This window comes from Cupressus sempervirens, chromosome 7, assembly GCF_028749045.1.
Source record: "Cupressus sempervirens isolate cs-2001-9-10 chromosome 7, ASM2874904v1, whole genome shotgun sequence".
NCBI lineage: Eukaryota > Viridiplantae > Streptophyta > Pinopsida > Cupressales > Cupressaceae > Cupressus > Cupressus sempervirens.
The window spans coordinates 13,743,239-13,794,627 of record NC_143124.1 but is presented as its reverse complement, the minus strand read 5'-3'; the positions used below and the strand labels follow the sequence as shown (position 1 = coordinate 13,794,627).

The 51,389-nt window shown below is 33.8% G+C and overlaps 1 protein-coding gene and 1 long non-coding RNA gene across 3 annotated transcripts; both read right to left on the bottom strand.

Annotated features, from left to right (window-relative positions):
* Window positions 1-24,070: 24,070 nt before the first annotated feature.
* Window positions 24,071-24,539, bottom strand: LOC149545168 (uncharacterized). Its single transcript, XR_016353537.1, has 2 exons — window positions 24,418-24,539; window positions 24,071-24,269 (listed from the first exon to the last, which is right to left on the bottom strand). It is a non-coding gene; the product is annotated as an uncharacterized LOC149545168 (long non-coding RNA).
* A 586-nt stretch (window positions 24,540-25,125) lies between these two features.
* On the bottom strand, window positions 25,126-29,646 carry LOC149545167 (uncharacterized). Of its 2 annotated transcripts, XM_089790549.1 has the most exons (13): window positions 29,506-29,597; window positions 29,194-29,358; window positions 27,693-27,806; window positions 27,430-27,540; window positions 27,290-27,352; window positions 26,969-27,082; window positions 26,694-26,843; window positions 26,529-26,606; window positions 26,125-26,346; window positions 25,908-25,994; window positions 25,695-25,814; window positions 25,513-25,605; window positions 25,126-25,422 (listed from the first exon to the last, which is right to left on the bottom strand). In XM_089790549.1, exons 2-13 carry the CDS (start codon window positions 29,341-29,343, stop codon window positions 25,363-25,365), a joined length of 1,362 nt encoding a protein of 453 aa, XP_089646675.1. In that variant the 5' UTR covers window positions 29,344-29,358; window positions 29,506-29,597; the 3' UTR covers window positions 25,126-25,362. The 2 variants fall into 2 exon arrangements, with proteins under 2 accessions (XP_089646675.1, XP_089646674.1); XM_089790548.1 differs by having other exon boundaries at window positions 29,194-29,646.
* Window positions 29,647-51,389: the final 21,743 nt, after the last annotated feature.

Below are 51,389 nucleotides of genomic sequence, written 5' to 3'. Positions count from 1 at the left end.
ATGGTTTGGTGAAAGAACATTGAAATAACAAGTGTTCTATAGTCTTGGATTCTGCCTTGCATAGTGGATATCTCGAGGGTCCCTCAAAACCTATTTTAGTAAACCTATCGGCCATACAGATTCTCTTTTATATTGCCACCCAAAGAAATATACTCGCCTTGGGGATGCACGCTTTATCCCAACATAGGTTAAGAGGAATGTCTATTCTATCCCATAACTAATTATTAATTCATATCCCCTTTTGACAATATATTTTCCAATTTTTGAGGCTCCTTAAACTAACCTATCCTTCCTATCTTTGTGGTTTGCTTGCCTTCGATTGAGGAATTGTTTAAATACTCTTTTTTCTTGATAAGCTAGTTTTATATCTTTTATTTCTTTCTATTTCCAAATTTCTATCTGTTTCTCATAAGACTTTTGTATATAATTGCTAACATATTTGCCCCAAGTATTAGTTAGTGTGTTCTTAATGTTTATGGGAAGGTTGTAGTTCTCTGGGGGGATTTTTGCCCATTTGCTTGCGTGCTTTTGATACATTCTCCAAACAAGCCTGGCTCCTACAGCTTCATTTTGCTAGCTGGGGTTTTTGATTTCTTTTTGTCATTTGTTCTATTCTAGAAAAAATTCTTTAGTTTGCTATCTAGTTTCTTTTTGGCTTATTTGGGAAGTAGGAGGCAAGACACTTGACAAGTAATGATAGCAGATAGAATTGATTTAATTTTAATTGTGTGTCTAACTTTTGTTAGCCATTTACCTTTCTAGTTATATTTATTTTTGTCTATCTTTTCAATTATAGGGTTTCAGGGTTTGGTATCTTTCATGTTTTTATCCAACTGTATTCCTAAGTATTTGCATGGGAAAATTCCTTAAAAAAAATTAAAAAAATCCCATTAGGTCACAAATCCTTATTTCCATGTTTGGTTTTGTGTTTAGAAAGAAAATTTTAGATTTTTTCTGCATTTACCATTTGTCTTGAAGCTTCTGCCATGGAGCTTTCTCTTGGGAGGATAGTGTCATCAAGAAACTACTGTGATATGATAAAAGATATTTCTTTAATCTATATAAGTAGAAAAACAATAAAATAGAAGATACTTCAGTGAAGGCCGTGACCAACAAGTATTAACGTGGACTTTACTTTCCTTTCAATGAAGTTCTTGTTGTAAAACTAGGGTGTAGATTTCTTATTGATCCTACTCAATGGCCAACAAGTGTTAACGGCGACTTTGCTTTAGATGAAGCTCTTCTTGTAAATGTAGCCTCTAGACTTCCTATTGATCGTACTCTAATTCTACTCAACATTGTCTGTTACTCTTTCTCTATTCTTTGGCAGTGTGGGCCAAAGAAAATATATATTTCAATCATTTTTAAGACATTTTTGTTTTATTGAAACATGAAATAGATAGAATATAAGAAATAGTGTTTAAATATTAATGATGATTTTACTTCTCTTTAGATGAAGCTCTTGTAAATTTGGCCTCTAGACTTCCTATTGATCCCACTCCAATTGTACCCAACATTGTCTATTACTCTTTTCTCTATTTGTGGTAGTGTGGGCCAAAGATAATATATATTTTCAATCATTTTGAAGACATTTTTGTTTTATTGAAACATGAAATAGATAGATATAAGAAATAGTGTTTAAAATATTTAATAATGTAAACAAATAATATGTATTTTAGAATATTATCAAAATTAATGATGGAAAAATAAAACATTAATAGAAGATACTTATATAATATATTATAGACAAAATATAATAAAATTATAGAGGTAGAAATAAAATTAAATAGTAGATACTTCAAGGAGGATAATTAACAGTGTTAACTACTACCATTGGGATGAAGTTCTTGTTGTCAATGTGGATGATGATCTTGATCTAGCCTCTAGAGTTCATATTGATCCTTCTCCTCCAATTGTTATTGGTGAGGCCCCCTCTGGCTGTGTGGACCCAACACTGCGTATTACTCTTTCTCTACTTCAATCTTTGGTTGACAATGTACATTTTTTCAATGCTCTACCTCAACGTTGATGATCTATAATAGAGTTTTATGGCTTGATCTCCTTTGAGTTGGAGATTTTAGTGATAGTATCTTCTGGACAATTGTTTTCCAATATTAGAAAAATCATTCTTTTGACTTTCATTGTCCTCCTTGCATCATGGGAGAGCTATCTACCCAATCTTGAGGTGGAGTACTATTTTTTTTTGCTAGGGTACTATAGCTAGAATATTTTCTTAGTCTGCTATTTATCTCTTGATGCTGAGGAAAGGCAAACTCCAACTTATGTTTGAAGCTTTTAATAATTTATGTTCAAACGTTCTTAGGACACAATGTATATAATTTATAGTTACTATGGTAATTAGTTGTATATAATTTTTTTTAGTTTTCTCTTTCATAGATCTGATAGGAAAAGTAATTGTAAACAATTAAATTTTGGTTTTTGTTTTCAAACCCTATCTCGATCTTTGTTTACTAAAAATCCAATTTCCAAATAATAGTTTTCAATCTGATTTCTCTAACAAACGTTTCAATAACGAAGAATAATACAAACGCTCAAAGAGTGTAAAAATTTCCGTCACTCGAAACCCTTTATGAAATGAGCACTGATTTCCTAATAAAGGATTTTCTCCTCTTAGGGTTTTCAGTTTTATGAACATGCAAGTCTTTCTTTTTATAAATTTAATAAATTTAATTCTTTGTGCATATTGTTCGCATTTTAATTATAATAAAGTTTATTTAAATTATTCTCACTTGCATTTATTATATAATAAGACACAATTAGAAAGAATATTTATTAATTTAACTAATAATAATATTTCGAGTTCATTTTAAAAATGAAACTTCTAAATTAATCATTATTAAATTAAATAAATATAATTACACCAAAATTAGATTTTTAATTAAATCTTTAAATTTATTTCCTCTATGGGGTCAACCGTGCAATGTGACGGTTATGTCACAAGCCTTAGTTGATTGAGGTCTTGCATACGAAACTACTTGCTTGTTGTTTCAAAATGTTTGTGTCACATGAGTGTTGGGTTGCTTGCCATGCGCATTTCATGAGGTGACCAATGTTTGGATTGATAGTTGTTCCCGACTTCTGTTACTAGGTTGTTTTGCCGTTCATGCTGCATCTTCGATCCTTCTATGTTCCCCACACATTCATGCCTTGCTGAGGTGGAGTAATGTTTTCGTTTGTTTTGGGAGATATAAGGTGGTGGTAGTTAATTACCTTGGAGGGATAAGGAGATGCTATGTATAGAAGGGTTGGAGGGATAAGGAGGAAGGAGCTATGGAGTGATAAGGGGTCATTGATTGACTTCAGGAAGTTTCTTCCTTGTGTGGTATATATAATGTAATGAGACGTTAATGTCTTCCAATTAGCTGATTTCAATTCGAGGATGCGGTCCCCCAAAAATTGTGATCCCAACGGTTCAAAGCTCCAGAAAAAAGTGATGTTACTGATAAAAAAATTATTTCCTCTATTTAATTAATTTCTCAATTAATTAAATATAATTAAAAATATAATTTTTCTTTATAATTTCTTGCTAAAATTAAATCATTTCATAATATTTTTATTTGATTTAATTATAACTGAAAATCACAACAGACCCACAAACTAAATAAGAAAACCCATCTAAAAGACAATACAAAATCAAACTCAGGGTCAAAATCTCAAATTCATGTCACTTGACGAATTCAGAAAGGTACCTAACTCAGATACTTGTCTTATATTCTATGACAACTAGCTCACAGTTAGGATTTGGTCTCGAGAACTATCTCCCCTCTTTACCATTGAGATATTGTGATAGGGCACACTTATCCTAGCAATTCAGGGAAGTCGATGCCCAGTACTTATCTGCATATAGTTAAACATGTACATATGCATCTATATCTAAACTAAACAAGCAATGGTAAGGAGTGGTACATTGTGTAGATCCTGGCTAGTAGGTGACTATGACTCCCTCCCTCAACTACATTAGAAATGTCAAACATAAGTAAAACATACATATACACCATACATATGCAAGTATGGGGTAAGTAACCATACAAATCACATAAATCATCCATCTAACTATCATTATGAAACAACCAAAATCACTATATGAACATACAAAACATCATCATTGAAAGAATAACCATGAACACATGAAATAATCGAGTATCAAGTAGCTCATCAAATATATAATCTTAGTATGAAACAACATCAATGAAATCAAGTAACCAAGTACCACTAAATCATAACACAACCATTAAAGTTGGCCTAATTTTTTTTGACAATATAACATGAAATTTGAACTAGGGGTAGGCACTACATCCACCCCTAGACTTAGGCTTACTCCTGGAAGCCTACAATAAAGATAAAGCTCGAGCGCTCAATGTGTGGGTCCCATTGGACCCTTTCCCCCTATTGGGGATAAGACTCTATTACAAACATCCTTTGAGATCTACCCATATCTCCAACCGTGGGTTTTGCCACTGTAGGTCTCTAATTCGAGAACTGTGGTTTTAGTTGGGGACAATGAGACGACTTATGCCCGTGTTGTCTGCATGCAAAACATTCTCCAACAAAAATCCCTGCACTCTAGTTGCGCTAGACTGTTGAAAGCTACCCCCAATAGCAAAATAATCAGTACTCTATGCTGGCTGGTTGTACTGATTGTGCCTATAGCGCTGAGAGTAATGAGAATCCCTAGAGTGTGAACCATCACCACCATTCCATGTACGATAAGATCCTCCCTGCTGCTGATTGCCTTCGGAAGAAGGATGCTTCCTATTATTGCACGTTCCTTGGTTTTGTGTGCCCTTGGACCCAAGTGGTGCATGTTCATTAGCAGGTGCACTCACAAAACCACCATGTCCTAAAATAACATTATGCTCTACTAAAATTGCCTGATGAACTGCATCCTTAAGGGTCTTAGGATGGAATACCTTTACACCTCCAATGAAATAGTTATTCAGACCTCAAATGAAGTGTTGTACCATCAGTAGTGAACTATCCCTAATTCTTGCATATGGCATGAGATCATAGAACTTTCACTCGTACTCCACTACGGTCATGGTATACTACCTCAGATTATGAATCTCATCTGCCCTCTATTGGAGCCACTATTCTAGTAAGAAACAATCACAGAATTTTTCAAGAAATAACTCCTAGGTAACTGTATTCATGTCCACACCTAGCTTCTTTTCCTCAATATTCCACCATGTGGCCGCAAAGATTTCCAAATGTGTGATGGCGTATCTTGCTTTGACATTAGAGTCAAAGCCTTGCATCACGAAACATCTATCCAAGGCAATCAACCACTGCTCTGCATTGTAACCAATACCTTGCCCGGTGAAGAGTTTGATCTTGGCTTGCTGTAGGTCTCTCATCTGCACGACCTTGATCCCCTTGAGGACTCCTGGATCTCCACCTCTCCTTGCTTCCAATATGATGTGATTCCTCTTGATGAACACCCTTTGGAGGAGGTAGGCGCTCTAGAATATTCCTCATCATTTGCCTCATATTAGCCTCGTCTGAGTTAACATGCTCTCATCCATGGTTCTCCTCCCTATTCTCTTCCTAAACATGACTCTCTCTATGAATTAGAGGAGGGCTATGATGTCCACCTCTCCCACAACCTCTACCTCAACTTGCACTATGACCCATAACAACAGATCTAGTCTCAGACACCATCCTCCTAAATGCAAGCAAAAACAACAAAAATACCCACAAAGTCAACAAAGACATACTACCTTAAAGCACAATCATAAGAAAACATGTTTGAAATCCAACTCGAGCATTATTCTAGTTTTCATTTCTCTATGTTTAAGTATTTGAGTCTAAAGCTCAAGGTGTTCAAGTTGTGATAGATAAATATAGTTGCTTAAGTTTTGTTTAAGTTAACTAGTTGTCATCTAGTGGCATTCCAATATACCTAAAGCTCCCAATGTAGGAACCTAGCTCTGATACCAGATGTAACGCCTAGCTAGGGAACCCCTTTAATGAAATGTTACCACTTATTAATACAACTTACAATGGGTTACCTAGGTAGCCTCTTTAGGGCTCCGACCTCCATTGCAAGCCACTTCCCAACATACTTAAAGATAACCTACCCTAACCTTATAATACAAAATCTTATAAAGTCACAATGACCACATCAATCCTATACAAGCAACTGGAAATCACAATAAATATTGATCAATACCTTAAATGTTACATAAATCACGATGTTACATACAACCTCATAAAACAATACTTCCCAAGCCTTTGGTAAACATACCTAACAGGTCAAAGCACTAGGTTTACCCCAAACCCAAGCATGAAACATAACATCTCATCAAATATTTAAAACAAGCGTAGTTAATCATTCCTGTTTTCTATCACAAATTCTCTAAAGTGTTCAATTTGAGACAAGGTTTCTAGTTTTCACTTTCAAATCAAACTGGGTGAAAAGGTTTTCCAGGTTGGATCGATCTAAATAAAAGCTCCGTGTTTAAATCTTAATCTTTTATGTTTGCCAAATAAGTATATGATTAAATTCGACAAAAGATAATCTAATTGTAAAAATTCTTACATTTAACTTCACTAAAATAACCCATTTGCTAATATTTCAAAAGATCTAATTTTTAATACCTACTAATATTTACCTTAATACATAATAAATTTCATTATTAAAAAAGTATTAAAACAAAAATTAATACTATTAAACCATAATAGAGTCTCATTAAATTCCTCTTAAATAATTTTAAAATTCAATTTAAAAAAATAAAATTATAATATAATAAAATAAAATTAGGAAATTAAATTTATTAAATAATATAAATATTTATTAATACTTATTAATAGAATATAATAATTAATTTTAAACTAATTAAAAATTATATTAAAAAAAACAAAAAAAACATTGTTTTAAGCTTGATGGGCTGCACTGCTAAGAAGTTCTCTTGGCTACTAAAGCAACATGAGCTACTCCTAGTAGCACTCACAACTGGTACAACAACGTGAACTATTGCTTGGCAACACTCACATCTACTATCTGCAACATGAGTCATGTTGCCTGTAGAGAGTGACAGAAAGGGGGCGGGGGGGGGGGGGGGGGGGGTGGGGGGCGGTGTGTTTAGTTTTCTCGTTCATAAATCTAATAGGAAAAGTAATTGCAAACAATTAAATTTGTTCAATTAAATTTTGGTTTTCATTTTCAAACCCTATCTTGATCTTTGTTTTCTAAAAATCAAATTTCCAAATAAGAGTTTCCAAAAAGATTTCTCTGACATACATTTCAATAATGAGAATAATAATGATTTCCAAACAAGGGTTTCAATTCAAATATGATTTTTGAAACAAGATCCATAAACAAACATGAAGAAGACAGAGGTAATTAGAAGGGATTTACTGTGAAAATCTCAATAGAATCCCTACCTTGATCTGATGCTAAACCTGACAAACACTCGAAGAACGCAAATTTTTTTGTCTTCTGAAACCCTTTCCGAAATTCGCTCCTCCAAACCTATGTGTGGAGAAATGAGCTCTAATTTCCTAATAAAGGATTTTCTCTTCTTAGGGTTTTCAATTTTATGAACATGCAAAAGCCTTACTTTTTATTATTTTAATTAATATATTTCTTTGTGCATAGATTTTACGTTTTAATTATATTAAAGTTTATTTAAATTATTCTCACTTGCATTTATTAAATAGTAAGATGTAATTAGAAAGTATATTTATTAATTTAAATAAATATAATTACACCAAATTTCAACTTTCAATTAAATATTTAAATTTATTTCCTCTATTAAATATAATTCAATTTTGATTTTTCTTTAATTTTTTTTCGTTAAATTAAATCATTTAATAATATCTTCATTTGATTTAATTATAACTAAAAATCACAACAGACCCACAAATTAAATAGGAAAACCCATCTAAAAGACAAAGTACAAAATCAAACTCAAAGGGTTAAAATCTTGAATTCATGTCACTTGACGAATTCATAAGGGTACATAACTCATATTTGTCCTACATTCTAGGACAATTGGCTCAAGGTTAGGATTTGGACTCGAGAACTATCTCCCCTCTTTAGCATTGAGATATTGCGATAGGGCACGCTCATCCTGGCAATTCAGAGAAGTCAATGCTCGCTAGCTGTAATCTGCATAAAAGTCGAACATGTATATATGCATATATATATCTAAACTAAATAGGCAATGGAGGGGAGTGGTACATTGTGTAGATCTCGACTAGTAGGTGACTACAACTCCCTCCCTTAACCACATTAGAAATGTCAAACATAAGTGAAACACACATATACACCATACACATGCAAGAGCTAAGTAATCATAAAAACCACATATACATCATCTAGCTAACTATCATCATGAAACAACTGAAATCATGGTATGAACATACAAAACATCATTATCGAAAGAATAACTATGAACACATGAAATAACTGAGTATCAAGTAGCTCATCAAATATATAACCTAAGTATGAAATAATATCAATCAAATCAGGTAACCAAGTACCACTAAATCATAACACAACCATAAAAGCTGGCCCAAAAGAATTCAACAATATAACATGAAATGTAAACTAGGGGTAGGCACTACAAAAAGTTTGGTCCATTTCTTGTTCCAAAGTGTCATCAATAGTTTTTTGTGGCCTTGAATTGGTGGAGAATGTTGGCCTCTACCAACAATGTGGCCATGTTAGTAGCTGCGCAAGTCCCTGACCTTCCTTTCCCTTCCTTGCCAGATCTACATTGTTGGGTTACAAAGTTTTGGAATATGATGATATTGAGCTTTATCCCTCTGTGCAAAGGATTTTTATATTACTTCTTTCTATTCTTTTTGAAGACTGAGATTCAATCTTGAACAAGTTAAGGGTTTCGGGTGAATCACTCCTTTTTATCCAAATCCTAAACATTCTCATTCAATCCTCTCATTGAACCACTCAATGTGCGTTCAGCGTGGGTCCACCTTCCTGATCTCCCACTTCATTTCTAGGATATTTCTTACTTTGAGATTGTTGGGAACTCCATTAGTCGGTTCTTTAAGGTAGATGAAGCTACCACGACTCTAAGCCATTCTACTTTCATTTGTATTTGGTTGATTTGGATGTGTCCCAATTGCTTTCTGGGGACATTATGCTTATGGTTGGGGATAGCCATGGACTCGAGCACTAGATTATGAGGGCCTTTTCGTCCGCTGTCGACACCGCTTCTTTCCTGGTCACCTGGCTTTTGACTGAGCTCTTCTATGCCCCAAATGTGTTGCTTCATGGTGGAAATGTAACGTAGAACCCAAAAGAAATAAACCTAAAATGTTACAAAGTTTACAGAACTATTTTTTGAAAAGTTTAAACAACATCAAAGTAACAATAATGTGGAAGCAATATATACATACACATCAAGAACACATAATCAATTACAAATACAGTTTCAATTCCTCAAGGGTTCCTTCACGTTGAGTCACATTTAAGAAAGTTTTATTAATGAGTTTAAGTCTCAATTACAATGTCCATAATCATAAAATAAATAAACAAATACATAGTCATATAAGCAAGTGGATAAGTACAACTAATAATATGAAAGCATATATTCTGAATAACATCCACTGCACATGTCACATGATATGTGAAAATAGATACAAGCACATCAATATACAATATAGTATCCTAAAGGATCTCAAAACACATGATACATAGATACATCAAATGAATAGAAGTCTTCAAGATAAGAGGAAGAATGATAATGTTACCATTGTATCAAGGAGCATCCAACGCCTATCAATCTGAGGGGGACCTAAATGGTAAGAATACACTACCTTCCGACCACGTGGTTACCTAATCAAGCTCCCACTCCCACTATGTAGGAGAGATAATATACAATCCACACATAGATAATCAAATCATAAAATAATCCTAAGCAAGGAATCCTAACAGCCAAAACTACCTCAAGGGTAACACAAACTACTCAGGAAGAAGAGATAATCAAAATTGAAAAGACTCTCATTCCAATACTAACATCTCATACCAAGTCAACATACAAATACCAAGACAAAAAATATACAACCACCTCAAAATCAATGTCAAGTGTTACAAGCACGATGACTAACAAATAACAACTTTCATCAATAAAAGTAAACTACCAATCATTAACTCCAACAATAAAAACACCACTAATGAATAACTAATCATTCGTTAATAAAAGTCAATCGTCAACAATAAATGACATCCAATCAATGAGTAACAACTCACAATAAATACACCATCAAAAATAATATCTAACAAGTTCACCATTAGAGGCAAATATAAGAAAACCATGAAGGAGACTCAAGCTACATAATATGGAGTGTCATCACATGAGCCAACTCTAAGGTTACCCTGGCAGTCTCCCAGGACCCTAGCCCCCTAGTGACTCTGTGCAGAACTAGAATACCCTCTTGTGATGACGAGGAAACTAGTCATACCTCTCAAGGTATCATCTTCATCTCATCCTTAGTCTATAAAAGCACTCAAGGCATGAACAAGGACAAATCTCTAACTTATCTTTTTAATGTATCTCAAGGAAAAGGGCTAGGCAAGATATTTTAATTACTACTTGTTACACAAGTTACAATAAGTTACCCTGGTAGCCACTTTGGGCCCCAACCCCCATTGCAAGTCACTCCCATAGAGATGCATCTAGACTACCTTCCCAAAAATCACAAACCATAATAGTGTCCCATACCACAAGAGTAATATTGATCGAATTTAGTCCCTTAACAGGCAACCCAAAAAAAAATGGTTCTCAAAACTTATGTTCTCATAAATGGTCAATAGCATAAAGCTCATAAAACATATATCTCGATTAAAATCAAAAAATTCATCATGACATCCAATCAAATAATCATAAAAGAAATCTAAAAAATGCCTCTAGTGCACATCCTAACTTGGCCAACTAAACAACCCACAAATAAAAAATTATCAAGAAAATAAACATCACAAGACTATAAATGAAATATATAAAACACATAGTTTTCAGCCACATGATTTAATTCCACCAATTTCTCTTCTTTAGTTTGGATCATAAGGATGTGTTTAGAAATAAAGTAAGAATATACATGTTAATATAAATTGTTATGCTGATATACTTATTTAAAATAATAAGTATTTAAATATCCAATCTTTTTGTGCATATAAAATATAATGCAATATTATCATGTTATTAATTTAAATAATCTTAAATCATAAATGATTCAATTAATAACATAAATGTATATTATTAGATTACATACTAATATCAATTTCATTTTTAAAATATTAATTTGACTTCTATTTAAGTCCACTATTAATATTTACTTTTCCTTTAATTCATAATGCAACTAGAGATAAAATTATAAATTTAATTTAATTATTTATAATTTCTCTCATAAAGTCAAATAGTTATTTACTATATGATTACAAAGTGAACTCTACCACAACTTCTCTTAAAATATAATAAAATTCTAAATATTTATTTATTAACCTCTCCCTCTTGCATTAATAAATATAAAATCATTAATATGCAACTAAAAATTTAACTAGATTTGAATAATTACTAATACTAACATTCACTTTATAACTAAATGGATAATATTTATTTAATTTTAGAAATTAATAAATTATTATTATTTTTAAATAAATGAATTTGAAAATTAAATTATATTTTTATAAAATTAAAATAAACATGCAATATTTTCGCATGTCTTTGATCTCTCAAATCATGCAAAGATATTATACTTAGTTTTCTATTTTTAGCATATTTGTTTTCACATGCATGTAACCTTACTATAATTAGCTTTCTATTTTTAGCATATTTATTTTCACATGCATGTAACCAAATTATACTTAGTTTTCTATTTTTAACTTATTTGTTTTCCCATGTATGTGACCATACTATACTTAGTTTCTATTTTTAGCATATTTATTTTCACATGCATGCATAAGTTCAGTTACAACATTCTTTCCTCTCAATTAATCTTTTGCTTTCTAAATAAATATTGTAATTAAATTATTTTAGATGTAAGTAGAATATTCATCTATATTTAGGAAATTCATGATAATCACACAGTTCGAATGACAATTTTAAAGTTGAAATCTTAACTGATCAATTTATTATTTTCTTCTAAATTTTCATAATCAAATATTCCCTATATTATCTAAATGGGTTTTAAAGGAATACAGTCATAATAATTTTCTACAGTTTTTCTATACTTTTCTTTAGTCAAGTTTTCTCGATTAATAAGTTTTCATTTTTCAAAATCTACAACATAATTATTTATTCAACAATTAATATAGTAAATTAATAAGCAATATGCAAATGCCCAGGAAGACGCGAAGTAGACAGATATTTCAATAAAATTTTATAATGGATTTTCAAACCCTACCTCAAAACCCAGCTAAAGTCTGAGACATTTTGTGAATGCATGCAAATCCAAACCCTCTGAAACTTTCAACAATTCTTTTGATCTAATTCTGAATTTTGCCCCCCAAAACTTGTCTAATTGCAAAATGAGCTCTAGATCTCTGATAAAATGTTCTCCCCTAAATTGGGGCTCTGATTGTGCAATCACGAGAGGAAATTCACTGATCAATTACTATTTATTACTTTATTACCTTTTACCTTTCCATGCACAACTCTTTTAGATATTTAATTACTACATATCTTAATTTAAATAATTAGCTCACTTTAATTAATTTTTGAAGCATTTTTAATAATATATTTATTAATTTAATTAATAACATTATTTAGAGTTTATTATTAAAATAAAATTCTTAAATAATTATCATTAAATAAAATAAATATAATTATGCCACAATTAGAACTATAACTTTATCTTTAAATTTCATTCTTTTATATTTTATTTTTCTCCAATATATTAATTAGTGCAAACACTAATTAAAGCATAATTTATTATTTAAATTGATCATAATAATCAAAACTCATTGTTTAAATGCAACTCTAATTTAATTATTATTGATACTCACTTCGGCCGTGTTTGCAACAAGAATGCCTTTGGCCGCATCCTTGCTCGCATTAGGGCTTGCATTTGCTTTGCCCTCGCGAATGACTGCTCTAGGGTTTGCGTCTGTCTCTTCCAAGGGCGTGGTTGTGGATGGGTCTGCCTTGGCATCGTTTTCTCTAGACTCCTTCATGTGTGGCGCTGCCCTAGTTGGGACTCCGTCCTCTCTCGCTTGTGCTTGCTATGGCGCTAGTTTTGACTGCCACTCTCCAGTTGTTCCTGTTGGGTGTACCATGTCCTACGCAAATGTTGCCACTTGTGAGGCCGACCTTGGGGGTCTGAATGTGCATTCGGGGATCTAGGATGCTATGCCAGTGGTTGTTAGCAACCCGATTATGATTGATTTAGAACTTGATATTGTAGATGAGATCTCTGATTAGTTAGATGATTTCTCCTCTACCGTCGCTATCTTTTGCTTTAAGGGTTTCTAGCCCACTCTTTCGGACCTACACACTTGGATTGGCCGTGTTTAGGAGCCCCTCATTTTGGTAACAACCCAAATATACCTTGTGGCAAGGGGTTTTTCCATTGTGAAGTTTGATACTATTGATGATAGAAATGCCATCCTGCGTCGTGGTTTCTCTTGGGGGGAAAAGTTTCCCTTGATGGCTAAACCTTGGTTTAAGGATTTTGACCTATTGATGGAATCCTTTAATAAGATCCCACTGTGGGTCAGGTTTTTGAATCTCCCTTTTCACCTCTAGTTGGATTCAGCCCTGGAGGTGGTGGGGGATGCCCTAGGGGACTTCTTGCTAGTTGATACCACTTCTTCCAATGTGTTTCAGACGATGTATGCTTGTATCTTGGTTGAGATCAACATCTCCAAGGGACTCACTGAAAAGATTAAGTTGGACTCTCTGCTTGGTTCTTGGATCCAACTTCTTGATTATGAGGGTATCCCCTTCTATTGCAAGCAATGCCACATGACCAGCCACCTTGTTGCTTGATGTTCCTCTGAAAAATTTAGACTGAAGAAGTCTCCTTGTTGGTGGAAGGGGGTTTTGGATTTGCACTAAACAATTTAGAAATCCCCCTTTGCAGGGGATGGTGACTCTTCTCAAGAGACTTTGGTGGCTGGCTCGATTGCTCTCTCGGATGGCATAACTGCTGCCCCTACATTGGTGACTACCCCTGTTCACCCCCTATCAGATTCTGTTGCCGCCCCTCCAAGGGCTCCATCTCTAGATGTTGCTGCCCTGTCTAAGGATGTTGTTGTCCTTGTTTCAGCCGTGGTCCGTTCCTTGGCTATGGGGGTTGGTTGTGGTGATGCTGACTTTGTGTGGTAGAAGGCTGTTGGTTTGGTGGAGGATGAATGGACCACAATAAAAGGTAAAAAGATCAATCCCTCCACTGCTTTTGATATGGCATTACAATCTCATAAAACAAGACCGAAAGGGAAAGCTTGAGTCCTTGTTGTGGCTGTTCTATTTTTGATTCTCCTGGCTCTTTTGGCCTGTTTGTTCTTTGTAGTCTATCATGGTAAGGGGCTTACTATCTATTCCTCTTTTTTACCATAGGGTTTCAGGTGCCCGTTGTAAACCTATTTTTGTGGATGTTGAGTACTATTCTATTTGCGATGCCACCCTGGTCACATGTTCTTGGTTGTTGACCCGTTTCACCTTTGGGTTGTTGTGTTTGGTTTGGGCTTCACTGAATTTTTTTTGATATGTAAAGGGTTTCAAGAACCTTTCAAAGCCTATTTCCTTAATCAAACACTCTAAATTAATTATTATTAAATAAATAATTATAATATTATTAAATTTTTAATATTTTAATTCTCGTTTTGTCCAACTTCTTAAATTAAACTTTTAAACTAAAGTACATATTCAATTAATTTATAACTAATTAAATATCATCATATTCTAATTTCTCTTTAACCAATTTTTTAAATTAAGACTTTTAAATTAAAGCGCATATTTAATTAGTTAAATATTTTCATGCTTTAATACTTTCTTTTTAATCAAATAATATTTAATTATATGATCAACCCAAATATTATAATTAAATCATTTACCAAAAAAATCACATAGCGAAATCTACATAAAAGCAAAATTACCAAAATAGACCAAATCTCAAAATCAAACAACACAGACAAAGATAAACCCACAGTTTTAAAAAGGGTGGAAAGTCAGTTATGAGTCCTCCTTGCAAGACAAGTATTTAGGCTATGGCTGGGATTGGACTTGAACATTATCTCCCCATTCTTACCATTGAGTTATTGTGATAGGGCACACTCATCCTAGCAATTCAGGGAAGTCGATGCCCGGTACCTACATTCTACATAAACGATGAGCATGTACATGTATGTGAATATATCTGAACTAAACAAGTAATGACAGGGAGTGGTACATCGTGTAGATCTCGACTAGCAGGTGACTACAACTCCCTCCCTTAACCACATCAAACATGAAAACATAAAGATAAAACAGACACACCACATCCACATGCAAGTATGGGGTAAGTACCATAATAATTATAATTCAAACATCAAATGCTCAGATAAAATAATGCATCGTTACAAATATCAAATAATCATCATTAAAGCATCATCTGATATTGTTATGAAAAAAATCACATTTATTAACTACAAATCATTAAACCATCATTAATGCATTAGTAACCATAATCATTAAACAACACATGAAATATAGTCAACTAAGTACTCATCGTTGATATATCTCTAGTCCAAGTTATGAAATAATATCCTTGAAACTAACACATCTATGAAATAGGCATAAAAGGGTTTGGTAAATATAATGGAAAAGCAAACTATATGTGGGCACTACAGGAAAGTTGCTAGTAATGAGCATGTAACTATCTATGCTACTGACTCCCTCTCCAAGGACTTGTAAGTTGTTGACAAAGAAGATTCTCCTGCAAAAAAATTGGATGGTGCTATGTTGTTGATTGGGGCCAAGCTTCTATTATTGTTCCAAGTATTATTCCTACTGCATCCCTTTCTCAAGCCCCTAGTGTTACTCATGCTTTGCCCCTAGGCTGGAAGGGCACTTCTATTCCCTCTTCCTCTGTTGGTGTGCTACAACATGGTTCTATTGACAATTCTCAACTTCTACAACAATCTGGCCATAGTGTTGACAATTGCCCAAGTGAAAAGTCTTTTTCATTGGGGAGCCTAAAGATAGTATTGCTTGGACAATCGTCCTAAGACAGGAAAAACTCACCCTCCTTTTGTGGTGTAAGTTTGTCCCTCCTAGTCGAGCAAAGCTATTGTGCTCTAATTTGATTGTTAAGCTTTGTATTTCTTGTTAACATCTGTTCTACTAAAAAAGTGTTGTTAATTACATGCTAAAGATGATGGATGGGGTGAAAGCAATAAATAAATTGCTGGATCAAATGGAGAAGGGAAAATATGGGAATTAGAACCTAGATTAGCAAACAAAAATGTGATTTGCACTACATGAGTGTTCCAAAATAAGCTAAATGGAGATTGAGAAGTCACAAGGAATAAGGAAAGACTGGTATGTAAAGGTTATACACGAGTTGGATATATAAAATTTTAGGAGACGTTTTCTTTTGAGCTTAGGATGGGAGAAATGAGGTTCTTTCTAGCATTTTCTTGCATATAAGAACATCAAGGTATATTAGATGGATGCCAAGTTTGCATTTTTGAACAAAGAACTACAAGAAGAGGTCTCCATTAAGAAAATAGATGGCTTTTTCTAGATATGGTTTGCAAAGTCTAGAAGGCATTATGGACTCAGACAAGCTCCTAGAGCTTTATATGCAAGGCAAGTATTTGTTGCATTATGGACCAATTTATGGACTAGTAGTTGTATATGTTAAGGAAATCATATTTGGTGGAAATGATTATGTTTTAAGAAATTAGCCGAGGAAATGTAGAATAAATTTAAGATGCCGAGAAATGGTGTGTTATCTTTCTTTCGGGATCTTCAATTTACTCAAGTGAAAGATGATGCTTTAATTTATTAGACTAAGTACATCAAGAAAATGTTAAAAAAAGTTTGGTATGGAGAGTTGTAAACCAATTGGAACCCCTATGACTAGTAGTTGTCTTTTAAGAAATGATGACGAATCTGTAGAAGTTGATTAGAAGCTCTGCACATCTATAACATGATGATATTTGTATTTGACTAATTCAATATTGGATATTATACATGAATTTTTTTTTCTTGCAGGATATCAAATTAATTCTAAAAAAACTTGTGAGAAGGTAGTGAAGTGGATATTTAGATATTTAAAAGGAACTCCAATTTTTAGATTGTAGTGTAAAAGAGATAATGTCTTCTCTTTGAAACCTTATACAAATGCTAATCGGGTCAAATATGGTAACAATGAAAGGCGTACAAGTGCTGGTACATTTTCTCTTGAGAGAGATTGGTCTCTTGGATGAGCAAGAAATACGATTCAACACCTACCTCGTGACATGACATAATACATTGTAGTAGCAGATTGTTGCACTCATATGATGTGGATGAAGTGTGCTCTTAGAGATATCAAGCTGGTATATGGTGAGACAATTCTAATTACATCTAAAAATGCAGGTACTACTAATATTTCAAATAATTCAGTGATGCATTTAAGGACTATCTTTCTACCTAGTATCACTTCTTAAGAGATCAAGTTGCAAAGAAGGAAGTCAGATTGGAGAACGTGCCCATAAAAGATAAGATCACATAGATTATCACTAAGCGGCAAAAAATGATGCTTTTGAGTATCTCCAACTAATGTGAGGGGTTATTGTCCCTCCTTCAAATTAAATGCATAAGTGTGGTGCATTTTTTCTAGGAGATATTTACTGTCCATCTTTTCTATCCTAGATTGTACCTCTGCATGCAAGCCTATGTGGTTTCCGAGGTGCAGGAAAAGTGTTGATAAGATGTTTCTAACAAAGGAGCGTTGGAGTTATCAAAGATGTACTTGGAAGGGGGCAAGCTATTTGAAGAAACAATTAGAGGTATTTTTGTGTTGTACCCTTGTGCTTGATGTGAAAGGGGAGAGAGATACAATACATAAGAAGAAATATAAAGATAATGTAGAGAGTCCACAAGTATTTCAATAAATGACAGACAAATATTGTTGGGAAAGAGATTAATTATACTCGTCGTTAATGTTGTCATCAATTAAAAAAAGAGAGATTGTTAGCTATATATGTTTTGTATTATCATTGATGTTGCACGATGTGTGGAAGTTGATAATAGTCTAGAAATGAAGGTTAATATGCAAATGTATGGTGGTAATATTAAGTTTGTATGTCAAGTTTCTAGAAGGTGATAGTATGGAACGATAGATTATTCAAGGAAAGAGTATTTGAAGTCTGTATGGAAGAATGCTTTGCATTCCTTGGCATAAGAAGTTGAAAACTTGTATTTTTTAGTCATAATGTGTATGGTTCGTGAATGTTGTACTGTCATGTTTTCAAGTTCTCAATAGTTCATAGGTTGAAGTTGTAATTTTTTTTTTCTCATAGTGATGTTGATTGTTAAGATTGGTCAAAGACTTGTTCAGAGAATTCTCCACATTCATATTTTTGGTTGAGCTACTTGGTGAGCATGTTTAGAAGTTTGTGCATGTTCTAGTAAATAATTCATGTGTTGGTATGCTTTGCGAGTGGAGATATGTGTTTTCGTTGTTTGACATCGTTGTCTATATTTGTTTCTAGTTGAAGCAATGGTTTATCTTAATCAAAATATGATCTCCTAGTTCGAATATGCATTAGAGGTTGTTATCGATTCTACCATGTTGCATTTAGATCCAAATTTAGTTATGTGTGTTGAAGAATGTTTTTCGGCCGATTGAACATGTTTAAATGTTTCACTACACATTATGTTTGATGTTGTTAGCGTTATGTGTGCCCTCATTTAAATCAACTGTGGGAGGTGTTATGATGTATTCGGGTCCACTTTATCTCTTGGGTGGACCATATTGAGCTTAATTATTTATGGCAACCAACTTTATGTAAATATTGTTTACCTTTACCATAGCCAACCTAATTGAACTTTTTGCTAATGAATTATATATATATATATATATATATATATATATATATATATATATATATAGGTGTGGAGATGTTTATGGATTAAGTGTGGATTGATTGCGAAATAGAGTAGATGCACATGTATCAATTATGGACATCATTTGTTGTAGTGAATGTTTGACATGATCAGGAGATCCTACATTATTTCAAATTATCGAATCTATTTGATTGCTAGAAGACAATGAGTTGCTTTTGTAGCTTGTACAATCTTGTATGTTCCTTAAGATTGTGAATATTGATCTTGTAAGTCTCTTGTATCTTACCCTACAGTTGCAAGCCTTACCCTCCAAGTCCAAACCAAGAGTAGTGAGCTTCCTTGGCCCTTGGCCTAAAATAATGTATTTAAGTATTTCATATAGTATGTGTGATTTTCACCATAGCTTTCTACATAAAATTTGAAGTTCGTGTATATGTGTTCGTTGCATTACGTTTCATTGATGATTGGTTGGATAAACATAATTAATAAGTGTTTATGGAAACAAAAGTTCAAGGTTTAGGATTGATTTACTAGTCCCTTCCTCTTTATTGTGGTGTGTTGAATAGGCACAACAAAGTCTATCTTGCAAATGTATTGAATAAGATTTTGATAGCTTAACTAAGTTCATTTAGTATTATTCATCTTTATTTTATTATTATTAAAAAATCTATCTAAAGAAATGCCGATAGATATCCAATATAAAATGATTACAAATTAATTTGCTACATCTAAAAATAGTTATATTTTTGTGTATATTCATTTATTTATTTTGCACTTATTTAAGTTTTTTCAAAAAATAATTCTAAATTATTATTATTATTTATATATCCAAAGTTTATAATTTTAGCAAATATTTTTTGTAATTTTCAATAAATTATTTTAAAAAATGTACTTTCCTATAATAAATATTATGATTTTGACATGTGAATGGTTGTCAAATTTAACCAAAAAAGATGAATGTTAACACTAACACACTCACACCATCCCGTTCCACCCTTTCTGCCAATGTAGAATGACTATCGACATTAATTAACCAAATCACATCAAACTTTCATTATATTGGGGAATGCATTACATCACAAGTTGAATTTGAATGATGACTACTTTATTAACTCATTTGATTTGTTTTTGAAATTATAATCAATTGATTGAAGGGCTACTTGACAACTTAATATTGAAATGAATTTTTTTTTGTTCGTTAATTTTTATTATAATAATATAAAAAAATTCATCAACTTGTGGGGGTGGGAGGGGGGGGGACGGGGTGAAAAAATATAATTAAATCCAAATTTATATAATTGATCCCTGAAAATTAGAACAATGATGCACAACAATACAAAACCATACACCTTAAAATAATAATTTTGTTGATTAGGGAAATCCTTGCTCAAAGAGAATACCCTATTAAGGATAACACCCACAAGCCAATGTACTAATATATAAGTTCTTTGGGAGAGGATGCGCCTCTATTAGGAGTCAAATACAAATCTCTATTAGGAGACTTTCAACCCTTGTTAGAAGGTTCTAACCATGTTAAAGGTCAATGAGAACAAGTAGACCCACTGTCCAAATGCTTTGACAAAAGTGAAAGATAGATCTTTCGGGATAACATATTCAATAAACATGAATTGACTGACCTACAATCTACTTGCCAAAATAGTTCTTTTAAAGACCACCAATGTCGAAACAATTTCTCTGCTCAGTTATGGTAATCAATCATCAAGGCTTGCATCATTCCATTCATATCATCAAGTTTGTACTACCCCAACAAGAAAAATGACTTTCCTTTATACCCTTTGCAAATAATTAATTAGGTCGGCCTATACAACTTTCCCAATATACAATTAATTACATAGGACCATGCTAAGGAACACACCTTCATAAGCATCGATACAAAAATTACATGAGGTGTTCCACATGATGCAATAAGAATGTAATATTTGCCAATGATATTTCACATGCTACAACAACCTTGTCGACTACCAGTAAAATGCATCACACATTACACCAACAACCTTCCCAGAGTAAGCCAAGTGATTCACAAATCCAATCATATGCTCACAAACAAGTCTTCTACCATCTTCCACGCTCATCAATAAGATATAGCAAAAGAGCTGTAACTAACTCTGTCACATTTTCTTTCACACTTGTCGGCTACCAGTCTTCACAAAACAAACTCTAACTCAACTAGAATATCACATGAAGTACACAAATGTAAGCTCGCATGCCTGAATCTGTCAACGTCATTGTCCACAGAGAACTAACAAGTGGCTTGCGATATACAAAATCTAAGTTTAGAATGAACCAAAGAATATGGGTTGACATCAATGACAAAACCTGTCATCAATACGCCATCTCTACAACACTCCAAATTACCGACAATATCCTCTATTCCTAACATTTACATCATAAGTTCTTTCAAAATATTTATAACTTATTAAAGCTTGATATGATACTGAGACTAATTGTAGACAAATTCAAAATAATTTTAAATGAAATCTTGTGAGTCAATAACTTAAGGCCCTACTCTTTTTTAAAAAGCTAATTATTTAGTAGAAGCTAATTATTAACTACCAACGTAGGATATACTTATAAATATTAGCAAGGTCATATTTGCAAGATTACTTTTCATTCGTGGGTTCTCACCAACCTCTACTATGATTTGAAATGCCTTTTAATTGTTTTTCCTTTTTGATGTTTCTATTTCTATTAAGATGTATAATTAAAATATACTATTCAAAAAAAAGTTGGGAGATATGAAATTACTTGAGTGTCAAATGAGTCAACCCTAAAAACCATTAACAACATAAAAACATAGGTTGAGCCTAAAAACAAAATTTGCATTACACAATTTAATTAGTACCAGCTGAGGAATGAGGATCAAGGTCATCCCGTTTACCCCATACATAAGAGAGCTCTAGATTAAGGGTTGAAAAGGACCATCTTCAACTTTCTCTCTTTTTTGCTTCTTTCCTTGTTAGAGAAATTAGTAGAGCCAACCACAAGAACCACTTGGAAGAAGTGTCCCAACCAAAATCATCACCAACATTCGACCAACCAAAGCCACCAAGAGCAGTAGGAGCAACACTATTAGTTGACCAAGTCGAGGTTGATCAAACACGGGGTGGAGAAGATCAATAGTGCCATCAAAATTCTCTTGCCTTATTGGATGGACGACTAACAAGCGGCCTAGGATCTCGACATCAAAGTGTGACAAGCAAAGGATTTGCGACCAAAACAATGTCCATAGGGAAAAGATCTAACATTGGAAGCAAAAATATCTGATGCAACTCTGACAACCATACATGGGGCATCACCCCAATGTTGAAGTGGCTCTTACAAGTGAGCCACTTCAAAGGCCCTTTTATTAGCTTGCACCTAAATTTGCAAAATACCATTATTACATATGCATGGTTTAGCATACATTGAAACATTTATATCAAGATAGTTGCAAATAAATAAAACATTTCTAATCTTCCAAAGAGTGAAGAGTATTTCCCTCATGAAAGCATGCCATATTTCAAAACAATTGAAGGGAAGTCTAAGAGAATCTCCTAGCAAAATTGTACACCAGAAGGTTATAGGCCTAAACAACCAAGAAAAAATCATGAATCCAAATCCAATATTATTGGGCTCTTCTACACCACCAAAAGATGTAAATGATAGTCTTAGAGTCCCCACAAAAGGGCACCCGAGATCTTGCACACTCAAATGTCAAAGCTTAGAACCCAAGGGCAAGCCTTACTAAAGAATACTCTAGGCAAAGAGGGCTACTTTGGGGTCCACAACATCATACAGGATTATAAGGAACAATGTTGCAACACTTTCTGGGAAGATTGCAAATGCCATTGTTGGTTTAGGGTGAAGACCATAAGATAAGATAAGATAATTTTATTAATGTCCAACAAAAGATCACGTGGGTCTATGGGACTGGAAACTTACACCAAGAAGAAAGCAGAGAAATAGAGCACCAATCGATGTCCAAAAAAGAACAAGTACAACAAAAGAAGAAGAAAGCAAGAGACATCATGGAAAAGAATAGGTATCTATCCTCACAAGGAAAAAGTCCAACAATGATTGATCTGTGCGGCTACCAAAGGCCCTGTGATGAAGTTGAGTGTTATGAGAGAAGTGTTGTTGGTGACGAGATCCCTTGCGGAGTCTCACAGATCTAGAATGGCCCGTGTTAGGGAAACTGTACAGTCGCTTCACCCCTCGAGCTAGAGCTAAGGGCGAGAAGGTGGTCATAATAAGCTATGCTTGGGTCTAACCCCTGGGAAATGATAGCGGCTAAACCATTTAGGCTTGTAATTGCAAAATGAACCATACAACAACCACCGCCAATTTCCACCATGGCTTGACAGAATGCATGCCAATCATGTGTAGCATACTTAGAGGTAGTACGAAGACCATGAGGTCAAAAGTCTATCAATCTAGGCAAGAAAGACAAAAATGAGCCTATAAACCTTCCCACGAACAAATATTCATAGTAGCACGAGAGAAAAATCTCTCAAAATGCAAATGTCACATTTATGAAAACATAGAGCATGAGTCCCAAAAAATTCGGCTAAAAGAAGTCCCTTTGAGCAAAGCATGGAACATTCTTTTGATTTGAATTATTTTTTGAGTTCCTAGAATGCTAATCATTTGTTTGGTTTTTTACTTCTTAATGGTTGCTAAGCCTATTTTCTCAAGTTTACTTATCTTTCAATTTTTTAATTTAAGTAGGGGTTTGAAAGTGACCTAGAATCCTTTTGCATAAGAAATATAGAACAATAAGTATTATTAGACAGCATAAGAATAACCCAAAAAAACAACAGGCACAACCAATAGGAACTACAACAAGAAACCACTCACTGCAAGAGAAACACAAACAAAATTATGCAGGTTTAAAGAAGCGGCTCAAACACTTCTAGTTGATTGTAATGCCAAGGTCCACCCCCACCTCTTCTTGAGAAAAGGTGAACTGAAAAAGGCAACAATACAAATTGGCATACGAATCCCTCACATCTTTTTTTCTCCCTGATATCCCGGCTTCATTGATCCAAATCTCTGAAATCTTTTTTGTATCAATCTTTTTTGCATTTTTGCAGTTTCAGGAGGAAAGTAAGAATCTAAAGAAAACTTCCCTCTTCTATCCACAATCTAATCAATCTCTCTTGGAGGACATCATAGATTGTTCCTCCTTCCTCCAAAAAAATCTAGGTATTCCTTTTGGTCTTGCAAGCAATATGCATATGGCCCACTTGACTACAATAATGACACACAACCATTTAACTTCCAAATTCAAATAGAGCCCATTCAGGCCCAGGAACCAGCCCCCCCAACTAAGAATCCTTAAATAATCCTCAATATCAGCAAAAGGAAGGAGCAAACAAGGATCCATCACTGCAGTTACCTTAGTTTGTCCTCTCAGCTTCAAAACACAGGTGACCCATCTTCTGGGAGTGTCAATATGAGGTGAATGCTTGGGTTGGCTAATCCATTTTCTGTTGAAAGAGGCATCTTGTTCTTCTATTGCAGCTGTGAGATCTTAACTGCACGTTCGGTCAATGAATACATTTTCTGTTGAAGTAGAATCAGACCTTTTACATATTGCAATCAAACTGCTTGCAACTTATTTGGAAGCTCGCTGGCTGAAAAAGGTATACCACCTATATTTTTGAAAATTTTAAGTGCAAACAAAAAAAGAAATACCAACTAAATGATTTAAAATCTATTCACATCGAGCATCCATTTAAATTCATTGTTGTTTGTCGAACTAAGTATATTTCTTCCTACCATAAATCAAAATTTTTATGCTGTATTTTCCCAACAGCCGATTACCGAACATTTTTCTGTGTGTAAATATACACAGACACCTTGAATGATCTATACCCTCAAAAGTTGAAAGTATTTCTGAAAGGAAGGTTAATTCAACGTTTTTTAAGGCACAAGCTTAATATGATCTTTATTTCCTGTAGTACTACGTGATCTATTCATTCAAATAAATAAATCCCCAATATAGTCAAGAGATATATAATTTTTTTACTGTGCAGACCTGTGATATTGGATGCCATTTTGACACTTCAGATTGCCTTAAGTTTGATCTGCACATGAAAGAATGTTTGATAATTACAAACATAATTAAGATAAAATTGCTTCTCACAATCAAGAATGTTCACATCCTTTGTGAAGTTGTAGATAATAAAACCAATGAATCAATGTAATTCTCTAAAATCGCATTTGTGACAGTTCACATCATCAAAATTGGTTCCAAACACGTCAAAGTATGTCTTGACCGTTTGATACATTTTTTCTCTTTGCAAATTAATGGAATTAGGCATCTTGCATATCCATATGTTCAGATTGATTTCAAAACCTCCTCCATAGCCAATGCCCATTGAGTCCAGTGTGTACAACCCTGTAATATCAAAGAAACATAACAACTATCAGAATACGTAACACTGTTAATTGCATGGCATGGGCTGGAGCTGGAAGCAATGACACGAACCTGGCAAAAGACTGAAAATGGATCTCTCAATGGCCCATCACATGACATCTCACTTGTGCTTCCATCTATGAATGTGCCATCTGCAAAGACAACCTGAGCATACAAACAAGGGCATAGTACTCAGAAAGGCATCTCATAAATAAATCACATTTCGAAGATAATTTTAATGTAAACGAATGTACCTCAGATGCATATCCAGGTGTTGAACCAGCTACAGGTTTGATATACGATCCAACAGGGCAACATCTTTGGACAGCCTCACAAAATGCCAAGAGGCGTTCCCGGTTTCCCAATTGGACTGCCTGATTCATGCACCGAGATTGAGATAGATAACATAAGGCTTTGTTGTCGATCTCTTCAGTCCTACACACAAAATATTGGATCCAGTGTAGTACCTGTATGATATCGTGACGAGGCATTCGAGGAAGAGGCTGCACTTTATAACCTTCTCGTGCCATAACATCAGCAACAATAAGACTTCCCTAATGGCACAGTAAAGAGATTAATTGCTTGCGCCTATCTAAATATATTCCCTAGTCATTAATGGGATAAAATTGAACTGGAAGAGTTTTTAATAGTCATCAAGTTCAGATGCTATTTGGTATGATTTACCTTAATTGACTCCCCAACCATTTGAGGGGATAGAAATAAACCCTGGAAGAGCAAGCGCATAATGCCTCCTGAAGTTGCCCCTGAGTGTATACCTATGCCTGGAGCTGAAAGACGAGCTGCTGCTCTTTTGACCCATTTATCTTTTCCAGCTACATAGCCTCCACAAGGTGCTATGGTACCTCCAGGATTCTTAATCAGGCTTCCTGCAATGATATCTGCACCCTGCCACAGAACACATCAACTTGTTTGTACAGCTATCTATCTCTTTATAAACAAACCCAATCAACACAGAAAAAACATCTACCACATGCAATTCCTAGTAAACTGTATCACAACTTAGCAACATTTTCATGATTCTATAGAGTAGCATCATAAATATGGCAGCAAATACATATATTACCCACCACAGCAGTTGGTTCCATGCTCTCAACAAATTCGCCATAGCAGTTGTCCACAAAGACCACACATTCCGGATTTTGGTTCTGATTAAAATGTCTTAATTAAATTACTATAATAGTAAGAGACTTTATTTGATAAATACTCAGGCAAACCATTTCTTGAAGACAAACCTTTATACATTTTATTACTTTCCTGATATCAGATATACTTAAGCTACGTCGCCATGCATATCCACAGGAACGCTGTATCAAAGCACATTTTGTTTGTGGCTTCACTGCAGTTGCAAGTGCATCCCAATCCACACCACCATCTCCTGCAAGCTGAAATATAGTAGATTCTTGGCTTACGGATGACAAAAAGTCAAAATTGCACAAAAAATTGAAACAAATTGAAAACTTCCATCTTGTTCACAGGCAACCATAATAAATGCAGAGAATATAATTACTGGCAATTCCCTATAGGAAACTTCAAATTCCTTTAGAGATCCTTGACCAGGAATGTTCCGAATTCCAATGACTTCTTCCAGTGTGTCATAAGGAGCACCTGCCACAGCTAAAAGCTGAAAATCAAGTTAAAAAAAACGCAATAGTTCAAGTATTAAATGTTTAACAAGCACAGATAGAAGCAGATAATGTTCAGGTCTCAGGTAAGTCTTATTAATCAAATTTAAGTTTAAGAACATATCTTTAATCTGTGACTAAAGGTTTTTAACATTTTGAGCAATGAGTAAGAAACAGGCCTTATCAAGGTGGTATCTAGAACTTACTTCATCCCCTGGTCTTAGGATGGCATAGAGTGCACAAGCTATGGCATGAGTACCGGAGAAGAACTACAAGATACAAATTCCAAAATCATTCTGATGTTATTATATTAACGGTTCCACCAAATATTACATTTTGTCCATACCTGTGTACGAACCATTGCAGATTCTGCATTCACAATCTCAGCAAAAGCACTGTCAAGTGCTTCACGACCACCTCCCTCATTGTGGCCATAGCCAGTAGAACCCCCAAAGTGCTGCCAAAAAGATAAATGAACAACAAAATGAATTTTCTTCAAATTATCAAACTATGCTCTTATCCAGAAGACAACTCTCTTTGACATTTAAAGCAAACAAAATAGGAACCATAAGATGAAGCCTAAGTCAAAGAAGCAAGAACAATACTTACATGAGTTCCAACTCGGGCATTTCTGTACGCTTTCAATACCCGGCTTGTATTAAATGCTACCAAGTTATCTACTTCTTGAAATAGTGGATAAAGTGCCTCCACGGCTTCTTTAACCTGTATCAAGCAAACAAATATTAAAAATTAAAATACATCAAAACCCGAACTCATTAACTTAACTAATATGAAACTTTGTTGCTCCTATGTATATAACTCTTTCTTCTTCGGTTAAATTTATCATTACTCAATTTGTTCATTTATACATCAATACAGAAGGTGCTAGCACTATGCAAGATCCTGGCAGTGATTCTGGGGGATAGGTAAATAAGGGCATGTTCTTGCAATAGTAGGCATTCTTCTACTTACATAGATAGATTGAATGTAGATAAATAGCTTTCGGGCTAGTGGGACTTCAGGCTCAACGGCTTCTTTCAGTCTTCAGATAGACAAAATTTGAAATGCTAGGGCTTGGGGCTCAAATGCTACTTTGCAACTATTCTAACGCCCTATTTCAAAGCTCAATTTTGTTGGATCTCCCAACTAGGACTACACACCAGCGACTGAGGAGCTGGGAATCTGCAGAAAGAAATTCCGCAAACCAATGATCCCAATAGTTTCACTTCTGTGTATCGGGAAACAGGGCTCACTCTATTCCATTGGCCTTCAAATCAAGTAGTAATGCTTTCTTGAATCAGCCACATGCAAAGATTGTGAGGGCGGGGAGTGGGACACTTTATTGAAGTTTGGACCAAAGTTGATGTCAGAAAAATGCCCCACCTTAATACTAGGCAATAGCCTGACAAAAATCATTCACTCTATGGTCTTCTGGAGGCGAATTTTCGCTGACCTATTTCATTCCTTGCAGCAAGCCTACGCCATATACCCACTTACCGGAAAATTGGATTTTGCTTAGGATTGCAGAAGCTGACAGCATCCATTTGGGTATCTAAAAGAACTCACATTCACACTATTTGAATTTGTGTACCACATTTATCACTTACAGCAGTTGGTCCACTTCTCACTTAGAAGACGAGTTGGAATAATTGCTATTTAAAATTTAGGTCACAATTTTACAAGTTGAGAACGCCTATGGTTCAGATGACTACTGAAGGAAACCCCGGTTTCATTAAATGGGAGGGAACTTCAACTCTAAACTAAAAACTGTTTCTGAGGGTATATTCAGAAAAATCCAAGAGAGAAGAGCTAAGCTACGTCGCACTAACGCCCACGAAACAGTATAAATATGGAATTCATTTAACTTACAGTTGTTTTCTAGCAACGCTATTACAAACCATTAAACTAATCTCCACATGTGGAATTTTATATAATTCCCTAATAACTTCTCCCAAACAAAAGAGTAGTGCAGAAGTGACTAATATAGTAATATTCTGTATTGCAGTTGTGCGGAAGTGATTAATACAATGGACTCTAAATAACCTAATGATATTCAATGTTTTTTAATAAAGAGACTGGAAGTGACGAGTAAGATTAAAAGCATATATACCTGAGGGCAAAAGGAGTAACCAATCGAAGTACTCTGAAAACTGCAGCTAACCCTAATCTTCTTTTCGGATATGCTTACTGTAGATATCGGTAAAAGAAAAGAAGCAGGTCTCCATGACAGAAAACTATCGTTTGCCATCACCATTGCCATAATGCATAATCAATCCTACCCTCCAATGATTTTTTATTAGAATCTTGTAAGTTAAGATTTCAAATTAATAATCAACTAAGGGTTTCCTCGATCAATGCAGCAAATTTTCCAAAATATTTCTTCTGCTTCTAATCCATGGCTGAAGAGGTTCTGGGATATTACCTCTTCGGGCTAAGCAAAATCTTTTACAGCATAAAAGGTCCCCACTCGCCACATAAAATTAGAGAGCCTTTATTGAAACTTGACAGACCTTTATTAGTTCTTACCGATTATTAGTGCGAGTTAAAGTGTTCTTTTGGGGACAATTTTATTTGTTATAAAACTAGCTTATATATACTTTTATATACAGAAAATGTCGAGAGTCATTCTTCTCGGCACCTATTTTAATTCAAATCGTAAGGGTTTCTTTGTGTTCGATACGATTTGAATTAAAATAGGTGCCTCAAGAAAGATGACTCTTGATATATATATTAAGGTTATGGTTAGAATTAGAGATAGAGTTAGGATTAGGGTCACGATTATGATTAGAATTAGAATTTATATATAAAAGTATTTTTCTATATTTATTAATTCAATATATATATATATATAAAATTAAAATTAGTATTTTTCTAATTTTCTATTGATAAAGTTAGTATCGATTTATTTGTTTATTTTTATGGTTAGGGTTAGGATTAGGGTTAGAGTTATAGTTGCGGTTAGGGTCAATATTAAGGTTATGGTTAGAATTAGAGATAGAGTTAGGATTAGGGTCACGATTATGATTAGAATTAGAATTTATATATAAAAGTATTTTTCTATATTTATTAATTCAAAAAAAAAAAATATATATATATATATATATATATATATATATATATATATATATATATATATATATATATATATATATATATATATATATAAGTTAGTATCGATTTATTTGTTTATTTTGTGGTTAGGGTTAGGACTAGGGTTAGAGTAAGAGTTAGGGTTAGGGGTAGGGTTAGGATTAGGGTTAGAGTAGAGTTGGAGTTAGCGTCAATGTTAGGGTTAGGGTTAGAATTAGAGATAGAGTTAGGATTAGGGTCAGGATTATGATTAGAGTTAGAGTTAAAGTTAGGGTTAGATTTGGGGTTAGGGTTAGGGTTAGAATTAGGGTTAGGGTTATTAATAGGGTTAGAGTTGGAGTTAGAGTTTGAGCTAGAGTTAGAATTAGTGCTATAGTTAGGGTTAAAATTTGGATTAGGGTTAGAGTTAGAATTAGAGTTAGGGTCAGAGTTAGAATTAGAATAGAGGCATTATTCTCATTATACAATTGTTTAGATAAAGTAAAATGACAAAATTATATCTCATAGTACAATTATATAGATAAAATAAAATGATAATTATATCTCATAATACAATTATTTAGATAAAGTAAAATGACAAAATTGGTAGATCTGAATTCACTACGTGGAGAACATTTCTCCATAACGATGTAAGTAAATGACATATTCTTCAGAGATATAATTTCTATTGTGACCTTCATTTGTTAATTTATCATTGTATACTTCTTTCATCATGGATGGAAATGTGTCTACTTTTGCAGATGCATTACAAGCAAATCTCGCAATATCTTCCATCTCAATTATGTCAACTTCTTGTACATCATCAATTGCTAGAGCTGCATTCTCAAGAGCTATGAGCATAGTTATACAGGACTCTTTAATTATCCGCTTGCAGCTATCAAATTTTGTCTTAAAAAAATGGTTCGAGCCTATGGAAGCTGTTGGACTCATGTTAATGATCCTTGACTCTGTATTAGAAGGTGCCATTGCTGAAAGAAAATATGATATATATTTAAAATTAGAATCATGTGAATGATACTTAATTTGAGGGATATAAATTTGAAATCAAAATGTTTTGCATAACATAATAAGTTAAGTAACATTATGAAGTGTAGAGTATATCAATGTAAAAACCATATTGCATTGAAAAATGCAATGAAATTTAGTGTATGGAAACATGACATTATTTTGACCATTCATGTACATTAAAGAATAAGAAAACATAATTTTGTAGCATCTACTACCAATATATTGTTTCAAAGTAATAAAGCACAAATTTGACACAAAAAAGAAGAACAATTAATTATGAATTATTACATCTTTGTTGTTCAAGGCCTCTCAATCTCATTTCTTCTGCCTTTCTAATTGAAAGTTGTTTCCCACTTTTCATTTTTTCATAGCGTTCATATGTAAATGGTGGCATTATTCTCAATCCTTCAATAGAATTTACACGAGAAATAGCCACAAATGTTAATCTAGTTCTTTCCTTTGGACCTATATCAATTATTGCTTTTTGAAGAGTTAGTCCCTGTGATTTGTGAATTGTCAATGCCCATGCCAATCTTAATGGTAGTTGGAAGGTACTTCCCCTCTGTAATGGAGCTATAGGAACTACTTTTGGATGGTGGTCATCAAATGGTATTCCAGAATAATTATCAAATTTGACAGTGACATAGGTTGGTGGTTTAGGAGGACTAGTTCCTAGTCTATACACAATATTCTGAATATATCCTAAAGCTCCATTGACAAGGCTAGTTTCTATCCAAAGATTTGTAGTCAACATTACCTTGTAATATTTACTGATTAATAACTCTAGATCAAGTTCATCAGTTGAACCATCTTGAACTATGTTACCGTTCTGTGTCTTAATTGCAAGACTACGTGCAACATGATACCCCAAAGAGTGCAAAATTCTCCTATTATGATTGTGGACATTATCATTGGTTGAGAACAAATGTATTTCTTTGTTAAAGTCATCATTCATTGGAGCATCAAGCCATACATGGATCCTCATCATAAGAAGATTCCAATCATCTATATTAGGATTGGCATCTCTCAAATTTGTTAGGAGCTCACGAAATCTTTTTTGATCTTTGTCCTAACCATCTTGCCTAAATATTTTATCTAATGTAACTATTGTTTTAAATTTTTTCCACAATAATTTAGCTCTCCTTTGGCCAGCATATGCTGGTTTATCACTGACTGGTGGTAATTGACCAAGATCACCAACCAAAATAATAGATAGACATGAAAGAAAGAAAATAAAGGTTGAAAAAAGTATTAGGAATACTACATATGGGTTGTAATATGTATAAATATTAGTTCACAACAATACACTTAACCACAAAAAAAGCTTTACCTGCATAACTTCTGTTAGCATTTTCTAGGAATGCTTGTCTGAGACGGGAATCTATATTTTCCAACAAGTTTTGACCAATGAAACTCATTTCATCAATCAAAATATATCTAATGTGAGCCATTTCTTCTTGAAAACTTGTAAGTCATGTCCCCTCCAATTGAGTAAAATCTTTTATTGGTATTCATAGTTTTGAATGAATTGTTGAAGCTCCTATATTGAAAACTACTACTCTAGTCGGTGCAAGTAATAGAGGAGGAGAAGGATTTGACATTGTAGCCATACAAAGAGATTGATCGATGGCACCAATTAGATAATATTTTCTCGTTCCTGCAGTTCCTTGAATTATCATACATAAAGGGTTCCCCACTTGATTGCTATGGTAATGTGTCATAATAATGTCAATGGCCTTTTGTTGCTTTCCACTAAGAGTTGAAAAGTTGATGCATTGTAGAATGTCATCATACATGAGACATTCATGCTTCTTCATTTCATCAATGAAGTTGATAGCTGCAACAGTATTGTCTTCACATTGATATCCAATAGTCCAGTTTGTATCCCTACCACTATCTCTTCTTCCCAACATGTCTATTTTAGAAACTTGCATATGTTGACCACAATGCAATCTGGATATGATTTCCCATTCATGCTCTATAGTATTCTCTTGAGCACATACAATATCTTCTATATTTGAGTTGCTTGCAACTTCATCATTTTTTGTTGGTGAATTGCTCATCGAACATGCCAAGGAGTATAATGGAGTGACTCCTAATTGGCCACTATAGTAGCATCACTATCACCAATGTCCCTTTCAATGTCATGAAAAGGTTTTTAGAGAAACAATTCAGATGAACAAAATTCAACCCATTTGTTGGAGTCCCGTGGAGGAACCGATATAAACCTTGGGAAAAATCTAACTATAGCTGCTATTTCTCTTGGCCCCCATTTGTTACCTCCTCTTTTTTTAGGATTGTAAATCCAAGATCTTGCTATATCAATTAATGTTATACCTTCCATACAAAGGGGTCTTGATTGATAACCTTGTATAAAAGATATTGTATGATCTTCCTCATTATTCTCTATATTAATTGTTACAAGCTTGAAAACTTCATGTGAAAGATTTAGATTAACAAACGTTCTACTACACTCCACCAATGGAAGCTCTAACAACATATGACATGTTTCTTGAGCTCCAATGTCTCTTTTTTATAACTGTTTCTATGAGAAGCTTTATGTATGCCCTTGTTGCAAGATCATCGATATTTTCCAAGTTCGATAAATGCATCAACTTCTGATGATATGTTTTAGAACTTCTTTAAGTTTTTGAAGCATACTTTGCAATATAATTAATAACTACATGTCTAGAAAGTACGGGTTGCCAATCAACATTAGCTCTACAGAGCTGTAAGATGTGTCGATTATGTGTGTTAACTCTATCATCATTTCTTGCTGGCTCAAATTTTTTTCATCAGTTTCTGCATCCTCATATAATCTAGACCCACCCAAATTGACTGGCCAAGGAGCATTATACCTAGGAGGGATAAAATTATAAGTTTGTAATGATGCACATAAATAGTTTATGTATTATATGAACATAAAACTTTAAATTCACACAACAATTACCTACAAACCATTCTTCCCCTCTTTTTACATAAGCATGCACCCTCCTTGCAGATAGTGTGTCTTTCAACACAGTTCAATATCTCTTCATAGTCTTGATCAATATCCATCTGTACTTGTTGTGCAATATTTTTGAGACATGGATGTTGACCAAAATGTTGAAAAGCCTAAAAATAGTTGTAGACATTATAGTTAGTTATTAATGAAATTTGTGCTTAAATAAAGTTTTAAGAATCATAAAATAGTGAGATATGGGATCATATAATTCAAAACATACCTATATATTTCTTTGGTGCACATCATGTCTAGGATTCCATGCATGAATAATAGAATGAAAATATCTTTCAACACTTTTCCTCTATTCTTCATTTTCCCAATCAATAGTGTCCATGTTTGGTGCTCCTTCCAACCATAAGAATCCATGCATCCTTCCAACCATAGGAATCCATGCACATGAGGTGAACCTCGGTGTTGCCACTCATATCTACACCAAAATTATTTGACTTTCATACCCTTTTGAAGTATTTCTTTTCTAAAAATTATATGTCTAAGATGCATGTAATGTGCAACAATGTGAGGATAGTCAATAATATTTTGTCTTCTCCATTTTTGAGCCTCTTGTGGATCATTTGGCAATGTCTCAGGCATTAATGCCCATAAATCAGGCCACTGCATGTGTGCTACACTTAATGTGAATTTTTTTTGTTGGAGTTCCTACTTGGTCAAGCAAGTCTATCAACTCACCTTTGCATTTAGCCCAATACGACCTTGTGCCTCGTAGACTTGTTCCAAACCTCATCAATCTATCAGCCAAATTACTACATGGCATACTTTCCATATGTTCACATAACTCATTGATTCTAATTGGAAAATCTTGTAAATTCCTTTTTACAAATACGCTTGATGAACTTTGCGCATGATATCGCATTATCATGTTTGTCATAAAATACCTGAACCTTGGATGTTTACCAAAATGATGATCCCTATACCAAATCAAATGCTTAGCAAATTCATGAAGATAAACTCACTTCATTCTTGGTTCTAACCAGTCACATCTTCCATCAGGAAACAATGTTGGAAAAGCCATATCCAACAATCCCATTTTAACATATTCATTGATAGAAGATGCACCTATAGCTGGCCATTCAATTAATTGAGATGAAATTGAATCAAGATTGTTCACCCATGCCTGAATTAATTCCATTTCCCTTTGAGCATTGGGTGGTCGAGAGGTCATAGATGTAGTATGCTCAAGTATATTAACTTCATTGGCCTCCATGGGTGGACCAACAAAAACTACCTCATTTGCATCAGAATCAAACTCAATCTACATTGTCTTCAACCTATTAAAAATATTATCATTAGATTTTTCGGTTAGCTCATTGAGAGCACCTTCATCGATTGTAACATCTGCATAAAAGGGATCATTTTCTACTTTGTACCTTAATGCTCTATACACACACTCCTTATTTACAGTAAAGTTATATAATAGGTGCCACATTGATCTCATCTATGGACAATAATTATGGGTAACTTGTCAATTGAATGTGGCAAAACATTGGATACTTCTTCTACATGTTGGGGAAAACATATAGTGTGTCCCTTGTACTTGTATTGATCACCAGTTGCATGTGTAACTTGAAGTATATGACTAACACGTGCAATCAACATCTCTTCAACTTGGATCAAATTTGCAAGCACTTGTGGCTGAGACCCATGATCCATATGGTTTAGAGAAGAAAATCTATGGATACCTGTCTCTTTTCAACACCAATTACATATAGGACCTTTAGAAGTATAATTAACTTTCATAAAAATATATGATTCTTGACAAATATGACACATATTTGGAGTCTTCAAACTATCTATTTGATGCCTAAACTACATCTGAAATCTTCTAAATTCAGTATCAAGAAGACCATTTGGGTTTGTAACATTTTTCATATTTCCTTCAACACCATCATTCATTCTCAAAAAAATTTCATGCTGTGAAGTTGCAAAAACTCATTGTTCTGAGTTACAATTTTCATGTTCAACGTCTAACTAAATATTTCCATTACATTGTTGGTTGTACCTTTCAATTCCTTGGGCATCATTTACATGATGTGTTGGAAATATAGATGAAGTAACTGAGAGGGGAGGGGTGAATCAGTTACCACAAAAACAATTCCTAAAATCCCTTAGATGTCTATAATGCTTAATTACTGCTGATACTTGGTAAATAGTGCAGGAATACAGTAACTCGATAGGTTAAATAGTTATTAATCATCTAGCATTCATAGTAGTTAATATGCATGCAAAGGTTAAATAAATGAACACAAGAGACACTGAATTTAATGTGGAAACTTAATATGGGAAAAACCACCAAGTAACTAGTCACCAATTTTCACTCTTCTGAAGTGAGCCCTGTTAGTAGCCAACCCTGTTAAAGGTTACAATACACATTGTTAGGTGTGACCTTGTTAGAGGATTTAATCACCCTGTTAGGAGTGGCCTGGTTAGAGGTCTTAAGAAAAATTCAATTGAACAGTCACCTTGTTAGAGGGTTTACAAAATGTTTGTTAAATCAACTCTGTAAAGAGATTCTGGATTCACTGTTACAATGATTAGAAAGCAACAATGAAGTGACCTGAATGATATGCAACTTATCTTTTGCTGATTACAGATATCTGTTCTGCTTTACTGGATCCTTACTGGTTGAATACAACTTTTCAACTCCTCCAGGATATTCAATCCTTCATCAAAATTCGCTCAATATTTTCTTATTCCATCTTCATTCATATATCACCACATACTTCAATTCACAACTTGAACATCTATATATATACCTTTCAGATTATCAAGTCGGCTCAAATATAAGTTACAACAACTGAAAAAATCATTACATCAGTCAGCTACACTCATTGCACGAAACAATTGAACTTAATATCAAAACAATAAAATTCTTCATTGGCCGACCCAGCTCGGTAACCACTGCTCATAATGGTTTTCTAGTGTTAACCAAGTGAAGCTTGGTAAACATTGCAAACCTTACAAAAAATCCTTTGGAGACCGAGTGAACTTGGTTAACACTGACCTTCCTTTGCTGACCTTGTGAGCTCGGTAAAAACTAACTTTCTGCCACATTATCTTTGATGACCGAGTGAGCTCGGTAGACATTGAATTTTCTTCGTTAACCTTGGGAGCTCGGTTAACACTAACTTTCTACTACAAAATCCTTTGATGCTCGAGTTAGCTCGGTAAGAACTGACTTTTCTTCGTTAACCTTGGGAGCTCGGTTAACACTAACTTTCTGCTACAAAATCCTTTGATGCCTAAGTGAGCTCGGTAAGAACTGACTTTTCTTCGTTAACCTTGGGAGCTCGGTTAACACTAACTTTCTATTACAAAATCTTTTGATGCCCGAGTGAGCTTGGTAAGAACTAACTTTACTGTGTAATGTTCAGAACGTTCGATAGACACTGTAAATTGCTTTGCTGATCATCTGAGCTCGGTAGACTTTGTTTGATGACTGATATGACATTTGTGTAACATCAAAGACAATACACAATTAACAATTGTATCCAACAATCTCCCTCTTTGACATTGATGGAAACACAACATGTCATAGCAGAATGAAATTTGAAAACAAGTCTAACAAGTCTTTTTCTGTCAGAACAACTTTCTCTATTAGATAGCAAACTCTCCCTCTTTCAGTAATCTCCCTCTGTGAAGGAATTACATAACAAAGTTCTTCCTCTCAAACAAATTTCAGAAATATATGACAGTAAAACTCTCCCTTTTTGACAACACATGCCAAAGACAACACAACTCAAATGAATTTTAATGTACCTTTAGTACTGATTCATATGCAATATTTCCTGATTATGCTACATCAACTGATAGATCTTCAACTTGGTATGCGTTGATGCATCACTAAAACTTAATTTTAGTGAACTTCAGATAGGGGAGTGACCGCTAACTTACCTCTTAGATACAAGAATGCATCCTTAGGTAATGGTTTTGTGAATATGTCAGCAATTTGTTCCTTTGTATGGACATATTCCAATCTGATTTCCTTATCTTGCACCAATTCTCTGACAAAATGATATTTTATTGCAATGTGCTTGGTTTTAGAATGCATCACTGGATTCTTAGATATGTTGATTGCACTTGTATTATTACAGAACATAACAACTGGTTCTTTGATTTCTACCTTCATGCCTTCCAACAACTGTTTAAACCAAATAATATTAGAATAGTTTACTGCTACAACAACATACTCTGCCTCTGTTGTAGATTGGGATGTACAATTCTACTTTTTGCTTGTCCAAGAAACCAACCTCTTTCCAAGAAAGAATGCTCCTCCACTTGTACTTTTTTTGTCATCAAGGTTTCCTGCCCAATTAGCATCAGTAAACACTTTCAAATCTAGATTACCTCCAAATTTGTACCATAAACCATAATCTTCAGTTCCTTTCAAATATCTCATTATTCTTTTGATTGCCATCATGTGATTTTCTCTTGGTTTTGCTGAAAATCTTGCTACAATACCAACTGCATGTGCAATATCTGGCCTAGTATGAACTACATACTGCAACTTTCCAATCATAGATCTATACAATGTTTGATCTACTTCTTTTGATTCATCTTCCTTGGTAAGTTTTAATCCAGTACAAATAGGAGTCCCAACTGGTTTACAATCTTCCATACCAAACTTTTTCAATATCTCCTTGATGTATTTTGATTGAGTGATGTAGATACCATTTTTATTCTGCTGAATTTGAAGACCAACAAAGAATTGGATCTCTCCAAACATAGACATTTCAAATTCCTTGTTCATTTGCTCTGAAAATTCTTTGCAAAGATCATCATTCCCTGTGAAAACAGTATCATCTACAAATATTTTTGCCAAGACAATTTTATTATCTGGTCCTTCCTTTATATACAAACTACTGTTATCATTAGTTCTTTGAAAACCAATCTAAATAAGATAGTTATGCAATCTTTCATACCATGCTCTAGGGGCTTGTTTCTGTAGACACCTAAAAATCCTTTAGAAAATAAAGTATTTTTTATTTTCTGAAAAAGTTCTGATGACATCATCATTTATTAATTAATTAATTTATTTTTATGCCATTAAATCCCTTTATCTTAATTAAAAATATTTAATTAAGAAATCCCTCCCAAAAATGTTTAAATCTTATTTAAACATTATTTCCTTATTTATTAATTATTTAATTAATAAATTGACCAAAAATCCTAAAATAAATAAAAAATTTATTTTTTGCCCAAAAGTTGGCCAATTTCCTTAAGACCAATAACCTCTTCCAAAATCTTCTAATCCTTCTTTAATTTCGATTAAAGGCTAATCTCATCATTTCCTACCCCTAATCCCAACTCAAAATATTTAATCAAGATTAAATATTAATCCTCATGTTTATTAAAAATATTTTAATAAATATCTCCTCAACCCAAACCCTTGAAATAAATAAAACTTTATTTATTTCATAAAATCGTATCTTAGGAAGTTCTAGACTCTTCTAGAAAGTCTTTATCCTCATCCAAAGTCTAGACTCTTCTAGAAGATGTCTTTAAACCTAATCCTAATCCCTTCCTAACCTTGTCACATTCCCTAAACATGGGTTAAAACTTACTAACCCAAGCCAAAGTTAACAAATATCTCCTCCTTCACCCACCCTCATTAATTGCAATCCACTTGCCATCCATTTGCCTAGTCCTAAGCCATCTCTAACCCTTCCTCTAATCATTTTTACAACCCTAAGCAAGCTTAAAACCTCCCTAAACCCTCAAATTCAAATTTCATGGTATCTCTCACAAATATCTTCAACCACAAAACTTTATAAAGCCCACAAAGTCATAAATGTTCTTACAAAGCACTTATGAAGGGTCTTTATGAAGATTTTATCCCTTGAGCCTCCTTTGTTGACTCATCCTTCCCCTTTCCTCCATCCTCTCACCATGTGACATGTGTCACTCCTTGATTGGTTGTAAGGAAGCACAATCCATGTGCTCTCCTCTCATGCAATCTAAGCCCTCCATGAGCTTTTTCCCATCCTTGCATCTTAGCCCTCAATCCCTCAAGCCTCTTGCCTATAAATTGGATCCTTTCCCTTTGCAAAATAACACAATCCATGAAGTAAAGTCATAATGCCATTTTGAGAAGCCATTTTACATCAAAACCATACACTCACACCCAAATTCCAACTCCATTTGAAGCCATTTTTGAAGCATAAAGCTTGAGCATACATCCTATCTATTTAGACAAAGCTACTCAACAAGAGAGTTTCTCATTGAGAGAGCCCATTAATGGCTCATATTCTTAATTGAGAGCTCATCTTAGTCTATCTTGAAATTTATGGATTTTGTTTAGTTTGTAGAAGCTTTATTTAAATTTGGTTTCTATTAGCATACTAACATTGCTCATATACAGTTTCAGACTATACAATGCCTTGTGTAATTTGCAAACCATGTTCTTCTTATCTGGATCAACAAAACTTTCAGGTTGTTCAATGTAAACTTCTTCATCCAGTATACCATTGAGAAATGCTGACTTGACATCCAATTGATAAACTTTGAATCCTTTGTGAGCAGCATATGCAAGTAAGGTTCTGACTCCTTCCAATCTTACAACAGGAGCAAAAGTTTCTCCATAGTCTATTCCTTCTTTTTGAACATATCCTTTGCATACTAGTCTAGCTTTGTTTCTTGATACCTTACCATCTTTAGTCAACTTGTTTATGAATATCCACTTAGTTTCAATCACATTTTTATCTTTAGGCCTGGGTACAAGAGTCCATGTCTTGTTTTTCTCTATCTGCTCTATCTCTTCATTCATGGCTTCAATCCAACTATCATTTCCCAATGCATCTTTGATATTTCTAAGTTCAAAATCAGCAAGTAAATAGGTACCTTTCAACTTACTTCTTGTCATGGTTCCTTCAGATTTGTCTCCAATGATCTAATCTGCTGAATGATGTCTCCTGACATATTTTGGTAATACAGGTTCCTTGCCTTTTGAATGAATTTCATTGTTATCCTCTTGCACTTCAATTTTAGGTTTTGGCTATTTTGGCTCGGTAGATATTGGCTCGAGTCCTTCAAACTCGATAGACACTTGCTCGGTAGCATCTGAATGTAACTCGTGTTACTGGAGCTTGGTTTGAACTTCTTGTAACTCGGTTACTGATGACTCGAGAGTAGAAGATTCCTGGATGACTGGTACTGTATCAAGTTCAATGAAAACAAACTTTCTATAATCTTCTGGTTCCCTTTTGCTTTCTTCTCCAGTCCTTTCTGCAAACTCATCAACTTTCACATGTGCACTTTCTATGACTTTGTAAGTAGACAAGTTCAAACATCTATATGCTTTACTTTTGTAAGAGTATCCCAAAAATATTCCTTCATCACTTTTCACATCAAATTTTCCTTTTCTAGATTCTTTCAAAATGTAACATTTACTTCCAAATACTTTTAGATAACTTGCATTAGGTTTATAGCCATACCATAGCTCACAGGGAGTTTTGAATGAGTCCTTTTTTAGCTGTACTTGGTTTAAAGTATGAATTGTAGTGCTGATAGCTTCCTTCTAGTATTTGATAGCAATGCTCTTTTCAATCATTAAGGTTCTTGCACAATCCATGATAGATATGTTTCTCCTTTTGGCTATTCCATTTTGTTCAGGAGTTCCAGGGGCTGATACCTATCTTTTGATTCCTCTTTCAATGCAAAAGTTATTGAATTCATGTGAAATGAATTCTCCACCTCTGTCTGACCTCAAGCATTTCAATCTTTTCCCTGTTTCCTTTTCTACTCTGGCCAAATACCATTTGAATTTCTCAAATGCTTCTGACTTGTTTTTTAGATACATGACAGCCATCATTCTTGAGTAATCATCAACAAAAAGAATGAAGAACTTTTCTCCAGTATAGCTTTCAATTCCAATGGGTCCACATAAATTAGTATGCACAATTTCTAATATATCTTTAGACTGATAGTTTTTACTTTTAAAACTAGTCTTTCCCATTTTACCAATCCGACAATTCTTGCATAGACCGACCTCAGGTTTTTTTATGTTAGAAATGCCTCTTACTTTCTTGAATTTTCTTATCTTCACCAAATTATCAAAATTGACATGACACAACCTTTTATGCCGTAACCAACTTTCTTCAATTTGAGCAATAAAACATGAACATTCACCTAGTTCAAGATAGAACAAGTTACCTTTAGTTTGAGTGCCTGATCCAATCAACTTTCCTTTGTCATCCAACAGTCTTGCTTTTCCATGCATGAATTCTACTTTGAATCCATTATTGAGTAGCTATGCCACACTCAACAAATTATGCTTTAGTCCTTCTACCCAATAGGCATTATCACATATAAGTTCTTTGGTTAGAGAGATTCTTCCTCTTCCTTTTATACAACAAGGTTCATTGTTACCAAATCTTACACTACAACCATCATAGTCTTCAAAGTATTCAAACTTAGTTTTATCACCAGTCATGTGATGAGAACAACCACTATCTATGATCCATGTACCATTTTTGCTCATATGAGAAATGAGTGCCATTTCCTCATCATTATCAGATTCATCTTTCACAGCAATGTAGACAATTTCATCTTCTTCTTCATCATTATAATCATTAGAATCTTTAGCCATAAAACATGTTTTCTTACCTTTATCCTTGAATGATTTGAAGTCTTTCTTGCCATTGTACTTGTAACCTTTCTTCTCATCTTTGTTCTACTTGTTCGGGCATCTAGTAACAATATGACCAATTTCTTCACATGAAAAAAAGATTAGAGGAACTTTACCTTTATATTTTCCTCTGCCTCTAGAATATTTTCTTGCTAGTAGAGCTTCAATCACCTCAAGATCACTGTCTGAACTTTGGTTTGATTCATCTTCACTTCGTGACTGAGATTCTTTTTTCTTTTTTCTTTTCTCCTTGAGTGAAAGCTTGGCTTCAAACATTGATTCAATGTTCTTGGAAGCTGGAACATAGTTGTCAAAGTTGTCTAGTTCAAATGCAGTTAATCTTCCAACTATGGCCTCTAGATTTATCTTATGATTTGCTTCACATCTTCTTTCTTGAATTGCAGAAACTCTAATTGCATAAATGGGAAGTAGAGTTCTAAGAACTTTACTTATTACTGTCTCCTCCTTGATATCTCCTCCAGATGCTTTGATTATACTAACACATGCTTTCACTCTTTCAACATATTTTGCGATGTTTTCGTCCTCTCTCATCCTCATCTGATCAAATTGTCCTCTCAGACTTTTTGCTTTGGCTCTTCTTACATTATCATCTCCTCCATAGATTTATTTTAGCTTTTCCCACATTTCAAAGGTAGATTTGTAGTCCTTGATGCCATCAAATTCTTCATAACTCAGAGCAGATGCTATATCAATCATCATAATGTTGTGGGTCTTCTTTTCAGCAATATCATTGACAAATAGTGTACCAGATGGTTCTGCATATTTTTCATCAAGGTATTTTAGTCTTGTATCTCTAATAGAAGCTAGATGAAGTCTCATCAACCCTTGCCATGCTGAGAAGTTGTCCCTGTTAAGTCTTAGAATTTCCCTCTTATAAGACATCCTGATCTTTGGCTTAGATTCTTGAAATCTTATCCTGTAAGCACCAAGAGCTCTGATACCAATTGTTGGAAATATAGATGAAGTAACTGAGAGGGGAGGGGTGAATTAGTTACCACAAAAACAATTCTTAAAATCCCTTAGATGTCTATAATGCTTAATTATTGTTGATACTCGATAAATAGTGCAAGAATACTGTAACTCGGTAGGTTAACTAGTTATTAATCATCTAGCATTCATAGTAGTTAATATGCATGCAAAGGTTAAATAAATGAACACAAGAGACACCAAATTTAACGTGGAAACCCAATATGAGAAAAACCACCAAGTAACTAGTCACCAATTTTCACTCTTCTGAAGTGAGCCCTGTTAGGAGCCAACCCTATTAAAGGTTACAATACACACTATTAGGTGTGACCTTGTTAGAGGATTTAATCACCCTATTAGGAGTGGCCTGGTTAGAGGTCTTAAGAACAATTCAACTGAACTGTCACCTTGTTAGAGGATTTACAAAATGGTTGTTAAACCAACTCTGTAAAGAGATTCTGGATTCATTGTTACAATGATTAGAAAGCAACAATGAAGTGACCTGAATGATATGCAACTAATCTTTTTCTGATTATAGATCTCTGTTCTGCTTTACTAGATCCTTACTGGTCGAATACAACTTTTCAGCTCCTCCAGGATATTCAATCCTTCATCAGAATTCGCTCAATATTTGCTTATTCCATCTTCATTCATATATCACCACATACTTCAATTCACAACTTGAACATCTATATATATACCTTTCAGATTATCAAGTCAGCTCAAATATAAGTTACAGCAACTGAAAAAATCATTACATCAGTCGGCTACACTCATTGCACGAAACAATTGAATTTAATATCAAAACAATAAAATCTTTCGCTGGCCGACCCAGCTCGGTAACCACTGCTCAGAATAGTTTTCTAGTGTTAACCAAGTGAAGTTTGGTAAACACTACAAACCCTGCAAAAAATCCTTTGGAGACTGAGTGAACTCGGTTAACACTGGCCTTCCTTTGTTGACCTTGTGAGCTCAGTAAAAACTAACTTTCTACCACATTATCTTTGATGACCGAGTGAGCTCGGTAGACATTGACTTTTCTTCGTTAACCTTGGGAGCTCGATTAACACTAACTTTATGCTACAAAATCCTTTGATGCTCGAGTGAGCTTGGTAAGAACTGACTTTTCTTCGTTAACCTTGGGAGCTCAGTCAACACTAACTTTCTATTACAAAATCCTTTGATGCCCGAGTGAGCTCGGTAAGAACTGACTTTACTGTGTAATGTTCAGGAATGTTCGATAGACATTGTAAATTTCTTTGCTGATCATTTGAGCTCGGTAGACTTTGTAAGATGACTGATATGACATTTGTGTAACATCAAAGACAATACACAATTAACAATTGTATCTAACATGATGATCATGTTCTAGTTCATTTTGAAGGAGGATTTGTGGACTATTTCGACGCCGTCTATTTCTTTCTACATTTCTTCCATCTCTATGTTGGATTTCTAATTCTTCCACTATTTCTTCAGCCCTTCTCCTAGCATGTCTCTCTCTATCAACTTGGTTACACAGTGTCCTTTGTTCCTCTGTCTGAGCTTCTATCATTTGTTCTCTTTGACGTCTATGATAGTCTCTTTGGTATCATCTATTATATTCTCTTTGGTATTCTATTCTCTTTTCCTCTGATTGAAAGTTCAACCTCGATCTCACTATAGCTAATTATATTAAAAAGAAAGAGTTAAGTTAGCAAAATAAATAAAAAATGTGATTTTTTGTGAAGTAATGCATTATAATATAAAGTAAATAATTATGTTAAATAAATGTATGTATGTAGGTCATGTTCATATTTAAACATTGACTTAAATAATATAAACAAAATATGGAGTTAAATATGATCCTTATATGTATATTTCTTTGTTAAAGATAACACACATTTATACAAAAATTAATAACAATTAGATGAATAAAACTTTGAGACTAACTCACAATGTACAATAAAAAGATCTTTGCAATTTTGCAATAACATGAAAGACACCTCATATTTGTAGAGAACAATTACATAGTTGTAAAATCCAAAAAAATCTCTCATTGATGAAACAAATTAATGATACCAATGAATGATGTCATCATCTATAAGATCATAGGATGGAAAGTAGAAAGGTCAAACAACAAATTAGTTCCATTCTCGAGGCCTCCATTCGCCATCTACCCAATCCAACCCTGGACGCAAGTTTGACCATGAATATGCTTTCAAGGTTATAGTGTTTGGAAAATAAACTTTAAAGAATTCTTCATGGCTTAGTGGGGTTCAAAATGTAGCCTGGACAATCCCTCTCCACCAACAACCGTTCTCTCTCACTTCAACAGAGTCCCCCACCTTTATACATCTCGATAATGGAATGGCAAGTAGCAGGGATTTGATACAATGTATAGTAACTTGCTCCACAAGTGGTTCTTTAGTCCCCTCATCTATAATGAAATGATCGTGCTGAAAATAAAAAGTTCTATCATCTCTATTTTGCATAAATCCTATTATTGTTCCCTCAAACCATGCACCCTGATACCCTTCTTCAGAAGAGGACATTTCAACCTTCATGCCAATTAGATTGTCCATTGTATCTTCCTTAAATATGATTACAAAAAAATTGATATTTCAATAAATAATTTTAAGATATTTGTAAAACAAATTGTACAACAATATAAAAAGAGTAATGGTTGATCTAACATTAATTATTTAGTAATTAAAAAAAATAACACAAGTTAGTATAGCATTAATGTATAGTAAAAATAAAATAAAAGCATACATTTTATTATGAAAGATTATATCAGCATTAATAAAATATTAATATGGCGACATTGCCTTCCATATGTAAAAGTAGAAAATTTAAAGTAACATAACTATGAAATAAAGGATCGTATCAAATTATTCTTCTACCTTTGTATAACTCTCTTTTTAGGATATATTATATGTATTTCCTAAACAGATAATTAATCTATTTGTAGTAAAAAAAGAAGAAGAAATTAGTATGACATAAATGTAAATTTAAATAAAAATAAAAATCTAACATTATATTAAGAAAGAATTTATTAGCATTAATATAATATAAATATGGTGGCATTGCCTTCCGTATGCAAAAGAACAAAACACAAACTAACATAACTGTCAAATAAAGGAGCTTTTCAAATTATTCTTTCTACCTTTGTAAACCCCTCTTTTTAGGAGATATTATATGTATTCCCTAAAAAGATAATTAATCCATTTGTGGTTTAAAAAAATACAAGAAATTAGTATGACATAAATATAAATTAAAAATACAATAAAAATCTAATATTATATTAAGAAATAATTTATTAACATTAATATAATATAAATATGGTGACATTTCCATCCATATGTAAAATTAGAAAATGTAAGCTAACATTTTAATTAAAAAATAATAATATATTAACATTAATATATTATGTTTGATATGGCGGCATTGCCTTCCATATATAAAATTAAAAAACTTAAACAAACTTTAATATATACACATTATATTCTAAGCAAGTTGAAAAGTTGTGAACTATTAAAACTTCCTCACCAAAGTAGTGATATTGTGGAGCCTAAATTTTAAGTTAGCTTAGATAATGAAACAAATATAAAATTTTAAATATTTTAAATAAAGTGACAAAAACTACAGTTGCAAAAACAAGTCCAAATGCTACCCTTTGGTGGGATATATTGCAAAGTGGTACAAGATGAACATTAATATAATATAAATATGGCAACATTGCCATCCATATGTAAAATTAGACAATGTAAGCTAACATTTTAATTAAAAAAATAATATATTAACATTAATATATTATGTTTGATATGGTGGCATTGCTTTCCATATATAAAATTTAAAAACTTAAACTAACTTTAATATATACACATTATATTCACATACACATTTAACCCCAAATTTCTACCTTAAATTTCGACCATCAAATATAAATTGCTTGGTTGGTCGCATTATAAAGGAAACTTTAAAAAAATAAAATAATACATGCCCATGTTGGTCTCAATTGCAACAAATGCTTTATATTTTTGTTGGTCTCAGTTGTGACCAACACGACAACATAAAGATTAAAAAAAAAGTGGCAAATCAATTGAGCATTTCACTTGAGTGCCATATCAATTAAGCATTTCACTTGAGATGAGCATTTCGAGCATCATTTGCGAATAATTTAAGGATTTCCAACATTCTGGATCTTTCAAGCATTTAACATTGGAGCATTTGGAAACCTTGTGAGCATCTACTACAACCCTAAACTTGATCTGTTGGTTGTCATTCAAGCATACATGAAATCGCTTGGCTTCACGTCGCAACCGGTGAATAGGTGAGTTGAAAAATAGCAAAAAATTTTCTATTTTACAAGGATGGGAATGGGTAGTTTTCTAAGCAACGAAATTTGAAAAATAATTTGACTGTTTACATTGTTCTTTTCAACTTTGATTGGGGGAATTGACAATCTAGTAGGTCTGGAGTAGGTTTAAAACTCAAATAACTTTACCTTTTCCCAAAACACTTGGTAAAGTAAAAGCATTTTAAAATACCCTTTTCCAAGTACCAACTTTCTTCATCAATCCCCAACCATTTTTTGGTGACTTTCTAATATTGCTATCAAAGTTGTCATTGACAATTTTTGTAATTTTTTCACTTCGATGACTTGGAAAGTCATGGTCACTCCTAAAGGGTCGAGTTTGGTTTCAATAACATATCTAACTATTTTGAGACCCCTCCTATTCATTTTTTAGTCAAACACAAAATTTGATCCATTGTGACAAACCTAAGAAACTATTGCAATAACATGCCAACCTTGACAACTTCTCATTGATCTTTTTTAGTAGATTTCTCATCACACTTAAATTTTAGATCATGATGTATGATCTGAAACATTTATGATGAATACAATTTTACAATGTCCAAAAGTTTAACAATAGACATCATTGATTGTGAAAAATACCTGTTCAACTTTTCTAGCCCTAGATTGGTCTTCATGGTGATAATCCTTGTCATCATCATGAGCTTTCCAAGAAGTAGAAACATCTTTTATGGCTACCATGATGACATCAGTTGCACCATTAGCTTCTTAGGCATTCACGCTAGGCCTTTGTGGTATAAGAGACTTCACCTTTGCACTAGCAACTTCTTAGGCAATAACGCCATGCCTCTGTGGTATAAGAGACACCACCTCTACTCTTGTTAGACCATAATCTAGTGGCATTAAGAATAGTAATTACTCTACAAGATTTTTCTTCCTATTTGGGCATTTCTCTAGAATCAAACTTTTTTTTTTCATTTTGTGTGTGATAATGCAAGAATGTTTATTTATGCATTTTGATTTGTTTTCAATTTTAACCCTTGATTGCATAGCATAGTATTTGACATACATTATAGACTGAAAAAATGCATGCATTTAAACTCAGTTCTTTACACTTGAAAATCCAACTTTTTATACTATAGATCTCGAGCCTTGGTTTCAGAAGTCATGTGCTACATCTTTCTCCATCTAATTTCAAGTACAAAATTTCTCTATTTTTCTTTATTGAGATGGTTGATAGCACAACATAGATTGTGCATTAGTACATAGGTATTACCAAGCCCTACCACATGTGGCTCTCTACCTTCCCAAGTGGAATCCACTCTCCTAGGGTATTTGTCTTTATCTTTGAGCGAACTAGAACATTTAAGTTGAAAAAAATACCAAATCTGAAGAATACTAGTTATTTTGTTGCTTTTGGATCATATTGATAATATAACATATGTTTTGACTTTATGGTACTCATTTTTGTGTTAATGCTCTATAGATAAAGGTGAAGCATCCTGTAAGCAAAAATTTGCCATCGCAAAGAAGCTGCCGGCAAAAGATTCTAGCAATGAGGATTCTTCTTCTAAGGAGGTTAGCAATTTTGTTGTGGATAATTATCTGTGGAACATAATCATGTTTCAGTAGAATCACAAGCTTATGGAATTTTTATGTTCAATAGTGAACAAATGGTTAATTAAAATGCCTTATCACAATCACCTCCACTCCATCCATTTGACCTGTATCATATCAGTAGTTCCCTTATAGGGATACAAATCACGAACATTAAAAATGTTAGATAAACCAATGTCAATAGGGAGTTCAAGTTTATATGCATTTGTGCCATATTTTTGCAAAATTTTAAAGGGTCACATCTTCCTCATCATGAGTTTGGTGTATTTTCCCTTGGTACAATCTAAAATTACTTCTTTGTACTTCTGCAATAGCTGTCTTACTTCCTTGGGTCCCACAATCCTTTCATTGGATCTGCCTTCCTTTCCTTTTTCTCCAAGTTTTGGCTTTACTACTATGGCAAAGCAAGGGGTGTTTTTCACCTTAAGGGTCTTCAAAAACTCCTTCTCTCCAACTATCATCACACTAGATGCATGTTGGATCTCCTTCCTATCTTCTGGAAGTGGTCTCATGGTGTATTCCTTCCCATTTTTGGAGATGATGTAAACATTGCTCCTTCCATCATGCTTAGAATTGACATCAAATTGCCAAGGCCTGCCTAACAATAGGTGACAAGCATCCATTTATGCAACATCATACACAATCTTGTCTTTGTACTCCCCTATTTGAAATTGAACATGAACTTGTTCATTTACTATGACCTGCTACTCCTTATTTAGCCATGAAACCTTATAAGGGTTAGGATGAGGTAACTTCTTCAATCCAAGCTTCTCTACCATTTCTATTGAGGCTATATTATTAGTTGAACCAAAATCTACAATAAGTTTGTAGACCTTACCTCTTACCTTGCAGAGAGTTCTGAATAATGTCTTTCTTTGGGGAGGTTCTTGTTCTATGACAATCTTCAACAGGGTTCTATTGAACATTAAATACTCTCTTCTCTCTAGATCAGCATTTCCTCTTGCCCCTTGGTCACTTTGTGCATCCTCCTCTTGAGCCAAATGGACTCTCCTATTCCCTTCTTGGCTGCTGCTGCCCATTTTCTTAAGAAGTGCTTGTATGTAGCAAGTGCAATATGTAGAGGTAGAGTTATGGAAGGTCAACTAAGTATTTGTTTCTTTTCATTTTTTATATTTCTTTATCTCTTTATCAATCTATCTCTCTATCTATACCTCTTTCTATATGTCTTGCTTTAGTATTCATTTCTATATGTGTCTTCCTCTTACTACTCCATCTACAGGTTGTAAACAAATCATCCTTCTTCCACCAACAAGTCATTCCATTCAAGAAAGACCATGTCTGACGATATCAACATAAAAAAAAATAGGGAGGCAATTGCTAGACTGTGGTCTAACTTAAAAATAAAAGGTGATGGAAAATGTTATTGTCCTTGCAAAATTTGTAAGGGCTTAAAGACTTGAAGATATCTAATCAAAATAGCTGAGGAACATTGTAGGCAACATGGTCACATTGAAGGGGGAAACAAATATCCTCCATTGGTATGTATTTTAATAATTTATAAATTACATAAGACATGATTTGATGATGATGTCATGGTCATGGCTAATATAAGGTCATCATTTTCATATAGGTCAACATCCCTAAGTTTCATGTTATGGACCATGACAATTCAGAGAATGCGGATTTCCAAATGAGGGAACA

Bases quoted from the DNA above. Each gene is read 5' to 3' on its own strand.
- LOC149545167 (XM_089790548.1), bottom strand. From the start codon at position 29,343: ATGGCAATGGTGATGGCAAACGATAGTTTTCTGTCATGGAGACCTGCT. The intron at 27,353-27,429 runs GTATGGACAAAA...TGTATCTTGTAG, and splicing joins CTGCAATGGTTCGTACACAG to TTCTTCTCCGGTACTCATGC. The intron at 26,347-26,528 runs GTGGGTAATATA...GTTCTGTGGCAG, and splicing joins GCATGGAACCAACTGCTGTG to GGTGCAGATATCATTGCAGG.